We start from the raw sequence: 72,089 nt of genomic DNA, 5'->3' as shown, positions 1-72,089 counted from the left end.
TTAAGATTTTCAGACCTCACCTCTTCTCTAACCTTATCTTGCATTTTATACTAGATGTGCCGAGATCTCGAAGCCCAACTGGCTGCTGCAGAGGCAGAAAGGGTAGCAGCTGAACAGGAGAAGCGTGAAAAGGAGGAATCTTTTTCTTTTTTCTTTTGCTGAACAAGAACTCATCATGGAAAGGGTGGTCCAAGAGTTAATGAAACTTCAACAGGAAGCAGAGGAGAATGCGAAGGTAATGATAAAGGTGATAGCTACGAGCAACAAAGACTAATATAATTCATAGCATTGTCTGATCGGCTTGATGCTCTGTTGCAGCTATGGGAGTTCTTAATGGACCGTGGTCGTGTTGTCGATGTATTGCAGTAAGTCTCCATTTTCTCGTTTCTTGAATTATAGAGCTAGAGGTTTCAGTTACTTTTGGACTGAAATCCCCAAGAAAAAAAAATTCATGTGGGACAGTCCAATCCAGTCCAATGTTGCCAATATTGTAAAGAGTGGGTGGCATTTGAAACAACAAACTCTTTTCTTATGTGGTATATCATGGGATTAGCTATCTGTTGATAAATTTTTCTTGGGTATTTTAGTCCAAATGCAGCATAATCTAACTTTGAGTTATTTGAAAACTTGGCTGGTCATTCATTCATTTCTTAATAATGAAATTCTGTCATAACTGGACAAAAAACAAGCGTCTTCTGGTCATAGATGAATTATTATTAGCATTCCTTTCTTGTCATTGTCTTGCTCCAGACTCTTAGTTGGCCCCAGTAGCAGCAGATAAATGGATCTGACCTGCCACATTGTGATATTGCATTGAAATGTTTCTGCTTTAGCTTATCGATCAGCAGAGAAGGATACACTGTAAAGGCATGTTGTCATTATAGTAGTAGCCTTGTCCCTGCCATTTGGGGTCAGCTTTCACATGGAATGCATGAATCTTGATGTTTTCCTCGGATGAGAATAGTTGAAAACAGAACTTGATTTCTCAAACCTGATGAAGTTTGAAGGATAAATCTTAACTGTTTAAAAAATACATCAATTCTTTTTACTTGACCCAATTTCTGATGAATTTACATGGATAGAGATGATGTTTGGCCGAACAAAAAGGTGTTTTTGGTTTTGCTAGCAATGGTGCTGTTGGCCTCCACATTTCTGTGACCCTGACCATTCATCTGGTGGTGCCATCATGAATTTGTTCCCAAAGTTCACCTCTGGAAAATCTTGCACATGCAGTTTGACTTTTCCAATGGAATGTGGACATGACATTTTAAGGAAATTGGATTGCTAGACCCCATAGTGATGTTTATTTGTCATCCAACCTGTTCATAAGATCATACAGACATGGATGAATGGAAAACAAGAATATAAGCTTGATCCAAAACTTCTGTGCCCCCTAAGAAATTTTCAACCATAGTACATTTTATCTGTTTCATGTGGTGTGGTCCATTTAAACAAAAATATAAGCATGATCCAAAACTTCTGTGCCCCCCAAGAAATTTTCAACCGTAGTACATTTTATCTGTTTCATGTGGTGTGGTCCATTTAAACAAAAATATAAGCTTGATCCAAAACTTCTGTGCACATACAAGGATACTTTTTTCGAGGTGATTCACATGCTTTATTTCATTGCCATTGTATGAATGAACTTGTCCTCAATATATGCTGCATTTTTTTTCTCTTAAAGCTTCTTGAACATGAAAATGTTTAAGAGTCCACTCATGGACGTCTTTCTTTCTTTTTTCCCAGGATTGCCTCAAGTTCTTAAAAGAAATACCTTCTGCAACAACAAATGATGCATCTGCCAATCCTTTCCAACATTCCAGCTCTGTCATGAATCTTTATCTAGAGACAAGTTCTACTCTTTTGAAGGTTTTTACGTCCAAAATTTCTTTTTCTATTACCTATACACAGCGTCATAGAGAACTATTATGCACATGAATATTTCACAGGTCCTTCAAGCCCATTCTAGCCAGCTCATCTCCCACCAACTTTCTAAGGAATTGAGAAGGTTGCAGGCATCATCTGTGCATGCTAATCCAAGATTGCAAAATGGTGGAGCTACAAATTCATGAACACATGATGCATCATATCTGATTATTCACTGGCCTCTTCAGATCAACAAAAAATAATCTTTTTTAACATCTCTGTCCAAACACAGTTCAAAATGTATGATTATTCACTGGCCCTTCACTCACCGTTGTTGTTTAAATATATCTTAATGCTGTTGTTGTATAGAACAATGGTAGCAGATTTTTGAAGTGTGTGGAACAGTTGTTGGGGTATGAAGGGTTTAGTTGAACAGTTTCTATTGTATAGAACAGTTGATGAAGGGTTTTGTAGATTTTCAGAGAGATATTTGAATTTAGCTTTGTTCTTTTGCTCTTTTTTCTTGAATTTGAGGTTGGGAGTTTGGAATTTCAGGTCCTCGGGGAGAGCGATGGATTTCGATGTGATCTTTAGTCTTTCTTCATGAACTGGAAGTGGCTATTTGGAATTATAGTTTTCTTCTTTTCCAATAGAGATTTGAATTTTAAATGTGTTGCTCTTTCCATGTGAATCTGATTTTCTTGAATCCGATTTGCTTCTAACATCTTTCTTACTGTAGATGGGGTGTTAAGAAGCCTCAAATCATGAAAAATTTTGTCACGATCTTGTCGAATGCAGGTCTTGGGATGGCCATGTTCGGTCTCGGTAAGATCATTGATATGCTCATCATGTTCAGTCTCGGTAAGATCATTGATATGCTCATTCGACGTGAGGGGTGTCATCAAGAAATATGACAGTCCCGAACAAAGTAAGTTTGCTTATTCTATGTACTGCTATGAATTTCTTAAATCTATACATGCTTTCTCATCACCATGCCTTCTTTTCTTGCAGTTCTTGAAGAATTCTTTCATTTAAGACTTGAGTTCTATGTAAAGAGAAAGGTGAGCTTTGATCTAGGCCCCCCATTTTTTCTTTTTGGTAATTGAGAAGATGGTAGTATTGACTTGCTACTTTCATGCAGAAAGTAATGTTGGAGAATCTTGAGAGGGAAGAAGCCAATGTCTAACAAAGTCAGATTCATCATTGGGGTGGTAGAAGGAGAGATTATTGTGAGTAACAAGAAAAGACCGGATCTGGTCCTCGGGTTGCAGCAGAAGGGTTTCACACCATTCCCTAAAACCAAAGGCGTTGATACTGGCGATGCAATGGAAACAGAAGAAAATGAAGAGACACCGAAGGTGGGAAGAGTTGTAAGAGCAAGTGATTATGAGTATCTACTGTCAATGCCGATTGGATCTTGTTGTTAATGAGAACTTTAAATAGACATATAACTATTATTATGTTGGCATTTTACTTTTGTGAATGGAAATGAATGATTGTGTTTGATTGAATGAATGAATGATTTAACAGGGTGTACTACAATAGTAAGAGCTGCCATTACCAATTAAATTTTCTATTAACAACAAGCATTAGCTACGGCTATTCACCGTAGCCCTTTGTTGAAACCGTAGCTCTTGCTAAAATTAGCTTTTCGCTACAGTTCTCATTCTACTTTTAGCTACAGATAAAATCTGTAGCTGTATGTAATTTTAAACTACAGACAATATTGCTACAGATTTATTCCGTACCTATACTTTCATTAGGTACGGCTACTAACCGTAGCATTGAATCTGAAAACCGTAGTTGTTGCTAATTTCAGCCTATTGCTATAGTTCATGCCCAACTTTTGGCTACAGATATAATCTGTAGCCGTAAATCCTTGATAGCTACAGAAGCAATGGCTACGGCTTTAATCCGTATCTATTATCTCTGTAGCTACGGATTTTATCCGTGTTAGGCCCTTACCCCATGGCTCGCATGGATGACCTAGCTTCGATTTAGAAATCTAACATGGGTAATCCAATCATAACTTTTGAATTAGTATGGTAGTTTGTTGAAGACTTTTTTTTTTTTTTTAATGTACTGAATTGTAAAATTAGATTTTGACCAAAATGAGCTTATGGTATTGCCAAACACACCAAAAAGCATTCATTCTAATAAAATTTCTTTCTCTAGCTCTGAGAGCCTATTTAAAAATTTTAAAGGGACATAAGTGCCCTTCGCATTATCTCTATGAGGGCATTGTGAGGGATTGGGATTGGGATGGGGTAAACACCGTGGGACCATTATGGTGTTTATGAGAAATGCACATGGTTCACATGTTTTGCCAAATCTAAGTGGTATGAACATTTTAAAGGAGATCAAAGTTACATGAGCCCTGCAATGATTTATTTATTATATCCACACCGTTTATCAATTTTTCGAGATCATTTTACAGCATGAGACAAAATTTGAATCATATCCAGAGCTTAAATAGACCACACCAAAAATATCAGCGGGGATAATGATATTCACCGTTAAAACAATCGTAGGGCCCACTGTAACATTTATTTTCCATCCAATCTGTGCATAAGGTCACAACTACCTAGATGAAGAGGAAAAACAAATTTCATATTGATCCGAAACTTCTGTGACCCCAGAAGGGTTTCAATGGTAGATGTTCAACCTCCCATTGCTATTTTCAGTGTGGTTCACTTTATCTTTAGATCCGTCTTATTTATCTGCTCAAGTGTTACGACGAGCCCGCCAAGTGGATGAATGGTTTGGATATAACACATACCTCCTGATTGGACCCAAAGGACTTGCTGACGTCAATACACCAGCTATATAGCTGGTGTGTGGTACACTAGCCAATCCGCTTCCGTATTTCTCTTATCAATGCTGTACATTATTTTTAAAGCTAGGCATCGGCCTAAAAATGATGCCAATCGAAATCTTATGTAGACCACACCGCAGGAAAATTAGTGATTGAACACTCACCATTAAAAACTTACTATGACCCATGGGATGTTTATTTGTCATCCAATCTTTTAATAAGGTCACGGGGCCCGAACGAAGGGAAAACACAACATTCAAAACTTACATAGCCTAAGAAGTTGTTAATTGTGGCCATTCAATCATCACTGCTTCAGACGGTGTGTTGTACGTGAGATTTGAATCCGCCTCATTTTTGGACTCATACCTTAAAATGATCTTTAAAAATAGCCGGCGTGGATAAAACACATACGTAATGGTGGGCTCACATAGCTTTTTCAGCACTGACCAGTACCGAGCTCGGTACTGGCGGGGTCACTAGCGAATCCGAGTCCACATTAATGACTATATAAAACCCCAGACGGCTAAACATCCACCCATTGCAAGCAAAAAACAGAAATTCGGTATATATATCGCGAGCAAAAGGAAATGTCGAACGCAAAAAAACCGGAACCGAGCGAAACAGGTTGGGGCGAGACGTTGAAAACGGCTCTGACGATTGGTGCCGCGGCGGGGACGGCTCTCTACGCAATATGGGGCGCGACCAGCAAATCGTCGTCGGACCAGGGTCCGATGATGAAAGCCCCTGGACAGCCTGGTGTTGAAATACCAAGGAAAGCTTTTGAGGACAACCCGGCAGATTATTTCCGTGGAGCGCGTTCGAAGCAGAAGAAGTAAATGGAACACGTATCGGGTCGACGATACCGGTACGAATCGGTCCATACGTACCAGTTTCTGATAATAATACTTTTTATCGTTATTTCTATGTATGCATGTGTGGTGTGGTTTGTACTGGTGTCATGGATTGAGTTTTAGATGACATCATCTGATGTAATAAATAAGATTGAAATATGGAATGGTTGGTGTTTTTTGAACCGGGTATCAAGACCGGTGGGCTTGGGCTAGACCCAACGTGGGTTTATTTCATGTTAGTAGGTATAGTATTTCTATTGGTGTGGGCTTGACATTGCCATTTTCTGAGATTTGATTTCAAAATGGGTGATTTGTGGATATTTGATGGTCGGCCAAAAATGAATTCAGTCAACCGTCTGATTTTGAAATGCAATTTCTAATTAATCAAAGGCTCAGATTCTTCTATTGACCTGATTTCTGAAAGATGACCTAATGTGTATAATTTTTGTGTGCTTGCATATCAACTATCGTACTCTTCCAGAGTATCAAAGCATTCCCTGTTTAAAAATCATCTCTACATGGCACTTTTTTCAGCTCACGTACACACCACACATGGAAATCGATACCAGATCCAATCCATTCATCAGAGATATATCATTTTCTAAATGATCTTTGCCAAGAAACAGTTCTGTCCACTCATCAGGAAGGCCACTGTTTACGAAACAATTTACAGCCGAGAAAAACCTGAAAACTAGATCAGATTTATTTGTAGTCCAGAACATATGCACGTTCATTCACACCTGATGGACGGTTTTGATGTCGCAAATATAGGCCACGATGATACGTTTGATGCCTTGTAGGTAGTATTCCATGTACACGCTTACGGAGTCAGGGGTCGTTTTGCACGGTGGCTTGGAAGGGATTGGAGGGGTTTCTTTGGCAGCACAGGGGGTTTGTAATCCACGGTAAGAATTTATATTACATCTAAAATCATTTTAATAGTTGTAGGTGTAACATGTATGTCATTATACACTATCATTTTAGTGGGCACATGACACACAAATGATAATCAACACCGTTCAAACATTATCCATGTAAATCAGCACCATCGAAACATTGTCAGCACTGTCCAAACATTGTTCATGTAAATCAACTCTTCCAGAGTATCAAAGCATTCCCTGTTTAAAAATCATCTCTACATGGCACTTTTTTCAGCTCACGTACACACCACACATGGAAATCGATACCAGATCCAATCCATTCATCAGAGATATATCATTTTCTAAATGATCTTTGCCAAGAAACAGTTCTGTCCACTCATCAGGAAGGCCACTGTTTACGAAACAATTTACAGCCGAGAAAAACCTGAAAACTAGATCAGATTTATTTGTAGTCCAGAACATATGCACGTTCATTCACACCTGATGGACGGTTTTGATGTCGTAAATGTAGGCCACGATGATTTCGGAATCCAGGGTTCCAAATCCACGCTCCCAAACAGGCGCTCAGCAAAACCGGAGAAACCGTTGGATCACATAGTCAGAGACGTCGAAGTCTTTCCCAAGAGCGCGTTTGTCCTGTGACAGTGAATCGCTGGAAAAGATACGGTATATTTCAAACAATGGTAGAATATGGTACACACATCTTTATATAGTACAATTACCTAAGGTATCATTGCAATCCGGTCTATATAGATACTGAAAATTACTATTTAAAGTTTATATTTTCAAAAAATTGACATCTTTTAGATAATCCTGTCCATCCGATTAGTTGACATTAATGCAATGGCATACGTAAATAGGCCACTGGCAAATATTGGAAGAGAGATTGAAGAAAATCTATGGACAGAGACTTACATTGAGCCATCAATGCTACGGTCGATTAGAGGGATGGACCCATTTGTTATATCATCATGCACGTGTACCGGAGAGAGATGGCTCCGCCATGTTTCGGTTCTTTCAGTTGTATGGTGAGAGTCTCCAATGACTTCGAAATTCGTTGCCTTCGCGAGTAAGAAAGAAAGTACACGTGGCAGACAAGTACCTAAATCCAAACCGTCTAAACAGTGAGAATTGAGATATAGGGTTGTAAAATCATTTGATTGAACAGTCTATCGTCCAATTTGTTGCCATTTGTTTATTGTTTGTTACTGTGGACAGTGGTTCCTTATGACCGTTCATTTTGTGTCGTCCACCATATGAATGGTTACGATTCATTCTTCATTGTGATTTGTACAATGCCCATTTTTTGTGGACCCCGATATTGACATCTTGGACTGAGTAATCCACATGTCACGTTTACAGTTCATTGTGAGCCCGACAAAGGTTCCAACGGTGGATATTTTTATCCCAACTGTTTCCTTTGGTGTGGCCCACTTGAGTATTTTCTCTCCCTCATATTTTCACTCATGTTGTAGAATGAGCTCGTGAAACTGAAAGACCGAGTGGATATAATAAAAATAGACGGTGGGCCCATGCTACAGCATACTGTACAAACAAATTAGATGGTTAGAAAAGTCTTGTCCGGTGTCGAGTTGAGAGTCGCCGGTCTAGTGTAAACAGTCGGGCGCGGATTGGATACTGACAAGGTCAGTAGCCAAATCGCTACTAAAGTGACGTGACCAAGCTCTGTGGACCCATTATGATGCATGTGTTATATTCTATTGTCCAACCATTTTTAGAGATCGTTTTATTGCATTACAAAGAGAATCAGATAGATCTAAAGTTCAAGTGGACCCCACCATAAAAAATAGTGGGGACAGTGACATCCACCGTTCAAAACTTCTTAGGGGCCACAGCCGTCCATCCATTTGGAGAGCAGAGCTCGTAGTGAGGCTTGAACCTAAAAATAAGACAGATCTAAAGATAAAGTGGACCATAATGAAAAAGCAGTGGGGGATTGAACGTTTACCATTGAAACCTTTCCGGGTTCATAGAAGTTTCATATCAATATGAAATTTGTTTTTCCTCTTCGTCTAGGTACTTATGATCTTATGAACAGATTGGATGGAAAATAAACGTTATGGTGGGGCCTACCAATTTTTTTAATGGTGTAAATCATTACCCCACTGCTATTTTTTGTGTGGTCCATTCGAGCTTTGGATATGATTCATTTTTTATCTCATGCTTTAAAATGATCTAGACAAATTGATGAACGGTGTGTATTTACACCAGCTATAGCTGAGTCTGGCGTGGCCCATCGTAACGAACTTCCTCTGTGTGCACCAAGAGCTGGTAGGCGTGTGGATTAGGCTGGCTCTACTGTAATGTTTTTGATAATCTATTCTGACCATCTGATGTGTCAGATTATATTAGAGCTAGGGTCCAAAAGTCGGGACATATTTATAATTCAGGTGGGCCATATTAAAGGAAATAGTTGCACCGTTGATTTTTTTTACATGGCTAATTAAGATGATTATGTGAAATTCATCCAAACCTTTAGATTGCACAGAAATTTTCGGCCTGGATCCAAAATATTATATCCATGCGTGATTTAGGTGGGCCGCACTGACAGAAATAGTCTGAAGGGTGGGCATGGCTTTGTACACAGATTCTAATCATGTGGTCCACTCGAATAGTTGATTTTTCAGCCTTGTGCTTAAAATTGGTTGAATCACCTTATAGTCGGAATAGATTTTTGATATACATGATAGTGGTGCCTGCCCACCCTAGCCATACAGCCCCTTCCGTAAATGTCCTCCTTGTAACTAACGCGGCATTGATGGCATGCATGTTGATGCTACTGATACCGAGACTTAGACGTCACTAAGTTCTGTGGGACCCACCATGATGTATAAATGTTGTACCCACACCGTTCATCCATTTGGAGATATGGATTTAGGGAATTAGCCAAAGAGCGAGTCAGATCCAAAGCTCCAGTGGACCCCACCACACAGAACAGTGGAAAGAGTGACGCTCACCATTAGAAACCACGAAAGTTTCCGATCAAGCTGAAATTTGTGTTTTCCTGTCTTTCATGTCTGTCTTTTAACTTATGAATTCGTTGGATCTCATATAAACATCATAGTGGACATTAGGAAGGTTTCTACGGTGGGCGTCACTCTTCGCACTGTTTTTTTTTTGTGGTGTGGTCTACTCCAGATTTGGATTTTATGCATTCCGTTTCATGCCCTAAAATGATATCTCCAAATGGATGGATGGCATGGATTCAACACCTGCATCATGGTACGTTCCACAGAACTTGGTGACGTCACTTCAGTAGCGAGTCTCCCTACTCAACATGTCAGTATCTAATACGTGTCCGCCCGTAGGTCGGTGCTGGAAAAACTCAGTGGCCCACCATGATGTATGTGTTTCATCCACACCGCCCGTCCATTTTTATAGACCATTTTAAGGCAAAAATTCAAAAATAAGAAACATCAGGATCTCAGTTGGACCACACTACATGAAAAAGTGGTGATGGACAACCCACCATTAAAAACTTACTCAGTCTAGTTTATTTTACATCTAACTTAATGATAAGATCACACAAACCTGGATGAGGGTAAAACACAAATATAACCTTGATCCAAAGCTTCTGTGGCCCAAAAAGTTTCTAACGGTGGGCATTCAATCACTTTTTTTGAAATAACTCAAATAAACCAACTATATTGTGCAAGCCCACGTCTGCAATACCACAATCATATGATCAGATTGGTTGAAACAATCCTAACCGCTAATTCTTGTACAGTTATTCGTGGAAATAGGGCCATTGGTTAGTTTCCATTTTAACCGTTCGGTTAATGTTCATCAATCCGATATTTAAATGTTCTGATAGGCTTTTTTTTTTCATTATACATCTACACTTTCCAACAAAAATTTAGAAAGTTTAATTTGATTACTATAATGGCACGTGTGCACTTCTAAGTGAATGCATATCATCCATCGCACATCGCAGAGTATCAAAGTTTCTCCCTTTCTCAAAAAGGTATAAGGACATTTTCGTAAATGACCTCTCCAAGATCACAAATGGCTATATATATATATATATATATATGGGAAATGGTACTATGCGCTCGACCTCATGGTAAGCTCCCTTGAGGTCGAGCTGTGTGGGCCCCACCGTGATGCGTGTCGACCATCAACACTGTGCATTTGATGGGTCCCCTCTAAATTATGGGATATCCCAAAAATCAGCCGTATACGGAGGGCCATACCATCTAAAATCATGTGAAGACATGCCAAAAACATATAAAAGCACTTGGTGGGGCCCACCTGAGTTTTGAATGCTGCTGAAACTTGGTCTGAACCCTCATCCAAGTGGGACACACATAATGGATGGGTTGGATTTGCAAACCACATCTCGGTGGGCCCAAAAAATGATTATGAATGTTTTAATGGTGCACGGGCCCTCCCCACTTTTGTATGTGGTGTGGCCCACACAAGTCACGGATTGACTTGATTTTTGAGACCTAGGCCCACGATGGAATGGTGCATCTGACTGATGGGGTAGATGTTCGAAACGCATCACGGTGGGGTCCACACAGCTCGACCTCATGGGACGGTCCCATCAGCTCGAGCGCATAGTACCTTTTCCTTTATATATATATATATATATATATATATATATACACACACACCCTGAACCCCCAGCCAATACCATTACAAGCAAAAGACGCAAAGATGGTATATCGCCGGTTCAAGTTGCCTGAAATAGATCCAGAACCGCGCGAAACGGATCGGGTCGGGTCCGATATGCCTGAGAGCAAGACGAGCAAGGCATGAACCACCTCTTATCGTTAGACGCTAGTCCGTTGGACCCGATGTGCGACAACGGAACGTGGAGTTAGCCTTTGTTTATTAGGTGGTGTTTTGGTCAAAATCAGGCTACCCTCTGCTCGGATACTTGAACTCCGAGCCGCTTTAGAGACTTCAACCTGCACAAAAGTGGTGAGCAAAGGAGACCCTGGCTTGGACAGGGGACCCTCCGATGCCTAAGTCTGGTCAAGAGAATCTAGGTCTAAGTTGAGATGTAGAGGGAGGGTGCGAGATATTGCATACCTGTTTCCTCCCTACAAGACGCTATTTATACCCCCTCACCTGTGATTGACATGTCCGCATAACTCGGCGTATCTTGGGACATTTGCCACATCCCGCGGGAGATCCGGCTACCCAATCGTTGTGTGGTCGTGCGGGCGTGAGCGGTTGAGTAACTGTCGCCAATCATGCGGTAATGGGACACCTCATAGTCCCCTTCATAAATGGATTCCGATCCGAGTCCCAAACCGATCACCTCGGTGCTAGGTCGTTCTGAGCCGACAGCTTCGGTCTTGAATCATTAAAAGATTCCTCTATGAATTCCGGATGGACTGACTTAACCTAAGATCATTCCGTATGGGGCCCGTTGCGAAATAATAATAGTCGTTGAATTCGAGGTTCGTCCCTTGCTTATACTCATGACCCCGAGCTTTGTCTTACGCCTTGAGTCAGCTCTGGATAACCTTAGACCTTAGAGCTGAGACGTCTCTTATCTTCCTATAATAGAAGCCCCTTACTCTCCAAGTTCAAACACGGACTTAGAGAGTAAGCACATGTAGAAGATCGGTTGTTTTCACTGTTGTGCCCTTAGCACATGTAGTTGCAATCATGGTTTCCATATCCGAAAAGATACGCACTCGGGGTTTTTAGTTCGCGGGTTAACCTTAAGCAGACATGTGGCAACGATTAAGATCTCGAATCGTCGGAGAAATTATGAGGGATCGCTACGTCAGCCATGAGAGGTGGCTAAGTGACGCTTCCACTGCTCGGAGCTCGTCGGCCAATGCCAGAGGCACGCGTCTTGATAGTACTTGAGCTAGTGGCACTTAGTCACGTGTCTTTCGCAGTTGGCTTGCGACGATTTGGCTGGGGCCATTAAGTCTCACCATTAATGCGAGAATCACTTGCGGGTTATAAAAACCCCTGGTGTTCGGAAATGCTTTTATGTCTATTCTCTTGAGTTTTCATTGTTACAAGCTGCCTCAGGAGGCGATTTCTGGCAAGGCGATTTCTGACAAGCGCAACATACGGGGAGGCAATTCCGACCAATCAGCAGCTTTTGGCACAAGTGATTTCCAGCGACCGTCCCAGACAACTTCTGGTAAGTTGTAATGCCCTGGAAATCAGGGGTCGTGCATACACTCGACTCTCGAGTTCCCGGGTATCACTTATAACTGATTTTCTTATTAAAGTGCGATTAATCGGGTTTAAATACGCAGTCTGAAATTTCATGGAACATGAAGCACAATCACACATGTCTACTGAAATGAAAGAGATTCAAGTATATATATACAGGTCCAAAAATATACATGGGTCGCATCAGGCGTTGCCTAACAAAATCACAAAAGAACAATATGTCCAAAAGAATAAAGCTGAATCTACTACTCAGCGATCCAACGTCCCATCTACCGAGCCGATGAAGACCCGCTCATCAACTGAAAGTAGGAGAACTCGTCCTCCTCCTCGAGGCTCGCATCGCTAGGGCTCTCATTCTCTGCATCACATGCATCTACAGGCGAGTCTAGTTGGTGTTTTAAAACCTCGTCCCAGAGTGGGAGTGAGTGATCAACTTAGTGGGTGCTATTAGTCTTAAGTTGTAACAAATATCAGTTATAATATGAATTTAATGAAAAGCAACCATTCATAAACAACTAACTATTCTTATTAATGCATGTGTATGATGGATGATATAATGCATGCCCTCGCCACAACGCTCCCTCGAGCGACTTTATCTAACGATCGCATATGACTAACACTCCCTCAGAGCAACCTTGTGAGGCTCGTATCCTAGCCTGTACTGTTCCGTAGGCTTCCGCGGTCCTCCCGGTCGAATTTCGGTGACTTGCGATCTGTTATCAGCGTTTGTGCGTGACCCTGAGACGTGTCCCATATATCAGAGTCGACTCGACCCGAGAGTTGTACCAGTGCGACCGCGTCGTCGTCGCGGTTCCGATGCCGCGTCTCACACGTGGATGCGATACCTTGGCCAGGAGATGTGAGCCCGCATTCAATTCGAGGAAAAAACACCGCACGTTGCTAATTCCAAGAGAATCCATCACATTAATCCCATCAATTCCATCAATCAAGTACACATCACACCCTATCACTCACCCATTCCCAAGTACAACTACCCATCCCCTAAGTCAACTCTCTCCATCACCCATCACTCACTTACCATCCCCCTCTCCCATCAATTCTCTCCCATCACACCTCTCTCTCTCATTCTCTTTCCACCCAAGCAACTCTCAAGAGTAGCCAACGTCCAAAGCATTTTCAAGCACCATGAGAGCTAGGTGTGGCCCACCTTCCTATCTCCCATCCCCACCATCCAAAGTCTATCTCGACTGTTGAAGTCTAACCATTGGAGCTCTAGATCGCTTCAATGGAAGGAAGAGTCCGAGGCTAACGGTGGGTGATTTTATGTTTTGATTTTGTGATTTAAGGGCCCACTTATGCTGGGACCCACATTGATGTATGCATATATTGAGGGGCAATAGTGGTGGGGTCCCTCCATCACACCGAATCTCTCTCTCTCTCTCTCTCTCTCTCTCTCTCCTCTCTTTCATTTTTTTATGATGATGAGGCCTTGTGGACCACCCGGATGGACCCCACCATGAAGTATATATTTACCATGCTGTCCACCAAGTAGGCCCACATGGGTGGTGCGGCCCATATAGGTGGTGAAATTCCACCCCAGCGTGACTGTGAAGGTGTGACACTGCAGCAAGCAGCGTCCCAACTCTTGAATGGGGAGAGTGGGACCCATATCAGGCCCCACTCATGATGCATGTATTTAATCCACACCGTCCACCCTATTTTCCAGTTCATTTTAGGTGTTGAGCCCAAGAATGAAGCTGATCTAAAACTCTGACAGGCCACACCGTCTAGAACATTATTTTAATAGTTAAAATTTATTAGGACTTGCTGTGATGTTTCTGTGTCGAAAAAATATCCAATATTGGGCTCATTGGGTGTACCATGAGCCATAGAATCCAATAAATAGAGTGGATTGTCCTGATATGGGCCCCACCTATGAAAAACAACAAGAAAACAAAAAAAAAAGAAAATTTATATAGCCAAGCGGCTGACACCCCTGGCTGCTGACGTCCAACGTTCAGGACGCAGCTCCTGCTGCTTGTAAATCGGGCAGGGATTGTGGGCCCCACTACAGGCCCCACCTTGATGCGTGTTGAATATCAACACCGTGCATTTGATGGGTCCCCTTTATATATGGGGTGTCCCCAAAAATCAGCCACTCAGGGGACTTAGGTGGACCACACTTCAAAGCAGCAGGGGTTGAACGTCTACCATTGAAACCCTTTTTGGGTCACAGCAACAGGGGACCCACCTTCTGTATATATTTAACCACACCGTCCCTCCATTTCCCTAGATAACATTATGGCCTGAGGCCAAAAAGGGGGCCGATCCAAAGCTCCGCTGGGCTACACCACCGGAAGCAGTGGAGACATTGATGTCCACCGTTGAAACTTTTCCAGGGCCCATCTTGATATTTATTTTCCATCTAATCTGTTCACAGGGTCACACAGACTTGCACGTGGGGAAATACAAATGGCAACTTGGTGTTGTCTTGGTGGGCCCTACACGTGGGACCCACCTTGATGAAATATATATCCACGCCGTCCGTCCAGCGTCCTTGGACGCTGGACACGTACAGTAAAGTGTGATCTGACAGTGGGTGACCTAACCCGCTAACATTAATATAAAATATAATAATAATAATAATAATAATAATAATAATATAATATTATATATATTGTATTTGATATGGTGGTGGCCCCACACGTGGGACCTACCTGTACCGTTTGCAGCAGCCCCTGGCTGCATCGTACAGTAGTCATATTGTTGCTGTACTCACATCAGTAAGGTCTGTGGGACCTGTATGATGCATGGACCCATCCATGTCGTCCGTCCATTTGGATGGGCCACACACGATGCATGCGTTGTATCCACCGTCCATCAGGTTGGGACGGTGAGACCCACCAGGCATGGGAAGGCGGGTTGGCTGGGTACCTCACGCTAGTTATATAGCTGGTGTATTGACGCCACCGAGCTCTGCGATTCCTGCTGCTGTACGACGTCAACAAGTTCCGCAGGCCCCACATTGATGTATGTGTTTTATTTACACCGTTCACTGTTTGGACGGTGGGGCCCACCATGATGCATGCACTATATCCATACCGTTCAAACATTTTGAGATATCATTTTATGGCATGAGTGAAAGGATGAGTCAGATCTAAAGTTCAAGTGGACCCCACCATTTAAATAGTGGACAGTGACATCCACCGTTCAACCTTCTTAGGAGTCACAGTAGTTTCCAATCAAGCTGATGTTTGAATTTCACTTCATTTATCTCTATGTTAACTTATGAATAGGTCGGATCTCAAAAATGAATGTTATGATGGGCCCAACTTGATGTACATGAGGCCCATTGTTGCGGCCCATCATGATGTATTTTGGCCTATGGGCGGGGCCCACCCGTTTGTATTGTTAGGCCCATGTAATAAGGCCCACTTGATATATGAGGCCTAGTATTAAGGCCCATGGGTGAGGCCCAATATGGTGTATTCAAGGCCCATGGGCAAGGCCCATTGTGATGTATTCGAGGCCTATGGGCAAGGCCCATTGTGATGTATTCATGGCTTATGGGCAAGGCCCATTGTGATGTGTATTAGGCCCTTATCGTGCTGCCCATTGTGACGAGTACTAGGCCCATGACGTGTGGCCCATTTGATGTATTTGAGACCCAGATACGTAGCCCATTTGATGCATATGAGACCCATGTGTAGGGCCCGCATGTTATGTATCTAAGGCCTATGGGTCATGACCTATTGTGGTGTATTTATGGCCCATTTAGTGAGGCTCACTGTGATGTATGTGTGGCCCATGTGATGCAGCCCATTGTGATGTAATTGTGGCCCTTGAATGAGGCCCATTGCGATGTAGATTAGCCCTTTGTGTGAGGCCATGGGCCCACTTTATGTTTGGCTCTATGTGGGCCACTGCTTGAGAGCGATGTTGGTTGAATGTCCACATTGATGGGCAATGACGGTTGGATGTCCACATTGTGACCTTCCCTTAGGCCTTGTTAGGCTTATTCTCATCGATCGATTCCGATTGTCATGACCGATTTGTCGATTCTGATTATCGATCGATCCCGATTGTCATGGCCGATTGCCGATTCTGATTGACGTGACCGAATTGCCGACTCTGATTTCGATCGATCCTGATTGTTGTGGTCGATTGCCGATTCCGATTTATCGATTTTGATTATCGATTGATCCTGATTGTTGTGACCGATTGCCGATTCCGATTGACGTGACCAATTTGCCGACTCTGATTATTGATCGATCCCAATTGTCGTGACCGATTGGCCGATTCTGATATCGATCGATCCGATTGTCGTGACCAATTTGTCGATCCTGATTATCGATCGATCCCAATTGTCGAGGCCGATTTCAATTGTTGAGGCCAATTGTCGAGACCTATATGGTGTATATGCGACTCGTAGTTGAGGCCCAGTGTGATGCATTTGAGAGCCAGGCAACGGAGCCCATTGTGATGTATGTTAGGCCCATGTGAAAGGCCCACTGTGATGTGTATTAAGCTCTTGAGTGAGGCCCCATGGTGTTGTATATTTGGGCCCTTGTGTGAGGTCATGGGTCCACTATATGTTAGGATCTATGAGGGCCATTCCTCGGGGCAATGTTGGTTAAATGTCCACATTGTCAAGGTTGATTGTCGATGCCAGTTATTGATACCGATTATGAGTATGTGACAGCATAACATCATGATACATGCCCGTACGCATCATCTGCATGTTTGTTATGAGATGTGGTTGATCATTGCATATATCATTGAACATGTTATTATGAAACTCCTTGATAAGCGGAGGTTATTTCACATGAGCGCACGGTATGTGCAGGATTGATGCATGACTAGATTGTATGACTCATGCATCTTGCATTATGATTACTGTATGCCCTAGCGACATCAGGGCCGTAGCCTCCACAGGCATATCGTGGATGGCCAGACGGGACACCGAAAATTTATTCTAGCATTGGGCTGCCATAGATGGCCCTGGGTGAAAATTCCTAAACCCTCTTGGTACCAGAGGACACCCCAACGTCGAGACCGAGTGGATACATGAGCGCCCGAGTGTCGAATACCAGGAGGCCGCATCTCCCACTGTGTCGTGGTCAGTTGGGAGGGGGTGTGGCCTTACCCGCCTGAGCGTAGGGGGCATTGCTAGGCTGAGTTTGACCATCTCATGAATAGGTCCGCTATCGACGTGCCGGATAGGTATTGACAGACTATTGGTTGGGCGGATAGTGATGTTTCTTACGCTCACTTGGACTGTGCGGCTGGGAGAGCGGCAGTGCCATTTAGAGTGTACTGAACCTCAGTGATGATCCCAGAGAAGAACCGTACTGATATGTCGACTTATTGAGCAGAAATTGTATACTCATTTATTCATTCACTATCCACTCGGACTGGTGGTGCACAACTATTTGTTACGTGTACCTTCACATGGCCATGATTTTGGTTGGGGCGTGCGACTAACCTGAGATCAGGAGTTTACCACATTGAGTCTGACTATCCAAATTTAGGTATGAGATTGGTTTGGATAGAAGTCCCTTGTGATGGACCCCATAGCTTGCGATACTACGTACTATCATCCCGACGTCACACTCCAGCATGGTCATTCTATTCACACCCCATATTGCATTACATCCGCGGCATATGACATTTTTTTGGTTACATTTGTTTCTGTATTTATATGGTTTAGATACGACATTTGATATTTGACTCTTTATGACTCTTCATTTGTATAGTTGATCTGTACTGCGTATTTTGATATTGTTCCTCATTTGTATAGTTGATCTGTACCGCGTATTCTGATATTGTTCCTCATTTGTATAGTTGATTTGTACCGTGTATTCTGATATTGTTCCTCATTTGTATAGTTGATCTGTATTGTGTATTCTGATATTGTTTGACTCTCAGTATTTTCGCTTACTCTGATAACGTATGATTCATGACCTTGCGCCTATTTCGACATTGTATGATTATGACATTGCGTTGAATACTTGGCACTTACCCTGTGCACACACTTACACCACCCTCTAAGCTTTCTGTAAGCTTATGCACGATAGATGCGTGCAGGTGATGTTAGGTTGCAGCAGTGTTGAGCTTGGAGCCTGCAGCGGTCTTCTGGAGCTTGATCTTCGATTTATGTATTTCCCTTTCAGCATTGTACTCAAAAGATTATATTAGTGGATATGTGATGATGATGTTGCCTTTGTGAATTGGGTAATCTTGTGGTTATGCTTATTACGAGTTAAATGTACACAAAAAAAAAATCTCCTTGTAGGATCCCAGGATCGGAATCGAGCATATGGACGCTAGGAGCCGAGAATGGGGTACTACGGAGGCTGTCGGCATCGGATTCGGCGATTAGGATTCCTGTGAATCTGATTTTCAGGTTTGGGGCGTGACATACCTCGACTGTCGAGTCGCCACCCTAACTAGTGCGATGCAATGCGATTGTATTAGCCGAGTTCTTAGTTAGGTTCATTCATCTAGCATGTTGGGGAATCTGATACACCCCAAGTATCAATACCCTAAACTGGTTGCGAGGCTAAGACCCCTCAACGTGTGAGGCCAAGACCCCGCGATCCTTGATCCCGTCGGGTTCCCCATCCCCGACTTCAAGCACATGGGGAGTGCCGAGAAGAAGGGATTGCTCGCGGTCACTACGGGGAAGCGCGTCACCCCAGCGTAGGCTGACAGCTCGAACACAGTATCCCATTCCACCATGCCTGGCTCATGAGGCAGTGGATCGATTTCAATCTGGCTCTCGATGGGCTATAATGGTTGTAGGGTGTTCTAGGTTCCATACATATGTGAGCAAACAGGGTTAATAAACAAGGTTGGTTAGTAAGTACGTGAGCACGTGACGAACGACATCGGGTACAAGGGACCCATGTAGTCGAACTACTGCCACCTGTACACACCCGCCCAAACCCATGGGTCAAGTCATAGCATAGTCCTACCAATGGAATTACCATCTCTCCTCATATTCCTGACCAACCCAAAGGTGTGATGGTGATCCATAACATACCAACTATCCAGGTTATCAACTAGCATATCAATATCATGTTTTTATGCATCTCAATCATACAAATTAGATACTCTTATTAAGCAAGCTAACATTATCATGAAACAAAGTGCATGTGAGTTGTGTGGGTTGGTGAGGAAGTTAAGCACTTCCTTCATCTTAAGGAATCATATGCACAAAAGTAACTGTAACACCCTAGAAATCGGGGGTCGTGCATACACTCGACTCCCGAGTTCCCGGGGTCACTTATAACCAGTTTTCATTAATATGCGCTTAAATCAAGTTTAAATGCGCAGCCTGAAATTTCCTGGAACATGAAGCACAAACACACAAGTCTACTGAAATAAAAGAGATCAAGTATATATACAAGTCCAAAAGAATGTATAATGGGTCGCACAAGCGTTACCCAACAAAATCACCAAAAAGAATAGTATGCCCAAAAGAATAAAGCTGAGTCCACTACTCAGCGGTCCAACGCCCCATCTACTGAGCCGGTGAAGACCCGCTCATCAACTGGAAGTAGGAGAACTCGTCCTCCTCCTCGCGGTGCGCGTTGCAGGCTCCTCGAAATCTGCATCTCCTGCATCTACGGGAGAGTCTGGTTGGTGTTTTAAAACACCGTCCCAGAGTGGGAGTGAGTGATCAACTCAGTGGGTGCTATTAGTCTTAAGTTGTAACAAACATCAATTATATTAAGAATTTAATGAAAAGCAAACATTCACAGTTACTAAACTAATCTTATTAATGCGTATGTATGATAGATGATATGATGCATGCCCTCGCCACAAAGCTCCTTCGAGCGACTCCATCTAACGATCGCGTATGACCAACACTCCCTCAGAGCGACCTCAACTGCCGAGTCGCCAACCTAGCTAATGAGATGCGATGATAATGTTATCCGAGTTCTTAGTTAATTCCATTCATCCAGCGGGTTGGGGAAACTGATACACCCCACGTATCAATGCCCTCAACAGGTTGCGATACACCCCACTATATTGATTCACCACCCGTGATGGACGTCAAGCCTACTAATACGAATGTTATTCTATAGTTTCGGAACTAGTGACCCACTAACGAGTGATCTAGAGTTCGTTTGGATAGTCAATGCATTTCTAGAATGAATTAGGTATCAAGATATCTTATGTACAATGATTAATGTTTGGATTAATTAAGGTGATAGTGCGGCCTATTCGCAACTAGCAGAAACGACGATTCATTCATAATCACCATAAACCATCGGTTCTTATGCTAGTCGAGTAACTGAGTCAATTTGATTAATTAATTAAGATTTGACCCCTAATTATCTTGGCTTTGGATAAATCTTTAATTTAGTTGTGGTCGTCTTGATTAGTCAATGGTAGGTCAGTTAGATTTAGGGCCTATGTGAACAAATCATGATGCTAAACTCGATGCTTAAGTGATTTAGCAAATTCATTTGCTTCCTACGGTTGATTAATCAGATTTGTGCGATTCTTTACCGGTACCACCCGCGTATAGGCTTATTTTGAGCATCGAGGGTCAGTAAGTGACAATGTAGGTTAATTATAATGAACCACACACACACACCACAGTGAACTTTCACCACATCAGTTAAGGTGGACCAAAGATTGGAAACAACATACGCCCACCCAACTGTTTCCATTAGTGTGGCCCATGTGAATCATTGATGGGAATGATATTTGGGACACAAGCCTAATTTTTGTATAAAATTTAATAGTTGGAGTGGATTTCTTATAATTATCATGGTGAGCCTTACAAAAATCAAGGGTGGATGTCACTCACAAATATTTCCTTTGGTGTGGTCCACCAAAATCACAGGTCAGCCTTTTTTTTTTTTTCTTTGGGCCTAGTATGGTGCTGAATATCTTATGATGGGAGTGGATCTTACTCAGACATCACCGTCGCTCCATCAAAGTTAAGAGTGGCCTTCCATACAATTTCCATTATTTTTCAAAATACTTTTAGCAGGCCTCATCACACTGTCATGTGCATGTAAAATACACTTCAACTATTAGATGTCACACCAAAATTTAAGCCTGATGCTGTCCCTCTTTACCTAACCTCCCCGTGCTTGAAGAAATGCTACCACCATTAGCTTAATGTGCTGGCTTTTTTAATGCAAAAATAATAGTGCTAGTGATGATGTTGCCTCGGTCTCTGTGTCACCTTTAGGTCTTTCACCTAAAAGATCAATCACTGATGGATCAAATTGAATTGGATAAACTACTTGGTCAACAGTTCCAAGATCATTACCATATATACTATTTTCAATCATGTGGTTCACCTAAGTCATGGATGGGGGTCATTTTTGGGCCTCGTGACTAACATAAAGTGGATTTAACATAAAAATCATGGTGGGCCCACTCAAGCAGTCACCCTTTTGCTCATGCACCTACCCAGCTAGATGTTAAAGAAATATAATTAAAGATAGTGAGAAGATAATTATATCACTTAATGAGATAGCTTTTTAAAAAGCTATTTGATAAAAAAATATTGTAATATGATTCTATTATGATTAGATAGGGCTCATCCGCTCACATATGGTGTAGAACTATCCAAACCATCCAAATTACAGGTCCCATTACACAAAATAACACTGATCAAGCACTCGTAACCGTGCAATTAACAGATAACACTGATCAAGCACTCCTAACCATGCAATTAACAGCTGTAACATAGATGATGAAAAGTAAAGTAGCAACTGGTCCACATTGAAAGAAAAAGATCAGATCGTTGATATCGTCCACTCTGCCAATTTTGGTTATTGCTCCATCCATTGTTGGGTCAGCTTTCAGATGGCCTGAACTGCTGTACAGCTCCATGTGTGTTTGAAGAGTCACAACCATTTCTATCTGGTGCAATACTAACATGTCACTCTAGACCATCATGAACAATGCCCTTGGATGTAGACTGCGCATGATGCGTGGTCATAGGAAGTTACTGTGCTGAGAAGCTAGGTGGGGCCCACCGTTATATTTGTGAGAAATTCTCCTAGACCATTCATTCTTTGAAAATGAGGTAAATTCTATGAAATTTGGTTTTTGAAAATAAAAAATATTCGAAAAATTTCAGGAATTTTGTTTTGCTACCAAAACGCTTTTTGAAAAATTTCAAACGAAAAGTGCGTTGTGCTGTCCCACATCGAAAATGAGAAGAGAAAACATGTGGTTTATATATGAAGGTGTGTATAATATTTTTACTTGGTGTTTTAGAGATTGAGGCATTCAGGTTGCGTGTTCCAATACTCACATGCTCAGGCACGGGTGAGGGCAGGATCCAAATATGCTTTATCTTATCCTGGAAGCGATTTACCTGTAACCCATCATCAATTGATTTGAGGGCAAATCATGCGTTTTAAGGACAACATAGATTTTACGTGATTCAACCTGTTAAAACAAAATAATTCACTTTATTTTTATTTTTAGTATTTCCAACACATTTTTCTAACAAATTCATAGCTCATGTGGGCCACATGACAGGTAGGTCCAAACCCACTCCCATCACTAGAAGAATAATTTCACGTTAGGCATAGGGTCAAAAACTCAATCTCACCTATGATTCAAGTGGACCACAATAATGGAAATGGTTGGGAGAGAGATGTCTACCATTGGTGTTTACTAGCCTACTACATTGATTATATGAAATTCACTTCAACAATTATATGTCATACTAAAATTTATGTCCATTCATGATTTAGGTGGGTCATAATAATAAAAATAGTTTGGAAGGTGGGCGTTGGCCTGCATATTATTTCCAATGGTGTGAAATACATTTTAAAAAAGAGGTATTGAAAAGTAAATTCTATTACAAGTAGCTAGTTACTTGGAAAATTCCCTATTAAGTAATAACTCATGCATGCATGTATGGATGTCACCGGTCAAAAGCAACGGTATACTTGTTTCGGTCGGTTCACGAAAGATGAGTGTAAGGCAGCTGCTCTTCGTACTAACGGAACAGAGATATAAACTTATATACTCAGGTAGAGCATGATAGATGATACACGGGCACATAAAAATTACTTAAAAATTACAAAATCGGTATATAGATGGTTCAAATTAAACTGTCCAACTTTGGACGGTTCAGTTTGAAGTACTTATATGCAACTTAAGGTAATTTCTGACTGCCCGTGTATTGTCCATCATACTCTGCCAGAGCATCAAAGTATTTCTCTTAAAGCATTTGATAATTTCTACGCCTGGCCACCTGCCGGTGACAACTCCTGATTTTTAATCTGAAGTATTATATTTCACCACAAGCTCAGATCTTGCACGTGTTCTGTGCAGGCATGTGTGCCAAGCACAGATTTTGCACGTGTTTGGTGTTGGCGTGTGTGCTGCGTGTGGATGGGCATTTAAAATAGGATTTTTTAAATAAAATAATTACTTAATTAATATAGAGTTTACATTTTGTAAATTTTTTTATTTTTTATTTTGAAAGTTTAGATGCCTCGTTGATCCATATAATTATCATTTCCCTCATGGCCCAATGCCAGAAAATGGCTGGCTCAAGTGGGTCCCACTATAATGTTTATGTAAAATTCACCCTAACCACTTGGTGTGTCCCTTCAATTTATGCTAAGGGTCTAAAAACCATCTCTTTAGAGTCTAAAAATCATATCCTTTTATGATTAAGTGGACTGCATAATTGAAAATAGTGTACAGGACAATGCTTACCCTCCAAACTATTTCCATTAGTGTGGCCCAAGTGAATTATTAATAGGAATGACTTTTTGGGCCAAATGCCTAAATTTTTGCCATATTTTTTGGTGCGGGCCACCAAAACCACGGGTCAGCCTGAATTTTTTGTTTTCGTTTTTTTTTTGTTTTTTTTTGTCTCTGGGCCTATTATAGTACTAATATCTTATGGTAAGAGTGGATCTTCCATAAACATCAATGGGTTCCATCAAAATCAAGAGTAGCCTTCCATGCAATTTCCTTTATTTTGCCAAAATACTTTTAGCAGGCCACACTACTATGTTCACGTGAAATCCACTCTGACTATTAGGGCAAATCCCATTTTAGGATCAGATTCAAAAAATAGGTAGCTACGTTGAAGAAATAATTGGGAGAGACATATATCCTTGATTTTTACAAGGTCCATAATGAGTATATGAATTCCACTCCAACCATTAGATGTCACACCAAAATTTAGGCATGAGCTTAAATATAAGGCTCATTCCTTATTGTTGAGCCTTAATTTTAACCTCATGCCATAACGAGGGAAATGGTTATGAGTGAGATTGTTGCCTTGGATACTGTTTCCAATTAAGTGGTTCACCTTAGTCATAAATAGGGGTAGTTTTAGGCCTTTCGAGTAGCATGAGGTGACACATTTGGTAATTGGGTTGGATTTTACATTAATAAACATCTTGGGGGGGCCCACCTAAGTAGTTGAGTCATTTGCTCATGCCCCCACCAAACCAACTATTTAAGAAATATAACCAAAGGTGGTGAAAAGATAATTATATCAATTAATGAGATAGCTTTTTTAAAAACCTTTTTGAAAAGAAATATTGGAATATAAATTCCTTTATGAGTAGGTATTTTTTATTATTTAAATTCCACTAAAAAAAGGTCTTTGCTCATCCCCTCACATATGATATAGAACTATCCAGACCATCCAAATTATAGGTTACATTATACAAAATCACATTGATCAAGTAGATCCTAACCATGTAATTAACAACTGTAAAATGGATGATGAAAACTAAAGTCGTGATTGGTCCACATTGGAAGTGAAATATCAGATGGTTAATATTGTTCTCTCTTTCAATTCTTGGTTTATTGTTCCATCCATTGATGGTCAGCTGTTGGATGGTCTGGATTGCCATATAGCAATTCCTTGTATGTTTGAGGAGTCACAACCATTTCAATCTGGTGCAAAGCTAACATGCGACTCTAGACCATCATTTACAATGCTCTGAGATGTGGACTGCCCATGATGCCCAATAGTAGGAAGTTCTTCCGCTCAAAAGATGGGTAGGGCCACCATGGTGTTTGTAAGAAATCTACCTAGTCCCTTAGTTTTAAAAAAATTAGGTAAATTCAAAACTAATGTGGGCCGCATGACAGGTAGATCCAAATCCATTCATACCACTAGAAGAATAATTTCATGTTAGGCTGATGGCCGAAAACTTAAGCTCGCCTGTGATTTAAGTGGACCATAATAAAGAAAAAGGTTGCGAGAGATATGTCCACTCTTGATTTTTATAGGCCCACCATAATGATTATATGAAATTCACTTTAACAATTATATTGCATACTAAAATTATTCATGATTTTAGTGAGTCACACAATCGGAAGCAATTTAGAAGGTGAGTGCTGCCTTGTACATTGTTTACAATTATGTGGTGCAGGAGAAACTGAAGTGGAGTTGTTTGTTTGGCCGCCGGCCCAAGATGGAGGTGAATCAACCAATGGTATGAGTGAATCTCACATAAATATCATGGTAGGGCCTACTCGAGCCCTTACCCAATGGCTGGCATGGATGACCTAACTTCAGTTAAAAATTTTAACACAAGGTAATCCACTCATAACTATTGGATTAGTGGGGTAGTTTGTTGAAAACTATTTTTAAAAAAGGTATTGAATTGTAAATTTGAATTTTGACCAAAATGACCTTATGGTATTGCCAAACACACCAAAAACCATTCATTCCAAAAAAATATTCTCTCTCTAACTTTGAGAGCCCTTTTGAAAATTTAAAGGGACATAAGTGCCCTTTGCTGGGGGCATGATGGCGGGAGGGATTGGGATGGGGTAAACTCCTTGGGACCCACTATGGTGTTTATGAGAAATCCACATGGTTCACATGTTTTGCCAAATCATTTTAAGACATGAGCCCAAAAATGAGGTAGATTGAAGGCTCAGTTGGGCCACACAACAGAAAATGTTGGAGATCATAAGTCCACGGTTGAAACATTCATGGGGCTGTAGAAGCTTTGGATTAGGCTAATATTTTTATCCTTTCAGTTCATCCCAATGGTAAGGACCATGGAAAGGTTTGAACGGTAGGCAACTCCTTTCCATTATTTCCAATCGTGTGGCGCACTTGAGTTTCAGATCTATTTAAAATTTGGCCTCATGTCTTAACATGATCTTTTAAAATGGATGGACAGACTGGATTTACCAAAAATATCACTATAGGCCCAACATAGCTTCTGCCAGCATGAATTTCTTGCAAAAGGCTTTTGCTCGAAATCCGCGTCAACATGATGTGACGTAATGCAATTGGGTAGCAGGACCTAGCTAAAGACGGATGCTCTTGTGGGGCCCACTGTGATGTATATATTTTGTCCACGTTGTCCATCCATTTTGAAAGATCATTTTAGGGCATGAGATAAAAAAATGAGGTATATAAAAGGCTCAAGTGGACCACACCATAGAAAGCAGTGAGATTGAGAAACTACCATTGAATATTTATTGGGAGCCATAAAATTTTTTGATGTAACTCATTCTTTGGTCCATGACATTAAATTAAATTCTGAATTCAATGGACAAAATGGATTCAACATATCCCATAGTGGGCCCCACAACCTTTAATATATCACAACTTGGACTCTTAACACATGATAAGCATGACCCAAACCCTTAATACATGACAACCTCGATCCTTAACACATGACAACTACGACCCAAATCCTTAACACATGACAACTTTAACCCTTAGCATATGATAACCTGTAACGCCATGAATTTCGAGGGTCAAGTAAGCTTGACTCCCGAGATTCCAAGCATCACTTATGCTTTACGAAAGCTAGTTTATCGGTTACTTCTACATTAGGCAATTGAGCATGTATAGCTAGGATTATACTAAAATGTATCATACTCCGGAATAAACATGATTAAAACGAAAAATTAAATTGAAATGTATGTAGTATGATTATCTAGAGTACGGGTCCAGCTGGGTCCAATTTACAAATCCAAAATCAATAAAAATATGGAAATGTGGCGTCTTCCTACGCTCGATCGCTCGGCTATCCCTGTCGAGAAGTGCACAGCCTACATCGGTCCATCAGAAAGCTAGAAGTAAGAGAACTCCTCCTCATCCATGCTCGCCTGATCCAATGCATCGGCCTCGATGGTCCCTACATCTATATTAGCGTCTAGTTAGTGTTTTAAAACGCCGTCCCACGGTAGGAGTGAGTGATCAACTCAGTAGTTCAATAAAGCAAAGGTTATATATGTTATCAAGTCAATCAATACAGTAATGATAAGGCAATGTAAAACAATTACTTCCTAATTACTCTTCTTAATGAGAAAATGAGGTTTATGAAATGATGCATGCCCTTGCCAATTGACACTCCCTTAACACGTGACTCTGACCACCTGGTTCGTAAATGACAATGCTTCCTCAACACACGACTCCAACGCCTGTTTCATTAGATTTTAAGTTAATGCAATGCAGTGAATGATTATGTTAGCCGAGTGATTAATTATACTTATTCATTCAGTAGTTTGGGGAAGCTAGGATACCTCCCTTTTAGTCATTGATCTCAATTGAATTACTAGATGCAGTACAACTACAACAGTCCTACGCCTGTAATCCCTAATCCATTTAGGTTCGTCACTCTCCATTGAATACATACGAAAGGCAAGTTGTAAAAGTAATGCTTGCGGTCCCTATGAGGAGGCTCGTCACCTCAGCGTAGGCCAATAACACGAACACGGTGTCCCATACCACCATGCCCGGCTCACGAGTCTTGAAGACGCGATGGTAATGGTTAATAGTAGACCTTCGCAATTGATAAGGGGGGTGTCTTAGATTAAGATAGTTGCGATCATACATGATGAACATATAGTAGGTCAACCGGTTCTTTGGACAATTTCGGTTGATATGGGTTTACACTAACGTAACCGGCATGGAGAGCGTGAGCGCCCCGCGTGGCCTAATCACTATCAATAGTCAACGTCTGACCCATATCATTCGAACTTACCAAGGGTGACCAACCTAATTCGGCCACCCAAATGTGAAAATTTACCGGCTACCTGGATTACTCTCGTAGTTCTATTCCTATTCAAATTAATCATGTCAATCAACATTCACAATACATGAATTAACATTTAATAATCAATTTTGATAAATTACTCACTTAAGCATTTCATCAAACATATAGACATCATTTCATTACTACTTACAATTCATTTAATAGAGATTTAAATATACATAAGATGATAAGTAAACTCTACATTAGCAATCATAAATCAGTAACTGGAATAATAACATTGATAAATTACAACCTAAGCACTTATAGTCCGCACCTTGTGATGTTTCGCCCAATTCATGTCACTCTTAGGGTTAGAGTTTTGAGAAAATCGTTGAAAGACCTAAACAAGTATACATGTTTGTGAGATTAGAGACAAATAACTATTGAAACTCTATATTACAAGTGAGATTCAACACTTATCCCCAATCATTGCCGGGAAAGCTCCGACGACAGCTCCAGTTACGGCGAGGTGACTAGAGAGAGGATGAGAGGGTGGATGTGCACCGACACTCACACCCCAAGCTCTTTCTCTTCTCGTTTCTCCTCTTTCTCTTTCCCCTCTCTCCCTTTTTCTCTTGTTCTAGGGCATGAAATTCGTATGGGAGGAGGGGGTGCCCAAATGAAGGCTTTATATAGTGCCAGATTTGGTGTAAATGGCCCTAAGGGTTGGGTTTTTACTATACTAGTCCTAGGGGAGTATTTTTCTACCCTTTGGGGCCTACCACGGGGTGTAAGAGTCGACACTCACCATTGGATAGTTAGCCCTAACGATGATCTACTCATAGACACAATCGGCCTGGCATTTGTATGCGTCGATCGATGGGTATGATCAGAAGTTTGTTCGACGGTCATCGACTATCGATCGGGCCTGCGAATAAACGGATTTGTGTAGGACATTACTCTAGGTTGTTGCCCCATATTTGGTCGTGATCTAACGGTCTGAAAGCCACAACTTAGGCAAAGACTGAATGCAGATAATCGACTTAAGTTCTTTGTTAATTTCAAGAATATTCGCACAACTCATACACCGACCTTGTAAGTCTAAGTTGAGCGATTTGAGTCACGATTTCGACTGGATGTCTTGTGATGAACGTTAAGCCCACTAAGACAAACGTATTTCTATAGCATCGGGTTTAGTGGGCCACTAACGAGCTCTGTAGAGCTTATTTGGATAATTAAGGCATTTCTGGAATAAATTGGGTATCTAGATTTCTTGTGCGCAATGATTGGGGTTTGGATTAGCTAAGTTTGTAGTGTGGTCTATTTGTAATTAGCAAAAATGACGATTCGATTAAAATCAGTCTAAGCTATTGGTTCTTAAGCTAAATGAATAACTGGATTAATTTGGTTTGTTAATTAAGATCTGAGCCCTAACTATTTCAGCTTTTGACATACCTTTATTTAGTTACGGTTATCCCGATTAGTCAGTGATAAGTCGGCTAGATTTGGGCCCTACATGAACAAATCACGAGATTATACTCGATACTTAAGTGATCGGGCGGATTCGTTGGTTTTCTATAGTTGATTAATCAAATTTGTATGATTTTTTATTGGTACCATCCGCGTATAGGCTCACTTCGAGTTTCAAGGGCCAATAAGTGATAACGTAGGCTAGTCATATCGAAGGTTTTCAAGGGTTTTTGGAAATTCAAAATAGTGAAAATCCGGGTCGTTACATAACCTTCACCCAGACCCTTAACACAAGATAACTTCGTCCTTTTACAAATGATATATGTTCATTGTCTTTTAAAGCAATATATTATAAAATTCAAATTCTATCTCCTTTATTTTCTTTTATATGACAACCACAACCATATATCTCCACCTCAAATCTCTTCTGACAATCACTTCTCCTAATGATAACAACCACAACCATCTTTCTTTATCTATAACCAAAACTGGCTTCCATTTCTAATAAAATGATATTTTGCAAAAAAATATAAATAAATAAATAAAATCCATTCAAAATGTTTTCTACCTATCAGTGGCTTCCATACGTCGAAAAAGTTGATGATGGTAACTGTACGTCGGAAAATGTCTTCTAGGGTATTTTTTTTTAAGTCTCAATTTTTGGGACATTTGGCATTACCATAGGGATACTTAACTTGTAAAATTTATAACAAGTAGGTAGTTGTTTGAAAAATTCCCTATTAAATAATAACTTATGTATGTGTGTATGAGTGTCATCGGTCAAAAGCCAACAAATACTTTATTTGGGTCCAATCATGAAAGATGAGTGAGGCTGCTATTCTTGTGCTAAAGGAATAAAGACAAACTTAAGAGCTGCTTGATTTTTAATTTTCTTAGTAAATAGGGGTAACTCAATAATTATGACTAATTTCACATGTTTGAAATCAGCAAGGACTTGCATCTTAAAAATGAGTCCACACAAACCATTTTATCACTGATTTAAACTTGTGGGCCTCATCGTGATGTCAGTGACTTATCCACCCCATCCAACCTTTTTAACAACACATTTTAGAGTATGAGTCCAAAAATGAGGCAAATCCCAAAGTCAAGTGGGCCACACCTTAAGAAACAATGATCGTAAAGATGTTAATTGTTGAAAGCTATTTTCTTTCTAGGCCCACATTAATGTTTATTTATTATCTAAATTATTCATAAGGTCACTGTGTCATGGATAAAGAGAAAACAAAAATATTAGCTTGAACCAAAATTCCTAGGGTGCTCAAAAAGCTTTCAATGGTAAGAGCTCAATTCCCGTTATTTCATATGGTGTGGTTCACTTGAGCTTTAAGATATGCCTAGTATTTTTTCTGGCTTACATCTTAAAATGATTTAGGCAGTGGACCCACAATTGTAACAAATTTCTTTCCCGGGTGAGTGCAATAAATGAGTGTGTATGTCAACATCATCTCGAAAATGCCGCTGAAATTCAAAGGTAAATAATTATTACCCATCCACTTTGAATTAGCAATTAGAAAATCAAATATCTTGGGTAGAGTATGACAGATGATATGCAGGCACTTAAAAAATACCTCAAAATTGTAAAAGTCATATAGAGATGGTTCAAATTAAACTGTCCATCTTATGGGCCCCAGTCTGGTTGAATAAAACATTAAACTTACTTCATCAATTGACCATGGATGGGTATGGTTAGAAATGAAAGCATCCAATGGCAATATTTCAACTAATAAATGTCCAAAAATCAACGGGTCAGATTTCAGAAAATTTTCATTCGGGGGATGTGGCTTATCTATAATAGGCTAATTATTAATCTATTCCAAGTATAAAATTTCTGCCTGCGTATCAAGCGATTTTCACTACCAGAGTACCAAATAGGAGATTGACGCTGGGGTTGCGCGTGGGACCTTCGACGTCAATGTAAAGTTTCCTCGTACATTTTCCACGAGAAAATATTCTTACAGGGGCTGTATCAAAAGTTAAGGTACAGGTGTTTTACACTGCTACCATATCAAGTTTTTTGAAAATCCGATCGGTGTGAAATGTGGGACACACCATTGTAATTGTATTTGATGGAAATCAAAGGCAATAGATTTTTAAGACGAACACAATACAAAAATCAATGTTCATCCAATGGTAAGGGTCATCATAATGGTGTCATAGATACAATGAGTAGATCCACCCAATTTTCATAGAAGCTAATTAAAACAGTGTGGATACCATTTTCAAGGAACAGATATTTTAGGCATAAGACGTGTTGGCAGAAAAACTAACTGTTGCATCGTAGCTTCTATACCTGTTTATTTCTCTTTCCACGTAAAACGTACCATGCTTAAATCCAAACCGACGTAGTGAGGGACTCGGTTTGGCTAGTGACCCTGCCAGTAGCCAGGTGGTTAGTAGTCGGTGCTCTGTGACCCCATCATATGATGTATATGTTTTATCTACGCCATACATATATATTTCCATATTATTTCGGGGCTTGATCCAAAACCGAAAAAAGAAGAGGCGGATCGAGGTCTAAGGTATATAGCACCGTAGAAAAATAACAGTGATTAAATTTCCACCATTAAAATCATCCTAGGCCATTCTGTAATATTTATTTGACATCTAAACTGTTGATTAGGTCTTGCAAACCTCGACCGTTACTCTTCCTCCAGTGGTAGACTCTCATGAGTTTCAACACCTGGTCAAGTGTTTGAGTATCCAAAGGTGGTGAAATCCCACTAAAGTATGAGTGTGAATGCGTGTGTTAAAAAAAACAAGGAAAAAAAAGAAACTTTTGTGGCCGCAAGAAGTTTTTAGCTGGTGTGTTGACGTCACCAAGTTTGGGAGTCCTATCATAATTATCCATCATTTATTGAGTTTGTAGCAAGGCTTTAGCCAAAAAATAAGACAAATTTGAAGATCAAGATGACCACACTCAAAAAGTAGTGGGAAATTAAACCATTGAAACCCTTTTAGGGTCATGAAAGTTTTGAATCAAGATGATATTTGTTTTTTCTTTTTATCTAGGTCTGTGTGACCTTACCAACAAATTGAATGAAAAATAAACATTATGGTGGGCTTTACAAGTGTTTTAATGGTGATAATAATTGCCCTCAATGCTAGTTGTGGTATGGTCTACTTAAACTTTTGATACGACTCATTTTTAGTATCAAGACTTTTGATACGACTTATTTTTAGTATCAAGATCTAAAATGATCTCTCCAAATGATGTAGATATGATAAATATATCCTTCGGAGACATGTAACTTTGATTTCATTTGAACCGTTCGTACAACTCAGAGATCGACGAGCGTCAGCGCTTATCTTCTCATGACATGTGCCCACACCATGTAGGTCAGTGGTGTGTGACACACCAGCCAGGCATGCTATCGTTGTGCAAAGTGTACTCTATTGTTGCGTATGCCATGTGCACCGCATCTTTTTTTTTTTTGGTGTGAGAGTCGCCATCACAGTAGGATCAAACCCACTCAAGCATAAGTGCGTTCGTTTGTCCTATAATCCTCACTCAGCGAAAAACGATGCGGTACATGTATTTTTGAAGAGTAAAAGCCTTTAGTAGATACATCTATACGTAGCACACTTAGGCATGATAGACAGGCGGTCGACCCATGTTACAGCGTGGTGTACAAATAGTCCCAACTAGGTTGAGTTTAAGTCGGACCGAGTCTGAGTCGACTCGGCACGGGATTCGTCCAAGGCTTAAAAAAATGAAGTAGCTACTCCGGCAAGCAACCTTCCATTTCTTATGAAACTCAGGCCGCGTACGGCTCTTGACTGAGTCACAGTCTCATGATCAGATTGGTTGAGACCATCTGAACCTCTGATTCTTGTACACCTGTCCTTGGAAAAACGACCAATTTCCATTTTAACCGTACAGTTTATGTCGACCAATCCAATGGTCAGAAACTTAAATAAGTTTATATTTTTGTTCATGATACGTCTAGACTGGATAACGTAATTAGAACAGTTTAAATGCAATACTAGAATGCCACGTGTGCTTTTTCTAAGTGCCTGCGTATCTTCCATCATACTCTGCAAGAGTATCAAAGTTTCTCTTTCTCTCAAAAAGTGCACTCCGATGCATGGTACTCGGCTTCAGTAGTCACCCCTCCAGTATTGAGCTCACTACTGGTTGGTGCTAGAAAAGCTACGTGGGTCCATCATGATGTATTTGCCTTATCAACGCTGTCCATTACTTTTACAGGTCATTTTAGGAAACGGATTGGCTACTCCCCCTGACATGGGCTAATGGCTGGTGGTCGGTGCTCTATAGGATGGACCATAATATATGTGTTTCATCCATGCCGTCCATCTATTTTTAAAGATCATTTTACGATGTGAGACCAAAAATGAGATATATCCCAATCTCAAGTGGACCACATTATAGGAAAGAGTGTTGAACGAGCGTTGACCATTAAAAACATTTTGAGGGCCATAAAAGTTTTGGATCAAGCTGATTTTTGTTTTTTCCCTTCATCTGGGCCTGTATAACCTAATCAACATATTGGATGTCAAATAAACTGTACATCGGACCTTAGGAGGATTTTAATGGTGGATATCCAGTCTCTATTGTTTTCATATGGTGTGGTCCACCTGAGATTTAAATCCTGCTCATTTTTGGAATAAAGCATTCAAATGATATTTAAAAATGGATGATCGGAATGGATGCAACACATACATCATGGTTGGGCCCACAGAGCACCGACCACCAGCCACGGGGCTGGTGGCAGGGGAGTAGCCAATCCGTTTCCGTCATTTTAGGGCATCAGCCTAAAAATAATGCCGAAATCTTAGGTGGACCACACCACCGGAAAATTAGTAACTGAACACTAACCATTAAAAACTTCCTAAGGCTTACTGTAATGTTTATTTGCCATCGAATCTGTTGATAAGGACACATACGTGGATGAAGGGAAAACGCAAATATCAATCTGATCCAAAACTTGTAACGGTCCACTGTAATGTTTATTTTATTTATTTATTTATTTTTCACATACGTACACACCCCTACACACTCAAGCCGCAGTAGAATTTCACCACCTATTGTACTGGAACCTTGATCAGGTGTTGAAACTCATGAGAGTCGGAGCAAGAGTAAGGACTCCACTGTAATATTTTACGTTGATGAGGTCACAAGGGTAAAACACAAACATTAGCTTGATCCAAAACTTGTAGCTCCTAATAAGTTTTTTAAGGCGGCCACTCAATCATCACTGTTTCTTATCACGTGTTCCACTTGAGATTTGGATCTGCCTCAATTTTTTTTTTACTTGTACTGTAACATGATCTTTAAAAAATAAATGAACGGCGTATAAATAATGATAGGCAAACATAAGTTTTTCCAGCACTGACCAGAACCGAGCTCGGTACTGGAGGGTCACTAGCGAATCCGAGTCCGCATTAATGGCTATATATAACCCCAGACCCTCTACCCATTGCAAGCAAAAAACAGAAATTCGGTATATCGCAAGCGAAAGGATATGTCGAACGAAAGAGAATCGGAACGGAGTGAAACGGGTTGGGGCGAGACGTTGAAAACGGTTCTGACGGTTGGTGCCGCGGCGGGGACGGCTTTCATGGCAGTATGCGAAGTGATCAGCCTATTTTCGTCGGACCAGGGTCCGATGATGAAAGCTCCAGGACAGCCTGGTGTCGAAATACCAAGGAAAGATTTCGAGGACAACGCAGCAGATTATTTCCGTCGACTGCGTGAGAAGCAGAAGAAGTGAATGGAATACGTATCGGGCCGATACACCCGATACCGGTACGTATCGGGTGATACGTACCAGTTTCTAATAATACTACTTTTTTATCGTTATTTCTATGCATGCATGTATGGTGTGGTTTGTAATGGTGTGTTACGGATTGAGTTTTAGATGACATCGTTTAATGTAATAAATAAGATTGAAATATCTAATGGTTGGTGTTTTTTCGTGGTTTATATGGATGGTGGAGGTCCTGACACACGTGCCTTTACGTAACACGTGCGAGATCGGTCATGGCATCAGGTATGTTATACTGGCCGGTTAGATCTTCTGCACTAAAAAAAAAAAAAAAAGACCGGTTCATGCCTCAGGTGGGCCACAGCCCACGGTTTGTTTTAGAGAAGTACGTTGTTACTCTGGCAGGGTGTGTTGGATGATAAGCAGGCAATTGGATCAGATGGTTAATATCATCATCTTCACAGTTGGGTTAGCTTTTGGACGGTCTGGATTGCGGCCAAAGTACTCTATGTGTACATTTGAAGAGTCAGAGCCATTTTTATCAGGTGCAATACTAACATACGACTCTAGACCGTCATATAGAATATTGGATCAATAGCTTGCATTCAACCTGATTCGGGTTATCAATTCGCTTCTACGAAAGAGGCCAAAACGATGAGGCCAAACGATGCCCTGAATTTATGCCCTGAATTTAAGAAATGGACTCAACTACGTTTGAGTAAGTTAACGTGGCTCATTGTGCAGGATCTTGCACACATGGTCCCATGTTAATGTCAGCACTTGATGAATGAGCTCATATCTTGCACACATGGTCCTATGTTAATGACTGCTCTTGATGAATGAGTTCATATCTTGCACACATGGTCCTATGTTAATGACTGCTCTTGATGAATGAGTTCATATCTTGCACATATGGTCCATGTTGGCACATGTGACAAAAGAACCTCTTTTTTTTACGTGTGCACAGGGCTCAGTGTTGCGCATGCTAGTTGCATCAATTTGGTAGTGTTATTCACATGTTCTCATTTGAACAGTTGTTCACCATTTTTTTCAACAGTCACACAGCTGTAGAGTGAAACAATCTGAATTTTAGGCCAAATTTCCAACTCATGTAGACCACCTAATTGAAAGCTCAGGATCTCACACGCATGTGGCATGTGGGGGTGTGCTTGCTTGAGGATGAGCACCGATATGTGTTGCAAAAAATATTGATTTTAATAAAATATATTTTAATAATAAAAAATAATATATAACAATATAAATTTGTTTGGAAAAACACCATTTTATGGGTTTTTTTGGGGAATAGTCCCATATTAAAAAAGAGAAGAAGAAAAAGTACTTTATATGAGAGTGGTAGAGTATTATAATACTTACCCACATGGTACAAAGAAGAATGGAACTTGCGTGTACGCACTGGAACACCCGCGCGCTCGGGCTCGGTGCGAGGGCATGACACTGCCAAAAAAATGGGCAAAGGCTACGGATAAAATCCGTAGCCATAGACCTATGGCTACGATTTTAGTCCGTAGTTATTCCGTGGCACGACCGTAGTCGTAGGTGCCGTAACAATAGGTCTGGAACCTATGGCTACGGATTTAATCCGTAGCTATAGGTTATAACAGCTACAGATATAATCCATAACAATTATATCTGTAGCGAAAACTCCAAACAGCTATAGATATTATTTGTAACTAAAAGTCCGTAACAATATGTCAAAATTGAAAAGGCTACACCGTAAGATTAGTGGCTACGGTCAATATCCGTAGCTATTTTGTATATTAAAAAATTATATATACTCATTTGTTCATTTAATTACCACCTGTATAATCATTCATTCATTCAATTACAATCATTCATTCAATCAATTATAATTACAATCCTTCATTCAATCAATTACAATTACAATCCAATTCATTCAATCAATTACAATTACAATTACAATAATGCTGAAAATACAAATCTTTGGCTTCATTAGAGAAATGTGCTCGACTTCACCCTAAAATTTCAACAGCTTCGTATATTCCATTATTCTATAAACAGTCATGTCATTCATAAATTAAAATATCTATTGGAAAAACGAAAGACAAAGTGAAAGAAGTGCATTATGTATAGCCACTTTTTTTTTTCTTAATGATTTAAAAAAAAAAACTCAAAGAGGAATGAAATTGACATAAAAGAAATGGTCTCACCATATGATTATAGGTTTTGGTTTAGGTTTAAGTTATAGGTTTAGGTTAAGGTTAGGATATGGGTTATAATTAAGTTTAGGTTATAGGTTATAGGTTTTGGTTTAGGTTAAGGTTTTAGGTTTAGGTTTAGGTTAAGGTTTAGGTTTAGGTTTATGTTATAGCTTTTGAGAACTTGATTATAGGTTAAGGTTTAGGTTTAGAAAATCAGGTTTGGGTTTGGGATTGGGTTTAGGTTTGGGTTTTCAAGTTTAGGTTTAGGTTAAGGAGTTGAGATTAGGATTAGGTGTAGGTTTGGGTTTAAGGATTTGAGAATACATTTAGGTTTTAAGTTTAGGTTTAGGTTAAAGGTTTAGGGAAAGGTTATAGGTTTATGTTAGGATTAGGTTTAGGTTTAGGTTTAGGTTATAGGTTATAGGTTATAGGTTATAGCTTTAGGGAATTGAGAATGGGTTATGATTTAGGTTTAAGAAATTAGGTTCAAGTTTGAGATTGGGTTTAAGTTTGGGTTTTCAAGTTTAGGTTTAGGTTTAGGTTAGGGAGTTGAGATTAGGATTAGGTGTAGGTTTAGGTTTTGGGATTTGAGTTTAGGTTAGAGGTTTAGGGAAAGGATAGGTTTAGGTTATAGGTTTTGGGATTTGGGAATAATTTTAGGTTATAAGTATAGGTTTAGGTTAGGTTATAGGTTAAGGTTTAGGGATTTGAGTTGAGGTTATAGGATTAGGTTAAGGTTTACATTTAGGTTATAGGTTTTGGGATTTGAGAATAGGTTCGGGTTTAGGTTATAGGTTTTGGTTTTGGTTTAGGTTATAGGTTTTGGTTTAGGTTATAGGTTATAGGTTTAGGTTATAGGTTTTATGATTTGAGAATGGGTTCGGGTTTAGGTTATAGGTTTTGATTTTGGTTTAGGTTATAGGTTTTGATTTAGGTTATAGGTTATTGGTTTATATTTAGGTTTAGGTTTAGGTTATAGGTTTTGGGATTCGAGAATGAGTTCGGGTTTATGTTATAGATTTTGGTTTAGGTTTAGCTTATATGTTTTGATTTAGGTTATAGGTTATAGGTTATAGGTTTTGGGATTTGAGAATGGGTTCGGGTTTAGGTTATAGGTTTTTGTTTTGGTTTAGGTTATAGGTTTTGGGATTTGAGAATGGGTTCGGGTTTAGGTTATAGGTTTTAGTTTTGGTTTAGGTTTATGTTATAGGTTTTTGGATTTGAGAATGGGTTATGGTTTAGGTTTAGAAAATCGGGTTCAGGTTCGAGATTGGGTTTAAGTTTGGGTTTTCAAGTTTAGGTTTAGGTTTAGGTTAGGGAGTTGAGATTAAGATTATGTGTAGGTTTAGCTTTAAGAAATTGAGTTTAGGTTATAGGTTTAGAAAAAGTTAGGTTTAGGTTATAGGTTTTGGAATTTAGGATAGTTTTAAGTTATAAGTATAGGTTTAAGTTAGGTTATAGGTTAAGGTTTAGGGATTTGAGTTTAGGTTATAGGTTTAGGTTTAGGTTTAGGTTTAGGGAATTGAGTTTAGGTTATAGGTTTAGGGAAATGTTAGGTTTAGGTTATAGGTTTTGGGATTTGAGAATAGTTTTAAGTTATAAGTATAGGTTTAGGTTAGGTTATAGGTTAAGGTTTAGGGATTTGAGTTTAGGTTATAAGATTAGGTTTATGTTTAGCTTTAGGGATTTGAGTTTAGGTTATAGGTTTAGGTTTAGGTTTTAGGTTTAGGTTTGAGTTTTGGGATTTGAGAATGGGTTCGGGGTTTAGGTTATAGGTTTTGGTTTCTGTAAGACCCATGTCATAGTCCGTACCATTCCGTTGGCTTCCTCGCTCCTTCCAGTCAAATTTCGGTAACCTTCGCACCGTATTCGGCATTTGCGCACGATCCTAAGCCAGGTCCCGCGCACCGACGTCGGCTTGATCCGAAAGTTGTATCATAGCGACCGCATTGTCGCCGCAGTTCCAACGCCGTGACTTGCGCACCGAACCGATACCCAGGCAAGAAGATGCCGATCTGCGTTTATTCCGAAGAAACACTGCGCGTTGCAGATTTCGAAGAAATCTCTACACAATTAGTCCCATAAATTAACCATAAATGCAACCATACCTCAAGTACTTCAACCCATTCTCTCCTTTTTCAAAAGTCTACTCTCTTTCCACCTCACCATTCCTCTTTTTCTCATTTTCAACCACAACCATCTCTCTTCTCCACCAATTTCAAACTAAACCATACCTCTCATCACTCCTTTCTTACAACCATCACTCCACCCATCCCTTCATCCATTATTTCTATCTCTCCCTCTCATTCTCTAGCAATTTTCCAAATCCCATGAGAGCTCCAATATCCAAGCTCTCTCCCAAATAACAAGTGTGGCCCACCCTCTCATCTTTCATCCACACCATCAATCTTCCATCAACCTCCATCAAAGTTGAAGCTAAGGAGCATTGGAGTCTAAGGGACCAAGAAGAAGGAAGATAAGGTGGGTGATTTGTCATTATTTTAAAGTTTAGGGCCCACTTGTGGGTGGGACCCAATTGGATGTATGTGATTTAATCAAGAGGGCCCATAGTGGCGGGGTTCCTCTATCTCACCGTATATCTCTCTCTTTCTTTCTTTGTGATGGTGTAGATCCCACCAATATGTGTTATATCTACCCGTCCATCTACATTAGACGGTGTGGCCCACTCTATTACAGGTGATGATCCACACCCTCCACTGTTTGGATGGGCCCAATGCATTTTTTATATATATGTATATATATATATATGTTATATTTTATATAATATATATATAATATATATAATATAATATGTATTTTTATATATATATATAATATAAGATATATATTATGTGTATATGAGTAAGTTAACGTAGCTCGTTGTGCAGTATCTTGCACACTTGGTCCCATGTTAATGTCAGCACTTGATGAATGAGCTCATATCTTGCACACATGGTCCTGTGTTAATGACTGCTCTTGATGAATGAGTTCATATCTTGCACACATGGTCCATGTTGGCACATGTGACAAAAGAACCTCTCTTTTTTTACGTGTGCATAGGGCTCAGTGTTGCGCATGCTAGTTGCATCAATTTGGTAGTGTTATTCACATGTTCTCATTTGAACAGTTGTTTACCATTTTTTTCAACAGTCACACAGCCGTAGAGTGAAACAATCTGAATTTTAGGCCAAATTTCTAACTCATGTAGACCACCTAATTGAAAGTTCAGGATCTCACACGCATGTGGCATGTGGTGGTGTGCTTGCTTGAGGATGAGCACCGATATTGTGCCTGCACTTCATGAATGGAATATATTTTAATAATAAAAAATAATATATAATATATAAAAGTTGTTTGGAAAAACACCGTATTATGGGTTTTTTGGGAATAGTCCCACATTGGAAAAAGAGAAGAAGAAAAAGTACTTTATATGAGAGTGGTAGAGTATTATAATACTTACCCACATGGTACAAAGGAGAATGGAACTTGCGTATACGCACTGGAACACCCGCGCGCTCGGGCTCGGTGCGAGGGCATGACACTGCTAAAAAAATGGACAAAGGCTACGGATAAAATCCGTAGCCATAGACCTATGGCTACGGTTTTAGTCCGTAGCTATTCCGTGGCACGACCGTAGTCGTAGGTGCCGTAACAATAGGTCTGAAACCTATGCTTACGGATTTAATCCGTAGCTATAGGTTATAACAGCTACAGATATAATCCATAACAATTATATCTGTAGTGAAAACTCCAAACAGCTATAGATATTATTTGTAACTAAAAGTCCGTAACAATATGCCAAAATTGAAAAGGCTACACCTGTCAGATTAGTGGCTACGGTCAATATCCGTAGCTATTTTGTATATTAAAAAATTATATATACTCATTTGTTCATTTAATTACCACCTGTATAATCATTCATTCATTCAATTACAATCCTTCATTCAATCAATTATAATTATAATAAATTACAATCCTTCATTCAATCAATTACAATTACAATTACAATAATGCTAAAAATACAAATCTTTGTCTTCATTAGAGAAATTTGCTCGATTTCACCCTGAAATTTCAACAGCTTCGTATATTCCATCATTCTACAAACAGTCATGTCATTCATAAATTAGAATGCCCATTAGGGAAAAGAAAGACAGTGAAAGAAGTACATCACGTATAACTACTTTTTTTTCTTAATGAATTAAAAAAAAAAACTCAAAGAGGAATGAAATTGACATAAAAGAAATGGTCTCACCATATGATTATAGGTTTTGGTTTAGGTTTAAGTTATAGGTTTAGGTTAAGGTTAGGCTATGGGTTATAATTAAGTTTAGGTTATAGGTTATAGGTTTTGGTTTAGGTTAAGGTTTAAGGTTTAGGTTTAGGTTTAGGTTTATGTTATAGCTTTTGAGAACTTGATTATAGGTTAAGGTTTAGGTTTAGAAAATCAGGTTTGGGTTTGGGATTGGGTTTAGGTTTGGGTTTTCAAGTTTAGGTTTAGGTTAAGGAGTTGAGATTAGGATTAGGTGTAGGTTTGGGTTTAAGGATTTGAGAATACATTTAGGTTTTAAGTTTAGGTTTAGGTTAAAGGTTTAGGGAAATGTTATAGGTTTAGGTTAGGATTAGGTTTAGGTTTAGGTTTAGGTTATAGGTTATAGGTTATAGCTTTAGGGAATTGAGAATGGGTTATGATTTAGGTTTAAGAAATTAGGTTCAAGTTTGAGATTGGGTTTAAGTTTGGGTTTTCAAGTTTAGGTTTAGGTTTAGGTTAGGGAGTTGAGATTAGGATTAGGTGTATGTTTAGGTTTTGGGATTTGAGTTTAGGTTAGAGGTTTAGGGAAAGGATAGGTTTAGGTTATATGTTTTGGGATTTGAGAATAATTTTAGGTTATAAGTATAGGTTTAGGTTAGGTTATAGGTTAAGGTTTAGGGATTTGAGTTTAGGTTATAGGATTAGGTTTAGGTTATAGGTTTTGGGATTTGAGAATGAGTTCGGGTTTAGGTTATAGGTTTTGGTTTTGGTTTAGGTTATAGGTTTTGATTTAGGTTATAGGTTATAGGTTTAGGTTAAGGTTAAGGTTTAGGTTATAGGTTTTGGGATTTGAGAATGAGTTCGGGTTTAGGTTAATAGGTTTTGGTTTAGGTTTAGGTTATAGGTTTTGATTGAGGTTATAGGTTATAGGTTTATGTTAAGGTTTAGGTTTAGGTTATAGGTTTTGGGATTCGAGAATGAGTTCGGGTTTATGTTATAGATTTTGGTTTAGGTTTAGCTTATATGTTTTGATTTAGGTTATAGGTTATAGGTTTAGGTTATAGGTTATAGGTTTTGGGATTTGAGAATGGGTTCGGGTTTAGGTTATAGGTTTCAGTTTTGGTTTAGGTTATAGGTTTTAGGATTTGAGAATGGGTTCGGGTTTAGGTTATAAGTTTCCGTTTTGGTTTAGGTTTAGGTTATAGGTTTTTGGATTTGAGAAGGGATTATGGTTTAGGTCTAGGAAATCGGGTTCAGGTTCGAGATTGGGTTTAAGTTTGGGTTTTCAAGTTTAGGTTAGGGAGTTGAGATTAGGATTAGGTGTAGGTTTAGCTTTGGGAATTGAGTTTAGGTTATAGATTTAGGGAAAGGTTAGGTTTAGGTTATAGGTTTTGGGATTTGGGAATAGTTTTAGGTTATAAGTATAGGTTTAGGTTAGGTTATAGGTTAATGTTTAGGGATTTGAGTTTAGGCTATAGGTTTAGGTTTAGGTTTAGGGTGAGGTTATTGTTTCTAGGTTATAGTTTTAGTGATTGTTTAGTTTTAGGTTATAGGTTTTGGGATTTGAGAATAGTTTTAAGTTATAAGTATAGGTTTAGGTTATGTTATAGTTTAAGGTTTTGGGTTTTGAGTTTAGGTTATAAGATTAGGTTTAGGTTTAGGTTTAGGGATTTGAGTTTAGGTTATAGGTTTAGGTTTAGGTTTTATGTTTAGGTTTGAGTTTTGGGATTTGAGAATGGGTTCGGGTTTAGGTTATAGGTTTTTATTTTGGTTTAGGTTATAGGTTTTGGGATTTGATTCTGGGTTCTGGTTTAGGTTATAGGTTTCGGTTTTGGTTTAGGTTATAGGTTTTGATTTAGGTTATAGGTTAACGGTTTAGGTTAAGGTTTAGGTTTAGGTTATAAGTTTTTAAACGTTTATATATAAAAATATTTTTTAAATTTTTTTTTTTTTAAATTTTATTATATTTATTTATTTTTTTTTTAACCATCCAAATCTTTTCCTTCCATAGAGTGAAAAAATTTTTTTAATCCTTCTTTTTTTAACTTCCTACTTTTATCCCTTTTCCTTGTCACACCCTAGGCCTTTAATTTTTTTAATATATAATTTAAATTTTTTTTTTGCATTTGAGTTTAAAAAAAAAAAAAAAAAGGTACTGACACTTTTTTTTAAAAAAACCCTTTTGGGCCAAAAACTAAATTGATTCGATTTTTGTTACAAAGAAGTGTTTGTGCAAACCTAAAATATAAAAAGCGCGGCCGCCGACTGGGCCCTTGGCCGTGATGTGTCCCCACATAAAATAAATGGGGGCCATAAAAAAAACCTGGGGCCAATTAATGCACCTAGGAGGGGTTGGACTGGGCCCTTCACCTTAGTGAAAATACGAGCGTAGTGGGGAAAATTGGCCCTGCCGCCAGGTGGAAAGGCCCTAAAGTAAAAATGGCTCGCCACAGGAAATAGGCGTGAAAAATCCCACCTAGGTGGAAAAATGGCCGCCTTACCCCTTGGCCCCTTCAACATAAATTTTTGCCTTGCCCTAATACCTACAGCCGCCTATCTGCCCTTCCGCTTTGCCGGGCCAGAACCTCCTTACCTGGATGTTGCTAGTAACAACCAGCCGCCTGAGGCCGCCCTTAATTTTCTCCCGTCTGGGTCGCCGGTCGGGGTTGGTTTTATTCCAGGGCCTGTGTAAATTGTGCCCGAAACCAACCGTCGGTCAGTGGCACGGCCCGTTGAAGGCTCCGGGGATGTTCAGGCCTGTGGTGATTGCGGGTTGGGGTGGTTTTGGATTTGAGAATAAGTTCGGGTTTAGGCTATAGGTTTTGGTTTTGGTTTAGGTTATAGTTTAATTATCTTGAAAATTATTTTTAGGCCCATTATTGAGGCCCACCTTAAATTGTATAAGCCCATTGTAATGTACGCAAGGCCCATGTGACTAGGCCCATGTTAATGCATGTGTAGCCCGTCATTGAGGCCCACCTTGATATGTATCTGTGAGACCCATGTATGAGGCCATTTGATGTATTAGAGGCCCATGGGTCGAGGCCCAATAGGATGAACATAATGTCCCTTGTAGTGTGACTCCACCATAGCATATGTATTGACACTTATAACGAGCCACGCCTTGGGAGCAATGCTGGTTTGACGTCCACATTGATAATGATGGTTAAATGTCCGCAATATAACTCTCCCCAAGGCCCACTGATAGGCCCATACTTGTGGTAAGTGGGCCGTCTAGGCCCATCTCCTTTATATACAAAGCTCATCTCTTTATACATGTTTAGTATAGATCCATGATTCATGATCATCCGCATCATATGTATGCCTGATGAGAGGAGTGATTGATCATATCATATGCCTTCGGGCGGACTGCCTATGGGCTCCCTGATAGGCGGAGTTGCCTCATATCAGTGCATGGTACACGCAGGATTGTTACATGACTGATAGTGTGGCTCATGCACTTGCATTTGTGTGATTGTAGTTACTGTATGCCCTAGCGACATCAGGGTCATAGCCTCCACAGACACATCGTTGATGACAGGATTGGATACCGAAAATATTTGGTTCTAGCATACGGGCGCCATAGATGTCCCTGGGTGAAAATCCCTAAACCCGATGGTACCAGAGGTTGACTCCAATGTCGAGACCGAGTGGATATATGAGCGCATGAGGGCCGAATACCAGGAGGCCGCGTCTCCCACTGTGTCGTGGTCTGTTGGAAAGGAGTGTGGCCTTACTCGCCCGAGGGTAGGTGGCAATTCTAGGCTGAGTTTGACCAGCTCGCGAATGGGTCCGCTATCGACGTGCCGGATAGGTATTGACAGACTATTGGCCAGGCGGATAGTGAGGTTTCTTACGCTCACTTGGACTGTGTGGCTAGGAGAGCGACAGTGCCATTTGGAGTGTATTGAACCCCGGTGATTATCCAGAATGAGAACTGTACTGATACATAATGAGGATTGGCATGCTTGAGTTGCATCTCGCATCGCATGGTCGTGTTATGGCTGATGGCATTCATATATTGCACCGCATAGTCTTGGTACGGCTGATTGCATTCATGTACTCATCACCATGATTCCGCATTACTCCGACCTTACATTTTGAGCACGCTTATATTGCGCACATACTTACACCACCCTCTAAGCTTTCTATAAGCTTATGCACGATTGATGCGTGCAGGTGACGCCAGGACGCAGTCGCAGCCATAGTCTCGCTGTAGTTGGAGCGTGCAGCCGAGCTTCTGGAGTTTTATTTCTTTTGTTACATTGTATTTTTCCTTTCAGTCGCATTGTACTCAAAAGTTTTTGATCATAGTGGATTTTGTGGTGGTGTTCTTATGGTTATTATTTGTGGGTTATGCTTTTGTTATGCTCATTATGAATCAGGCTGATGATTTGAAATCCTCCTTGTAGTATCCCCGGATCGGAACTTGGTGAATGGGTGCCGGGATCCGAAAATGGGGTTCTACGGAGGCTGTCGGCGCCGGATTCGGCGATCGGAAATTTTGTGAGCCCGGTTTCTGAGTTCGGGGCGTGACAGTTTCGGTTTAGGTTATAGGTTTTGGGATTTGATAATAAGTTTGGGTTTAGGTTATATATTTGGGTTTTGGTTTAGGTTATAGGTTTTGATTTAGGTTATAGGTTAACGGTTTAAGTTAAGGTTTAGGTTTAGGCTATAGGTTTTTGGATTTGAGAATGGGTTCGGGTTTAGGCTATAGGTTTTGGTTTTGGTTTAGGTTATAGGTTTTGGTTTAGGTTATACGTTATAGGTTTAGGTTTTGGTTTTGGTTTAGGTTTAGGTTATAGGTTATAGGATTTGAGAATGGGTTCGGGTTTAGGATATAGGTTTTGGTTTTGGTTTAAGTTAAAGGTTTTGATTTAGGTTATAGGTTATAGGTTTAGGTTTTAGGTTTAGGCTTTGGTTTTGATTTAGGTTATAGGTTATAGGTTTAGGTTTAGGTTATAGGTTTTAATTTAGGTTATAGGTTATAAGTTTAGGTTTTGGTTTTGATTTAGGTTATAGGTTTAGGTTAAGGTTTAAGTTTAGGTTATAGGTTTTGAGATTTAAGAATGGGTTCGGGTTTAGGTTATAGATTTTGGTTTAGGTTTAGGTTATAGGTTTTGGTTATAGGTTATAGGTTTAGGTTTAGGTTTAGTTTTAGGTTATAGGTTATAGGATTTGAGAATGGATTCGGGTTTAGGATATAGGTTTTAGTTTTGGTTTAGGTTATAGGTTTTGATTTTTGTTATAGGTTTAGGTTTTAAGTTTTGGTTTTGGTTTTGATTTAGGTTATAAGTTATAGGTTTAGGTTATAGGTTTTAATTTAGGTTATTGGTTATAGGTTTAGGTTTTGGTTTTGATTTAGGTTATGGGTTTTTGGATTTGAGAATGGGTTCGGGTTTAGGTTATAGGTTTTGGTTTTGGTTTTGGTTTAGGTTATAGGTTTTGGTTTAGGTTACACGTTATAGGTTTAGGTTTAGGTTTAGGTTATAGGTTATAGGTTATAGGATTTGAGAATGGGTTCTGGTTTAGGATATAGGTTTTAGTTTAGGTTTAGGTTATAGGTTTTGATTTAGGTTATAGGTTATAGGTTTAGGTTTTAGGTTTAGATTTTGGTTTTGATTTAGGTTATAGGTTATAGGTTTGCATTAAGGTTTAGGTTATAGGTTTTGAGATTTGAGAATGGCTCGGATTTAGGTTATAGGTTTTGGTTTTGGTTTAGGTTACTGTTATAGGTTATAGGTTTAGGTTTTGGTTTAGGTTATAGGTTATAGGTTTAGGTTATAGGTTATAGGTTTAGGTTAAGGTTTCGATTTAGGTTATAGGTTTTGGGATTTGAGAATGGGTTCGGGTTTAGGTTATAGGTTTTGGTTTTGGGTTTGAGAATGGGTTTGAGTTTATGTTATAGGTTTTGGTTTAGGTTTAGGTTATAGGTTTTTAGATTTGAGAATGAGTTATGGTTTAGGTTTAGGAATTCGGGTTCAGGTTCGGGATTGGGTTTAAGTTTGGGTTTTCAAGTTTAGGTTTAGGTTTAGGTTAGGGAGTTGAGATTATGATTAGGTGTAGGTTTAGCTTTAGGGAATTGAGTTTAGGTTTTAGGTTTAGGGAAAGGTTAGGTTTAGGTTATAGGTTTTGGGATTTGGGAATAATTTTAGGGATTTGGGAATAGTTTTAGGTTATAAGTATAGGTTTAGGTTAGGTTATAGGTTAAGGTTTAGGGATTTGAGTTTAGGTTATAGGTTTAGGTTTAGGGAATTGACTTTAGGTTATAGGTTTAGGAAAAGGTTAGGTTTAGGTTATAGATTTTGGGATTTGAGAATAGTTTTAGGTTATAAATATATGTTAATTTAGGTTAGGTTATAGGTTAAGGTTTAGGGATTTGAGTTTAGGTTATAGGATTAGGTTTAGGTTTAGGTTTGGGGATTTGAGTTTAGGTTATAGGTTTTGATTTAGGTTATAGGTTATAGGTTTAGGTTTTAAGTTTAGGTTTTCGTTGTGATTTAGGTTACAGGTTATAGGTTTACGTTAAGGTTTAGGTTTAGGTTTAGGTTTTGGGATTTGAGAATAGTTTTAGGTTGTAAGTATATGTTAGTTTAGGTTAGGTTATAGGTTAAGGTTTAGGGATTTGAGTTTAGGTTATAGGATTAGGTTTAGGTTTAGGTTTAGGGATTTGAGTTTAAGTTATAGGTTTTGATTTAGGTTATAGGTTATAGGTTTAGGTTTTAAGTTTAGGTTTTCGTTGTGATTTAGGTTAAGGTTATAGGTTTACGTTAAGGTTTGGGTTTAGGTTTATGTATAGGTTTTGAGATTTGAGAATGGGCTCGGGTTTAGGTTATAGGTTTTGGCTTTGGTTTAGGTTAATGTTATAGGTTTAGGTTATAAGTTATAGGTTTAGGTTTTGGTTTAGGTTATAGGTTAAGGTTTAGGTTTTGGTTTAGGTTATAGGTTATAGGTTTAGGTTAAGGTTTCGGTTTAGGTTATAGGTTTTGGGATTTGAGAATGAGTTCAGGTTAAGGTTTCGGTTTAGGTTATAGGTTTTAGGATTGGAGAATGGGTTCGGGTTTAGGTTATAGGTTTTGGTTTAGGTTTAGGTTATAGGTTTTAGGATTTGAGAATGGGTTCGGGTTTAGGTTATAGGTTTTGGTTTTGGTTTTGGTTTAGGTTATAGGTTATAGGATTTGAGAATGGGTTTTGGTTTAGGTTATAGGTTTTGAGATGTGAGAATGGGTTTGGGTTTAGGTTATAGGTTTTGGTTTTGGTTTAGGTTTAGGTTATAGGTTATTGGATTTGAGAATGGGTTCGGGTTTAGGTTATAGGTTTTGGTTTTGGTTTTAGTTATAAGTTTTGGGATTTGAGAATGGGTTTGGGTTTAAGTTATAGGTTTTGGTTTTGGTTTAGGTTTAGGTTATAGGTTATTGGATTTGAGAATGGGTTCGGGTTTAGGTTATAGGTTTTGGTTTTGGTTTAGGTTATAGATTTTGATTTAGGTTATAGGTTATAGGTTTAGGTTAAGGTTTAGGTTTATGTTATAGGTTTTTGGATTTGAGAATTGGTTTGGGTCTATTTTAAGGGTGTGGTCCCTGCAAATACAAATATAAACATGGCCTATCCAAATGGCCAGGCCCTTCTAATGTTGTCTATAGAAAATGGACAACTTCATCATAGTCATAACAGCGGTTCCCACCTTCCAGAGACCCTTGCTCATCCTAATAGCTTCGACGCACATCCGGGTCTGCTCCATTAATTTTGAGTAAATACACAAACACGACCTGTCCAAATGGTCAGGCCCCTCCAATGCCGTCCATAGGAAATGGACAGCTTCATCATGGTCATAACAGCGGTTCCCACCTTCCAGGGACCCCCGCTCTTCCGGATAGCTCCGACGCACATCCGGGTCTGCTCCATCAATTTCGAGCAGCGGTTCATAAATACAGCCTGTCCAAATGGCCAGGCCACTCCAATCATGATTCAAAGAAGGGAACTCAAGGGTTTTCCTTACCTTCCATTATATGCTTCCAAGGTGCAGATGACCCCTGAAACATACATACATCATGGGAATCGATCGCTTCTCAAAATTACAGACTGTTTTGTTTTGAAACTCGTTTATCTCACTTGAAAACCTATCACATAATGAATAACTGTAACCACAATGATAACTATTGTGAATGGACTATAATGAACAAATTATTATTATTATAGATAACTATAATTATAACATAGACATCATGAACACGATATCACATAATGTATTGTTTGATGAACTACACATGTGTATTCTTGACAAGAGACGTACCAAATGCTTGAATCTGAAATATACAGCTCCAATCCTCCCACATGCAACATCCACTTGAAAGGAATAAAACCTTTAAATGTGCACTGATTTTAAAAAAGGAATAGAACCTTTAAATGTGCTGGATTAGAAGAGGAGTCTTGATGAATTTTAAACTCCTCCATCCTACAACTACTTGGAACTGGGTCTTCTATAGATGCCCACTTCTTCTAAAACCATCGAAGATGGTTCAAAGTGGGCCGAAGCTGCATATACGATTAGATTTGTATCTACCATAAGATTTGGTTCCAAGTTACAGCCAAGTCATGCTATTAATCATCCAATTGCATGCCAAAAGTCTAATAAAATCCTTATAATGTGGGGACCACCTAAAGTGACGCTTAGCATGGAATGCCGAATGCTTGCCTGAAACAAAAACAAAAACAAAAAATAAATAAATAAAACAAAATAAAATTGAGAAACCAACCTTAATTGGACGTTGGGATAAATGTTTACAGCTCTGGCATTATAGCCTCAGCAAAAGCTCTGGCATTCCTCTTCACTTGATATCTTCATATCCCTACAAATGAGAGGTAGATTTTAGAAGAGATTAGATATATGTAGAGAGAGGTTCTTCCTTTCATGTAGCATGTAGATATATTCCAACATATTTATACATGGGCATGAAATTGTGTCCACTACCAAAAGTCCATAGGCAAAGGAGTCAATGAAGCTTATTTTACACTCATCTTTCTAGAAGAGAACTCGAGTCAAAGCCAACAACTTGCAAGGATGATTTTAACATGAAAGATATTTGTCCATCTCTAGCAACATGTATTCAAAATAATCCAATTCGAATGAAGAATGAAAATGTTTTTTTTTTTTAAAAAAAAAAAAAAAAAAAACACAAACTCACACTCACACCCACACCACATGGGAAATCAATCTCATGACCTCCCAGTTAAACATCTTAAAATAATAAATAAATAAACAAACAACTATATTGCAGTTGTGGCTCCTGATAAACAGAATTCTAGATATTAAAATAATCAGCAGCTACTTTAAATGCCAGATAAATCAAACTCACCTAGAAAAATCAGAGTCAAGATTTGTTGTTGAAACCCTCAGTACTCTACCATTATCGGTATAACACGAAATGTCTGCGAACAGTGTTTCCTTCATAGCATCAATGGGCCAACATGCCATACTTGTAAGAGATCCTAGGTGGGCATCAACATTCATTGGAGATACAATTTTATTTTATTTAAAAAAAAAAAAGAAAGAAAGAAAATAAGATCATGTGCAAATCATGCATACACATAACAAAAATGTCCAGAAATGCTTCAAAGCTAAGTTGTCATCAAATATGTTAAGGAGTTGGAAAGCAATGATGGAGATCAAATCTCAATCTCAACTTCTTAGCAAAAAATTTGGCAATGGATACTATCAAGATAAAGTGACTATAGTGAGCAAAGGGCTGGAAATGGAGCTGGTGAAGATCCTTACTGCCTTTACAGTAGTGGATCTCTCAAATAACCAATTTCATGGGGACATTCCAGAATCGGTTGGGAATTTAAAGTGGTTGGTTGTGCTTAACATGTCCTCTAACCATTTCACCGGCGAATCGTCTGGATGACTCGTGGGGTGAAATTGGATAGAGTCCATCTATTAGATAAGCTTAGATTTTTGTTGGTGGTCCATCTAATTGAAAACTATAGTTTAAACAATTTAGTTTGAATTATACAATTTCCAAGTAACCTACATATCATCAATAGTACCTTCATACTCTCTAAGAGTATCAATGTATTTCTCTAATATATTATCAGAATTTTGATCTTTTTGGCACAATATAGCTGAAGCACATGTATCAGACCATTGAAAGATGAACCAAAATGGAAAGATCGAGGCCCAATGCATCCTATAATAATACACTAGACTGTATTTTAGAGAGTATTAATTAAGGTGGGCTGTTTTGGATGAAGCTGATTTTATGTATTTTCCCTTCAATCAGGTCTCTTTGACCTTATCAATAGGTTGGATGGCAAATAAAATTACGTTGGGCCCAAAGGTAGTTTCTAATGGTGGGCATTAGATCAACATTGTTTCCTGTAGTGTGTTTCACTTTAGATTTGGATCTGATTGAGTTTTGGGACTGCATCCTAAAATGGCCTGGATTCCTCCATGGTATGAGAAAATTGAATAAAAATAATAATAATTTCCAAACTCTTTTTTTTTTTTTAAAATTTTACTTTTTTTATAGCTTGTTAGTACACCCCACTGTCAGTTAACACTTCACTGTTAGCCACCCCCACTAGGGAATCAATACCAAGACTATTGTCAGTTAACACCTAACTCATTTTTACAAGTAAAGCATCAATCTATGTGGCTCAAGAGGAGAATGTAAGACTATTGTCTGTTTAGTGGGCCATCATAGATCAATGATTTGATTAAATAGATTGAACCAAGTTGTTGGATCTTAACTAATGAGCATGTTTGTTGGCTCTATGATTTGATCATATCCTACATTATATGGGCTGATCATAGACACTCATGTGGTGGGGTCTTAGCAAGTGTGGGCATTCTAGAAGCATAGAGACTTGAGGGCTAAGGAACCTTGATGGGCTCAATGTTCTTAAGAGTCCCCTGTATATAGAAGTGTTGGTCCCCAAGCATCTCTTATGTCTTCCACTTCTTCCCTATCTTGAAAATGATGTAAAGGGAGAGAAGGCGAGCAAGAACAAGCCTCTGAGCCTCCTCAAGATTCAACAACGACCCAACATCTCTTGGTACGCATTTAGTTTATTAAACTCCATGGTATTGATGCAAAGATATTGTTGGTTTACATGGTCCAACACTCTGCCCAAGTATGACATCAACCACAAAATGGATGGTTCGAATCATTTGATGGATGTAATATTTAGCTTACTTTCTATCAACTATGAGCACAAGATGTGGACAGTCTGGATGCAGATATACAAATTCATGGTTGATGAATTTCCACAATTTGGTTATTTGTGAAGTGCCTAAGAGAAGATTGCATTAATGCCCTCTAAGAAGTTGGGGAATGGAAATGCATACATCACAAATAAAAAAGAAAGCAAGAAAATCCACAGAATCATCATTTGTATCCTTGTAATGCTTGTATATCCCAGCAACTTTAGAAGCCACATAGTACCATTATGGATTGTGGTACATGCTTGAGATCCAAACCATCTATCAGTTTCTCTACAAGCGATCACATATACTAATGTGGCATATGCATGCAAGAATCCAAGCATTCCATCAAGCAGGCCCTGTGTGTATATTCCCTCGTGAAAAGATCAAGCTGTAGTTTTCATGTGGGCTATGCAAAGTGTACCTAACAAATAGATGACCGAAGAAACTTGGCCGAATATCTTTCTTTCTAGTCATCCATTTGTTTCATAGACTAGTGTACCCGATGGGGTACATGCCTATTTTGGTGACAGAGCATATAAATGAGCAAGCCCACCTGATGGGGGATTTCTTGTTTGGCACACATGCGAATTTGAGAGATGTGGCAGCTTGTAGAGAGGCTATGTGTACGCTTGTGGAATTAACAAGGTCCGTGTTACTCGGTCTAAATTTGAATTTCGTGTTTGTTACTAGCATGAATATGAGCCTGTCCGATAATGGTGCTGCCACTGTGAATGAGGAAAAGGTGACTCTGTTAGACAGTGAGAATCACAAAGAGATTAATGCTAGTGGAGATCAGTTCCCTATTGGGAGTAGCGACAACCTGATAGGTGCTTTGGTCGAAAATCCCTCTATTCCTTTTCAAGCTGACATGGGTCTTGATGGGACTGTCATTCTGAATTCAATGACTAGGGAAGAGAAGATGCCAGTTGATCATCCAGCAGGTGATTCTAGAAATGATGTTCAAGTTAGAGAGGAAGATAAAGCTTGTGATTTAGGAAACCATGTTGAAGCTGTAGGTGAAGAACATACTGCAGCAAATAGTAATAGTTATGTCGAATCCAAGTTACTGGTTGAGGATCATTCCTCTGTTTTAGAAGGCCAAAATCCAGATGCTCTTCCCATCAAGAAAGTTGGTCATCCCCTGACAGCTGCTGCAGGAGACGGTGGTAACTTGGCTGTGATGGAGATGGACGAGAAAGCGATGGATGAGGTTAATTAGACTCAAACAGCTGTAGGGAACATAGAAAAGGTGATGACCGATGAGGTTGATCAAATTCAAGTGGCCACTCATTCTACATCAGATGTGGGTGGAGACACGAAATGCAAAAATATCGATCCAGCTACTGGGATCGATGCTGTTCCAAATGAGAAGGCCATGGAATCAGATGGAAAACTGGTGGAAACCATTGCGAGTTCTGAACAGGCAAGCATAGAACTGGATAGTGAGAGAGTGCTTTAATGCGTGAGTATGCAGATGCTGAAAAAAACTTGCTATTGACCGTTTGATGTTCTCGGAATTCGATAAAACCATTGATTTAACATTCTCTTCATAATCTAAAAGGTCCATCAATGTTTTCTTCACAATATCCATGGCCCATGAAACAAAATCCTAAAATCCCCAAATCCCCAATTTGTAAAATTAGAAAAACTTAAATTTAGGATCCACATTCAAATCTGTAAGCCCTAAAATCCCCAAATCCCTAAATGAGGGTCCATATTCGAATTGGAAATCTACAAATTACTAAATCCCCAAATTCATAAATCAACATTGAGATTGAGAGAGATTGAGAGAGAGAGAGAGAGAAATACCTCGCAGTCGAGGATGGGCAGGGAAAGAGAGAGAAGTGGAGTCGTCCGAACGAGTCCCTCACGCAGTCGAGGATAGGCAGGGAGCGAGAGAGAGAAGTGGGGAGAAGATAGTGAGAAAGGAGCAAGAGAAGATAGAGAGAGAAGTGGGCGCGAGAATGAAAAATGTAGCGGGCGGGCTCTTTTGTTTTTTGTGCGTGTGGCCGCCAAATTGAGATGAACGGTCATGTTAGGGGCTCCGTGTGGCCCACCATGATTTATGTCATTTATCTATGCCTTCCATTCAATTCAAAGAATTATTTAGGGATTTATCCCAAAAAATGTGGTAAATGGAAGACTCACATGGACCACACACAAATCAACCAAAGGCACTTAATCTCCATTGTTTCCTATGGTGTGGTCTACTTAAGCTTTAACTTTATCTAATTTTTGAGCTAACACATTAAAATGATTTTTCAAAATGGATGGACGGCTTAGATTGAACACAAAAATTGTGGTGGGCCCCCCATAGAACTTCTAAGAGACCATCAATACGAGCAAAGGCTACGGATGATTGGAGTCTTTAGCTACGGATTTAATCCATAGTAATATAGCTATGATTTATATCCGTAGGTAAAGACTCCAATCATCCGTAGCCTTTGCTCGTTTTTTTAGTAGTGTGGGCATGTGAGGCCATAAAACGGATAGTTTTCTCCAACAGCTAGAAAACGACCATGTGATTTATTTCCCTGGACCATAACCCCCAGCCACCAGAGCCTATAAAAGGAGGGCCTAGATGGGTTTCCAAATCATCTCTCAACCCACTCCAGCAGACCCATATGAATTAAGCCTAAGTCACTCTTCTCATATACAGTAGTAATTCCCGTAGTATAGCAAGGTGCGTCTGAACCATTGCTTGAGAATTAGACCAGAAGAGTGGTCTAGAATGTTCATCTGAACCAGTAGTTGTTGAAGATCAGTAAAAAACAGACCAGTGCAGTGGTCTAAGTTCAAAATATTCTTCTTCTCTTCTTTCTTCTTCTGGGATTTTTTCCTTTTTATGTATTTCTGCCAGACTGTGTAACAGAGTTCCATTAGTGGGCCTTCGTGTTTGCTGAATGCAGACTCACATTAGGCTCGTTGTATCCTAAAAGTGGTTTGCCTGTAACCTATCAGCATACTCAATCTTTTGAGTAGGGGTAAATAACGCTTTAAGGATAGCGTCTCAGACATGCTTCAGCCTATCCTTAGTATAGATCATTTTGATTTTCCAGGTTCTATATTTTACAAAAATATTATAATTCTGTATTATTTATAACAATCTTAAAGCGTTATTTGTAATGGATGATGACAGTGTTTCATCCATCAAGCTGATGAATCAGGACTTGATACATCTTGATCGGTTCGATGGAACCAATTTTATAAGTTGGCAAGACAAGATGAAATTTCTTCTGACGGCGCTGAAGATCTATGACATATTAGATCCAAATCTGCAAGCACTACCTGAAGCATCTGACACAGACACACCTGAACAGGTGGCTTCCGGCACCAAACGAGCTGAAGACGAACTCTTATATAGAGGACATATTCTGAATGCGCTCTCCGACCACCTGTATGATCTGTACCAACAGACGTCATCAGCAAAGGAGATCTGGGCTGCTTTGGAGTTCAAATACAAGGCTAAAGAAGAAGGTACCAATAAATTTCTCATCGTCAGGTATTTTGACTTCAACATGGTAGATAATAAACCACTGCTGCACCAAATCTAAGAACTGCAGCTAATAGTAAACAAAATCAAAGCAATCAAAATCGATCTTCCTGAATCATTCCAAGTTGAGGCTATAATCGCTAAATTGCCACCGATGTGGAAAGACTATAGAAAGAAGTTGCTGCATAAAATTGAGGATTACACACTGTAACAAATCCACAAATACCTCAGAATTGAGGAAGAATTCCGTAACCGCGACAGAAAGAATAATAACGGGAATGCCTCGTCCAAGGTACATGCAGTAGAAAACACTAATAACAAGAATCCCGAGAAGGATGATTCCCTAAAACCCAATAATGAAAAATTCAAGAAAAATGCTCAAAAAAAGAACGAAAAGTTTAAAGGCTCATGCCATGTCTGTGGGAAATCCGGGCACTATGCTTGAATATGCCGATATCGTAAATCAAAAAAAGAGACAAGTGCAGTAGAAGAAGGCGATATTGTGGCTATGATCACTGAGGTGAATACCATCCAAGGAAAAGTTCCAGGTTGGTGGTATGATACTATCGCTACAATACATGTGTGCTACGACAAATTAGCCTTCAAAACCTATGAGGAATTGACCTATAGTCAAGAAGTCCAAATGGGTAATGAGGTCCAATTGAAGGTCATCGGCAAAGGAACTGTCAAACTGATATTCACCTCTGCGAAGAAAGTGATTCTGACTAATGTACTGCACGTCCCAGACATGAGGGCGAAACTTAGTTTCTGGGGATCTTCTGGGAAAATCAGCTGTAAGGGTGCTGTGCGAGTCAGGTAAACTGATTCTGTCTAAGATTGAGAATTTTTTCGGAAAGGGATATGCTTATAACGGAATGGTCAAGTTTTCTCTAAATGAAAGTAACACTTCTACGTATATGGTTGAATCTGTTGGACTGTGGCATGATAGACTAGCCCATATAGGGTATAGTACCTTGAAGTTTATGGCTAAGAATGGTTTAATCTCATACATAGATAATAAAACTGAAAAATGTAAAGTGTGCATACGATCCAAAATGACGAAGAAACTTTTTCCAAGTGTTGAAAGATTGTCTCAAGTATTTGATCTTGTGCACAGTGATAGCTGTGAGTTAAACGGCATTCTTACTCGTGAAGGTAAATGGTACTTTATAACCTTTATAGATGATTGTTCTAGATGTGTATGTTTATCTATTAAAGAGCAAAGATGAAGCATTGAGCATGTTTAAAATATATAAAGCAGAAGTAGAGAATCAACTAAATATGAAGATAAAAATTCTCCATAGCGATAGAGGAGGAGAATACTTCTCAAATAAATTTAATAACTTCTATGAAGAACATGGACTGATACATCAATATACAGCACCATACACACTTCAACAAAATGGAATAGCTGAATGGAAGAATAGAACATTAGTAGAAATGGTCAACTCAATGCTAACCAGAGCAAAGTTGCCACTAAGTCTATGGGGTGAGGCACTGCTTGCAGCGTGTCATATTCTAAACAAAATTCCATTTAAAAAATTTAAAAAATCTCCATATGAAACATGAAGAGGTAATATCTAAAAGTGTGGGGGTGTCTTGCATATTGCAGAACCCCGGATACAAAAAGATCTAAGTTAGGACCAAGAGCTATTAAGTACTCATTCGTAGGGTATGCACAAAATAGTAAAGCTTATAAACTACTAGACATAGAGTCTAATACAATAATAGAATCAAGAGACGTTGAGTTCTTTGAGAACTCACTATCCTTGGAGTTAAAGGATAATGAAATCCAAACTCCTAATAGAGAACCAGATAGCACAGATCCATAAATAGTGGAAGCTCCCGTTGAAACTCGTAGGAGTCAAAGGACAAGAATAGAGAAGAGTCTAGGAGATGACTACATACAATCACAACGCATCATTTTCCATCTTGTAGAAGGAGATAGAGAAAATGTTATAAGAAAAATACCTATAGTGATGACTATAGAAGATGATCTTAAAACATATAAAGATGTTGTATCCTCTAAAGACTCAGCTTTCTGGAAAGAAGCTATAAACTATGAAATGGAATTTATACTATCAAATCAAACATGAGAACTAGTAAACTTATCTCCAGGTTCTAGACCCATAGGTTGTAAGTGAGTATTTAGGAAGAAATATCACACTGATGGGACTATCCAAACCTTTAAAACTCGACTAGTAGCTAAGGGTTTTAGACAAAAAGAAGGGATAAATTACTTTGACACACTCTCCTATAGCTAGGATAACATCCATTAGGATATTATTTGCGCTAGCTTTCATACATCATCTTCACATTTACCAAATGGATGTAAAGACTGCATTCCTGAATGGTGACCTTAATGAGGAGGTATACATGGAACAACTTGAAGGTTTCGTTCTACTATGAAATGAAAACAAAGTATGTAGATTAGTTAAATCTTTGTATGGATTAAAACAAGTACCAAAACAGTGGCATGAGAAGTTTGATTCCAAAATACTATCTCATGGTTTCATGCATAATGTAGTTGACAAATGCATATACTCTAAAGTAGATAGTAGTTGTATCATTATTATTTGTCTATATGTTGATGACATGTTAATAATAAGTAATAAAATAGAAGGTGTGACTGAAACAAAGAGGTTTCTATCTTCCGTATTCAAAATGAAGGATCTTGGACAAGTTGATACCATTCTAGGTATCAAAGTTAAAAAACATTGTGGGGGTTATGCTTTGTGTCAATCTCATTATATTAAGAAAATACTAAACAAGTTTAACCGTCTAAATATAAAGGAAGCAAAAATCCCATTTGATCCAAGTATCAAACTAAATGAAAATACTGGAAGAACAGTTACACAATTAGAATATGCGAGTGCTATAGGGAGTCTTATGTATGCTATGCAATGCACTAGACCTGATATTACATATGTTGTAAGTAAACTTAGTAGGTTTACTATTAACCCCAGTACTGAACACTAGAATGCAATTAGTAGACTTTGGTTACTTAAAAGCAACTAAAGACTTAGAACTATTTTATTCAGAGTTTCCTACCATATTGGAAGGATATACCGATGCGAGTTGAATATCAAGTGCGGGGGACAATAAGTTTACTACAGGGTGGGTGTTCACCCTGGGAGGTGCAGCTGTATCTTGGAGATCCAAGAAACAGACTTGCATAACGTACTCGACTATGGAGTCTGAATTCATAACTCTGGCTGCAACAGGCAAAGAGGCTGAGTGGCTAAGGGATCTTCTATTAGAAATCATATTCTGTGTAAAGCCTATATCGCCTGTGTCACTACATTGTGATAGTGAAGCCGCCTATAGCGCCACTTATAATGGTAAGTCTAGACATATTAGTCTTAGACATGATTATGTCAGACAATTGATTCGAGATGGAATCATTACTATTTCCTATGTGAAATCAAGCAATAATCTTGTAGACCCTTTTATTAAACCTCTACCGAGAGAGGTAGTAAAGGCTATATCTAGAGGGATGAGGTTGAAACTCTTCAACCAAAGTTCCACCAATGACGGAAACCAACCTAAAGTTAGAAAATTCCTGATTTTGAGTTTAATAGGTAAGAACAAGTCACTGATATGTGAAAAGTTTTCAGTACTAAATTTTATAACCTCATCCATAATAGATAAGTGCTGAGCGTTACGATAAAGGATTGAGTCTTAGAACTCTTAATGAAATTCAGTCTAAAGGACAAGTGTCTTATAGTAACAAAGACACTAGAAGGATTTCACCTATATGAACATAGAGATGGTGCCGTTTCTCACGAGAGTTAGGAGTTTTCTCTTGGGATCGTTCACGAATTAGGATAAGCACATGGCCATTAAATGTGTTGAGCAAGATTGTGAGAACTCTAACAAACACAATGAATATGTGTGTGGTTTCTCTGACTCTGTTATCTAGGAATAACTGGTTCAACGCTGCGGCTACCAGTCATTTCGATAGAGTTTTGAGATACTTACACTAAAGAAAGATTAAAGTCGAAAGATATCTTTCTTTATGAATATAAGCTGATTATTCTAGCAGAAATGTTTAATCGAGAAAATATATTTTTAAAAAACCAAGTGGGGGATTGTTGTAAAAAATATTGATTTTAATAAAATATATTTTAATAATAAAAAATAATATGTAATATATATATAAAATTGTTTGGAAAAACACCGTTTTATGAGTTTTTTGGGAATAGTCCCACATTGGAAAAAGAGAAGAAGAAAAAGTACTTTATATGAGAGTGGTAGAGTATTATGATACTTACCTACATGGTACAAAAGAGAATGGAACTTACGTATTCCAGTGCGTAGCATTGGAACACCCGCGCGCGCTCGAGCTCGGGCACAGGCTCGGGCTCGGACTAGGTCTCGGGCACGAGCTCAGTGCGAGGGCAAGGGCATGTGAGGCAGTGTGGCGGTAGAGGCGCTAGTGGTGTACTTTGCACTTCGCACGTCCGCATCATGTCGTAGAGGGTCTCTTCTTCGTGACCTTAAGCGAACCGGAGCGAGACGTGTGTGAGTCGTAGTGCGACTAAGTGGCTAAGGCAGATAGATGGTTGGATGAAAATCTAGAGGACTGAATGAGAGTCCCTCTAAATATATAGAGGCTGGAAATATAGTTGTTGCATAAATGTGTAACAACTATGGACTTGATTGCAGGAGTTATGCAGAAACTATTGCATGGCTAGCCCAACAGCTAGAAAACAACTAGCTGCTGTGTCACAATAGTCAGCATGTAGCAGATTAATGACCATGCACAACAGTCAGAAAATGACCATAAAACGGTTAGTTTTCTCCAACAGCTAGAAAACGGTCATGGGATTTACTTTCCTAGACCATAACCCCCAGCCCCCGTAGCCTATAAAAGGAGGGCCTAGATAGGTTTCCAAACCATCTCTCAACCCACTCCAGCAGATCCATACGAACTAAGCCTAAGTTACTCTTCTCATATACAACAGTAATTCCAGTAGTATAGCAAGGTTCATCTGAACCATTGCTTGAGAATTAGACTAGAAGAGTGGTCTAGAACGTTCATCTGAACCAGTAGCTGCTGAAGATCAGTAAAAAATAGACCAGTGCAGTGGTCTAAGTTCCAAATATTCTTCTTCTCTTCTTTCTTATTCTAGGATTTTTTCCTTTTTATGTATTTCTGCCCGACTGGGTAACAGAGTTCCATTAGTGGGCCTTCATGTTTGCTGAACGCAGACCCACATTAGGCTCGTCGTATCCTAGAAGTGGTTTACCTGTAACCTATCAGCATACTCAATCTTTTGAGAAGGGGCAAATAACGCTTTAAGGATAGCGTCTCAGACGTGCTTCAGCCTGTCCTTAGTATAGATCATTTTGATTTTTCAGGTTCCATATTTTACAGAAATATTATAATTCTGTATTATTTATAACAATATTTGTGCTTGCACTTCATGAATGGGCTCATATCCCACACACGTTGTCACACATTGGTGCATGTGAGAAAAAGAGCCCCCCTAATTTACATGCGTGCAAGGGTTTGGTGTTCCAAGTGCTAGTTGCATAATCTGATGGTCTTATTTCACATCTTATTTTCACAACATGTGTTAAATGAGCCACTCATCTGGGTAGCACGCTCAGATTCTTCACTGTGTTATCTTTGTATAGAAACTGATGAAGCTTCTAATACAATATTAGAATGTAAAACACAACAACCCAAGAGTTCAATTAGGATTTGAAAGAGTTCCATATCCCAGTGATTCAAATGTCATTAATCACACCAACTAACATAAATGAATTAAAAAAAAAAAAAAAACAACAACAACTGGCTTTCATGAAACCAAGCCCACAACACACTCAAAAGAACCATAACATACACCTACCAAGTGAATGACAACTAAATTTTCCTTTGTTTTTTTTCCTTCCCTGTATAACATTCTTTTCACACAAAAAATAACCTATACATCTATTTAGGCAAGCTCTACAAAAATAAAAGGAAACCATCACTATTATATGGAAGAGAGGTATATAGAAATAACATAAACAAACAAAATAAGACAATAGGTGAGAGGTCTAAGCACTCAGACAGCCTTGACAAAGCTGCCACACAAACTATCAGTCTAACCAACAATGGGCAAACTCAAACACCCCCCCAAAAAAAAAAAAAAAACACAGCCTCTGAACTAAAGTAGAATAGCCTTACAAACCCGAGCACAGGACCAATAGTAAGCTCCACATCTTACAACAAGAAATAATGGAAAAGGGCTACCCTCGTATTCAACAAAATATCCAACATGCGCAAAAGGTGGGTAGACTTGCATCCAACAAAAAGACCCCACACATCCATAGCATAATATCTCATATTCTGCATCCAAGAAATCCCCCATACATTCATAGCACAAAACAACTATTCTGCCCTCCAAATAACAATGCAGCTAACAATGACATTAAACCCGTAGCCCTCCAAACTGCAATATAATTAACAACTCAATATGTAATTACTAGAATGTTGAACAAAAACAAAACCATACACATTAGTCAAAATATTTTTAAGCTTATGTGCCAAGAAAAAAAAAACATTAATACATGCTACAACAATTCATTCCTTAGGCGGGCGCTGGTCCTCAAATGATTTTGTTGTTACTAGTTGATGCCTGTTTGGCACCCACAAGGGGCAGATGGTGTGCATTCATGGATCCACCAGTGCCAACTATGCAACTCATTGCCACCTTACGATGACCAAGTAGTCCATGGCTTCCACTAGGTACTCCAAAATAACTCTCGCTAGTAACAAAGCTACCCTCACAAAGAAATAACAAAATAACAGAATCATAGTTCGTGAGCATGTGTTGTGAGAACCACATATGATACATTTTAGTTTAAAAAAATCACAAATTTACCTGAGATCTGATGCTTAAGGAATTTTGTTGGTATACGTTAATATTAGGTTGATGGTACCCATAATAAGTCACCGGTAATCCAAAAGGACTCACCATAGGAACTTTTTGACCTTGGTATGGAAAAACAAAGTATAAAAAATAATAATGTGGATAAGAAATGTTATGACAAGTTTAGTAAATAAAATCTCAATAATACTTGATTGACTTGGCTTAGTTGAGAGATTACACTTGGACAATGTGAAGGGTGAAATGAAGAAAGTTGAAAGATATTTGGTGCTTGGGTTAAATCATTTCTCTCTTGATTCATTTGTAGCTGAATGGATTTGGTTCAGGATTTTTTCTTCCTTCCTTTATCTAGAGGATTTTTAAATGTACGGCGATCACTTACAATTCTAGGCTTCATTTTAATCCCACTTACGGTATACAAGCAGAGACTATCAACAAAAGTAACTTCATTATCAATTGGTTGATGATGAACACTTTCAATATCTACATTTTCATCATTAATTTGAGATGTCATAATTGGCAGTTCATTGCCAGTCGATTGATGACAAACAATTTCAGTATCTACATTTTCATCATTAGTTGATATGTCATCAAAGGAAGTTTCTTGATCCCTTGTATACACTCTGTCAATTCATCATGAAATTTGTCTGAATATCTGCCAGCAAAATCAAATGCATCTTCATATTCCGCAGTCATTGAAGCAATTTTAATAAACTTGCAACACAAATAGCTATAACGCTTCCCTAAAGAAATCGTAAGATCACCTTGTATGGTAAACCCAAGATGGTCCTTCACAGTACCAACCTTTGATTCTCTTTGCCATCTCTTCAAATTATAATTGGAAGGAAGCACCTTTATATTATAATAATCCAGAACTTTTAGTGCATGGCTACATAGTATCCTGACAAACTCAAATTTCTTGCAACTACATATGACGGTATTGTTTGATGTGTCAAATTTGACAGGACGGCCTCCATCTTTGTCATTAAGAACAACTTGAAACTCTAACATTGTATCAAATTCACCACTTTTATTAATTGTATGACTAAGAAACTTTTTGTACTCATTTTGAAACATTTTAAATACTTTCAGAGTGTATGCTTTTGTTGCTTCTATCAACATCTCCACATCAACATACAATATTAGGGTAGTTTGCCTTATTTTGAAATCAGCTTCCAATTCTCAATATCGTCGATCAGCTACAACTCGTTCATAATGTGTGAAGAAACACAAAAGATTGTGTTTGGAACTTAAATATTTCTTCAAAATATTAGTCATGCTTTCACTCCATTGTGTGCTCTTCATATCAGCGCAGAATGTATTTTTGCCATAAACCAAAGCCCATTTGTTTCTTTCTTTAAACAATGCTTGTAACCATTTATTATGCATCAAATCATATTTCTCAAGCATATTATTCCATGTAATTAGAAACTCTTCCTCTTCTTTATAATCATACACACACCTACTGAAATCATATTCAAAACTTTTTGAACAATGAAATACATTACTAAGATGCTTTGCAACATTTTGGTAGATATGCCAGATAAATAGACAATGGTTTGTTTTCGGGATCATATCAGCTATTGCATTGCGCATTGCAGCACATTGATATATTAAGATTGTCATTGGTTGCTTTCCAGACATTGCATTTAAAAAAGTTTCAAACAACCACTTAAAAGATTCGGTTGTTTCATCATATAACAAGGCTGCACCAAATATGACTGTTTATTTATGATGATTTACCCCAATAAATGGGGCAAATGGACGGCCATAACTATTTATTATGTATGTAGTATCAAAGCAAATCACATCCCCAAAATAGCTATAATCCATTATTGACTTTGCATCTGCCCAAAAAATATTAGTGATTTGATCATCTTTATTTACCTGTATTGAATTTTAAAAAAAATAGATTCTCTACTTGCATTTTTGTAAAATATTCTAAAATAGCTCCTACAGCTTCCCTTTCCATCACTTTCATTTGCTTTTTTCGCAAGTAATTTTTGTAATCAACAAGTTGGTATCCCAAATTCTCTCGGCCTCCAACTTGCTTGCTCATAAATGTCATAGTTGCTGATGGTATTATGCCTGAATTATTTGCCATATCTGCTACAGCTGATTGAGCATCAGTTAAACATCGTTGTGACCTTAACATGTGTACTTTTGATGGTGTAACGACTTCATGGTTATGCTCCACAACAAATTTAGTGACACTGAATCTACCATTCATCTGAAGCCTAATAGTCATTTTTCCTCGACATCCTGTTCTTATATTTGGACGTTGATACTTTACCTGATCAGTTCGTTTATCTTCCTATCTTCGACCTTCTTTATAGTTACAAAATGTTGTTTGTGTCATGATACCATTATCTGATTTGTTACATGATGATCTTCGAACACTAAACCCTATCTTCTCGACATATTTATTATAAAACTCATATACGCTCTCTTCAGAATTGAAATCTATTCCAAGGTTTGGTTCATCTAATTTCTCACCCATCTCAACCAAAACTTCCTGTACTGCTTCCTGAACATGATGACCCTCTTCAACATTGAAGTCCAATCTTCGACATGATTGGGGAAAAACTTGGCTATCCAAGGCACTCATGTCATCCATTTACCTCTAGTACCAATATAAAATTGTCAAAACATAAATGTAGATACACATATGCAATAGTGAAAAATCTAGAAAAAAAAGGCAATAATAATAGAAAAAGTAACAGTGTGCCATTAAAAAAAAAAACCAAAATTGCCAGTGTATTTATCTAAATACTGAAAGTGCAAAACCAAGAATAAAAATCATAAAATAATTCATGAAAGTAAAAAAGTAAGCACACCTTGTACATATTCCTATAGCAAATGCATATACACAAAATCCTTAGAGCTTTCACTTGATTAGGGGTGGCAATGGGCCGGGTTCGGGTTGGATTAGGATCAACCCAAACCTGACTCACTTATTAAATAGGCCACAAATTATTGTCCAAACCTTGTTCCATGACGCATTATCCTATGGCTTGACCCCACTTGCACGTGCTGGATATGGCCATCAATGGACTAGGCTTGGGCCAAGCAAAATGAGTAAATGAGTATCTTGAATAAGGTCATTCTAATAGGTTTGCCAGAGTGCCAAAATCTTGGCCCAAAAGCCAAGCTTGGACCATTGATAGCCCTCATACTAATTTCACCTGAAGTTTGCACACACAGAATCCATAACATCGATCTAAAATCTGGACGGGCCATGAACAACTAAAAAGAGGGTTGTCGTCTTCTTGCAAGGACTTACAGGTGGGGACGACTTTAAACTAACCCATCTTAGGTGGAAGACAATCCACGGTACCACACATCATCCACCCATGGTGCGGTAAATGTATGCACAGACTTTTCTACTTTAATGTTTTCGTGTAGAATGAAGAAAAAAAAATCCAAAGGAAAACCATAAATAAAAAGATGAAGAAAAATCAAAACAAGGAAATCACATACCCCAAATTTCAATTAGCGGATGAAATTAAAAATCTATATGCCCCTAAACTATGAAAAAGTGAAAAAAATAATAATAAATTCTTACATTTTCGGATTCCAATAGAATTTTTTTTTAAAATAATAATAATAAAAAAAAAATCCCTAAAATTTGGGAAAGAAACTCTAAATAGTTACCTATTCAAATGGGAGAATATGTGCAAGTCCTAGATCATCTCCTTACCAAAGTGTGGTGTCCCAAAATAAAAACTTGGCGAGTGTTTTTTTAGCTGCCAGTTTAGAGAGGAAGAAAGGGAAGGGGAAGAAAGAGAAAAACAAAAAACGAAAAAGGAAACGAAGAGGCATGCCCGTGTGTGCTTGAGTCTCACGGTTAACGGAGACTCCGTTAACGGGATTTAAATCCTGCCACGTCACTCACACAGATGGTGTATTTTCATTAGAACACGTAATCTTTCACAGGAAGTTCCTACACGTGTCTTTCGCAGGAAATCCGCGTCCTAGAATATTCTGGTTGAGGTTTTGTACGGTACATCAGTCTGCATATGCGGGGCTGACGGTTTACCTAACCAAACCGCCTCTTTTTTTTCTTTTTTCCTTTTTTTTTCCTTTATTTATTTATTTATTTATTTACATGCACCCGTAGTGGGATTTCACTGCCTATGGGTATCGAACCCAAGAGCTCGTCTTGAAACTCCTCGAAGTCTACCAATGAGGTAAGGACTCGAACCCATGTAACCAAACCGCCTAACCATTGAGATGATGTGTTTCTTGCTTGTTTATTTTTGGCCGACCTATTTGAATGGCTAAGATTTTGGTGCACTTACTGTCGGTGGGTTACATCGTATCAATAGCTTGGATCACTGTATCATTGGCCACACAAAGTAAAATCCTAGATGGTAGTGTACAAACAAAAATAGATAGGGTGACATATTAAAGTGTTGTAGAGATAACGGTGGAGATTTTATTTACGGAGAATTCAATAGATTTTGTAAGGATGAAGGGATTGTGAGCTACAACAGTGTGCCGCACACTGAGCAAAATAGTGTGTTGTGCGGATGAATTAAACTCTCTTAGAGAGGGCTAGATGCATGATGAGTAATGCTGAGTTAGGTAAGGAAATGTTAACTAATGTCGTTAACACGGCTTGCTACTTTGTGAATCGGTCCAAGTCTATAGCTATAGATTTTAAAATTCCTAAGGAAGTGTAGAGTGGTCACTAAGTAGACTACTCGGGACTGTGAGTATTTGATTACGATGTTTACTCTCATGTACTATCAGTTAAGAGAGATAAGCTGGACTAAAAGCCTAAAAAGTACATATTTGTTGACTATAGTGGTGGTGTGAAGGGTTACAAGCTATATGACCAGATCACACAGAAAATCATCCTTAGTCGTGATGTCATATTCGACGAAGGATCCTTATTCCGTAAGGATGAACATAAGGAGGACGAAAAGTCAATTATAGATGTTCAGATAGACAGAGATGAGACACAGACTAAGGCGTAGATAGATGTACAGGAATATGTGGAGTAGCTATCTATGAGAAGGAATCCGCTAAGAGATCATACATCACCGGCGAGACATAGGGACAAGTTAAATATTGCATTTACCCTCATTATGGATGAGGGGGATCTGTCTACTTTCTATGAAACTCTTGATGATGTTGATGCTGAAAAGTAGAAAGTAACAATGCATGACAAGATGGATTCTCTGTATAAGAATAAGATGTGGGAGTTGGTGTAGCTTCCTATTGGCCGTAAAGCGATCAGGTGCAAGTGGATCTTTAAGAAGAAATAATATACGTACAAGGCAAGGCTGGTAGCGAAGGGATATACTCAAAGAGAATGTGTCGACTTTATGTAGAAGTAATTAGATTCACATAAGTGTAAAGACTACCTTCCTGCATGAGAAATTATAAGAGCAGATTTACATGAAATAAACAGAAGATTTTAAAATATAAGAAACAAATAATATAATAAGGTTTGCTGGTTGAAGAGGTCATTTTACGGCCCTAAAATAGTTGTCTAGGCAGTGTTACATGAAATTTGATTCATTAATGGTGAGTTAGAGGTTTACCAGGAGTGAGTATGATCATTATGTTTATTACAAGACATTGAGTGATGGAAAGTTCATTATCTTGATATTATATGTTGATGACGTACTTATCGTTAGTCATAGTATGTCTGAGATCGACATGCTGAAGACTCATCTATCAAGGATATTTGAGATGAAAGATTTAAGGGTTGTAAAAAGAGTTCTTGATATTAATATACACAGAAACATGAAGAGGAGCAAGCTGTGATTATCTCAAGTAGAATACCTTGAGAAGGTATTGGTGAAGTATGTGATGAAAAAGGGAAAGCCGGTCAGTGTTTCCCACACAGTTTATTTTAAGCTTTCTTTTGAACAATGTCCTAAAACAGATAAAGAAAAGCAAGTTATATCTCATGTGCCTTATCCGAGTGCAGTTGATAGCTTGATATATATCATAGTCTGTACAAGACTAGATATTTTACATGCGGTGGGTGTTGTTAACGGATACATGTCTAATCCCGGTAGGCAACACTGGAAGGAATGATTACTTCCATGTATATTCAAAGTACGCAGGACTATGTCTTGGCATTTAAAAAAACATAGGACAAGTTAATAGGCTATGTAGATTGAGATTACGCGGGTAGTGTGGAGAATAGAAGGTCGACTTCCGGTTACTCGCTTGTGTTAGCTGGTGGAGTGATTAGATGGATGTCGAAGCTTTAGTATGTGGTGACTCTTTCCATAATCGAAGCTGAGTATATGGGGCTAATAGAAGCATTCAAAGTAGGTGTTTGGTTGAAGGGTATGATAAATCAGTTGGGGCTTTAGCAGGAAGCAGTGCCAGTTATTTGCGATAGTAAAAGTATGATTAATTTGGCGAAGAACTCTATTTATTACTCACATACTAAACAGATGTGCATCATCATTTTATCCGACAGGTGCTCGAGAAAGGAGACATGACTCTTGAGAAGATATACACAAGCGTGAATCCGACTGACATGCTTACAAGGGTGGTTCCAATAAAGAAGTTTAAGTTCTGTAGAACTTCTCTAGGCTTGGCAAAGCCTTAATAACGACAGAGTGTAAATGAGAAGTGACGGTGAAGCTATGATGGAAGACAATTAGAGGTCGTGGTGGCAACAGAGCAATGAGGACTGGAGATTGAAGACATGGTGGAGATTGTTGTCTAATTTCTTAAACCTCTCTGTAACAGGGTCTGTTGATGCCATCGGCATACTACTCGAAGGAAGTTGTTATTCGATGGCATCGAAGGATCTTGATATCATCGACTAGGCTTTGATGTCTGTTGATGCATTTGAATGTCCCATCGAGTGCGCACGCAGACTTGTGTAAGTGCATGAATTGTTTTTTATTCCAGTTGGGATATATATATATATATATATATATATATATATATATATATATAGAGAGAGAGAGAGAGAGAGAGAGAGAGAGAGAGAGAGAGAGAGAGAGAGAGAGAGAGAGAGTACAATCAGGATTAGGGAGAGAATTGGAACTTTCTATGGATTTCTAAAGGGTTTAAGGATATAGCTAAGGTTTTAAAGAAGATTCGAGGGTTGTTGGAATTGGTAAGAAGTACCATCTTTTGTAGTTTTGTTTTTATAGTGCATTACTCGTTGCTTTGTGCTTTGATCTTTTCTTACAAGAGTTTTTAAACGTGATTTAAAAAAAAAAAAAAAACTCTCCTTCAGTCATCCTTGGAGCAAAATTTACACGATAATGGATATTCAGGCTTCCTCGGAAAAAAAGAATAAAAGAAAAAAACAAAAAAGAAAAAAAGGAAAGGACCCAATCAAAGCCTATCCTAGGAAAGTAGGGAAAGGAAAGAAAAGATACTAAGGAAATCATTTCAAAGAGGGAAATGCAGCCAAAGCCAATCTCCTTGGGCAGCAGTTTACTAAATAGAATGGCCTGATTTTAAATCCAAGGCATTACTCGTGGTGGGGCCCAGACCTCAAGCTCATTGCATGTGAGCGTCACAAGCAACGGGGTGCACGTGCCAAGGATCACGTGTGTAGGCCGTAGGGCATCCAAGCCATTCAAAAGGTGTACTCCATTGGATCAAACCTTCCATCCCTTTCATGAAGGGAGTTCCGCATGATATGAGTGGAAAAGCCCGATCTTCGTTGTGGGGCCCACTGTTTCACGGCCCAAAGGTCCCACGCACTTGACACGTTAGCATATGAGAACCCCATGCATGCGTATTTTACGTAGGTTCAATAGGTAGAAGTGGGTCAGTAATTGAGCAATCACGGACACTGGTCTGTTGTCCCCACCTTAGATGGGCCATGTCCCACAAATCTCCCACATTTTGGAGATCCTAGCCACTCATCTTAAACATTCTTCGTTCCAGTTGAATTGAACGGTCAGATGTTGATCATTGAGATGTTTTAACCAGGAAATTTTGGGGACATGCTCCATCCACGGTGGGACCCAACAGAATGTGATGGTTGCTATGCAGGCCTGAGAAATTACACGCGTGGCACACAGATAATTGGAATCAAACCGTCCAAATCGTGTGATTTGTGGATATTTGATGGTCGGCCAAAATGAAGTCAGTCAACCGTCCGATTTGGAAATGCAATTTCTAATTAATCAAAGGCTAGGATTCTTCAATTGACCTGATTTTTGAAAGATGACCATCGATGCTGCGTGACCCAGTTGGTATATCATCATGCCACGTGTACCGTAGAGAGATGGCTCCGCCGTGTTTCGATTCTTTCAGCTTTGTCGTGGGAGTCTCCGATGACTTGGAAAGTCGTTGCCTTCGCGACTAAGAAAGAAAGTACACTTCAATCCGACCGCACATGCTGCTGGCG

The 72,089-nt window shown here is 39.0% G+C and overlaps 2 protein-coding genes and 1 long non-coding RNA gene across 4 annotated transcripts; 1 reads left to right on the top strand and 2 right to left on the bottom strand.

Moving 5' to 3' along the window:
• Positions 1 to 312: 312 nt before the first annotated feature.
• On the top strand, positions 313 to 2,987 carry LOC131218465 (uncharacterized). 2 transcript variants are annotated; one of them, XM_058213025.1, is made up of 4 exons: positions 313 to 365; positions 1,747 to 1,869; positions 2,665 to 2,794; positions 2,878 to 2,987. In XM_058213025.1, the coding sequence occupies exons 1-4, from the start codon at positions 321 to 323 to the stop codon at positions 2,970 to 2,972; spliced, it is 393 nt and encodes a 130-aa protein (XP_058069008.1). In that variant the 5' UTR covers positions 313 to 320; the 3' UTR covers positions 2,973 to 2,987. The 2 variants fall into 2 exon arrangements, with proteins under 2 accessions (XP_058069008.1, XP_058069009.1); XM_058213026.1 differs by lacking the exons at positions 313 to 365; positions 2,665 to 2,794; positions 2,878 to 2,987 and adding exons at positions 1,504 to 1,604; positions 1,950 to 2,084.
• A 34,579-nt stretch (positions 2,988 to 37,566) lies between these two features.
• LOC131219445 (uncharacterized) lies at positions 37,567 to 50,881 on the bottom strand. Its single transcript, XR_009158207.1, has 2 exons — positions 50,453 to 50,881; positions 37,567 to 37,760 (listed from the first exon to the last, which is right to left on the bottom strand). It is a non-coding gene; the product is annotated as an uncharacterized LOC131219445 (long non-coding RNA).
• A 13,419-nt stretch (positions 50,882 to 64,300) lies between these two features.
• On the bottom strand, positions 64,301 to 64,750 carry LOC131218195 (protein FAR1-RELATED SEQUENCE 1-like). The gene has a single exon (XM_058212875.1). The coding sequence runs from the start codon at positions 64,748 to 64,750 to the stop codon at positions 64,301 to 64,303; it is 450 nt and encodes a 149-aa protein (XP_058068858.1).
• Positions 64,751 to 72,089: the final 7,339 nt, after the last annotated feature.

Source organism: Magnolia sinica, chromosome 11 (assembly GCF_029962835.1).
Source record: "Magnolia sinica isolate HGM2019 chromosome 11, MsV1, whole genome shotgun sequence".
In the NCBI taxonomy this organism is placed as follows: Eukaryota; Viridiplantae; Streptophyta; class Magnoliopsida; order Magnoliales; family Magnoliaceae; genus Magnolia; species Magnolia sinica.
Note: the sequence above shows the minus strand (reverse complement) of the source record. Positions and strands in the feature narration are given on the sequence as shown.

Excerpts from the sequence above, each read along its gene's own strand:
- LOC131218465 (XM_058213025.1), top strand. The coding sequence starts at position 321 with ATGGGAGTTCTTAATGGACCGTGGTCGTGTTGTCGATGTATTGCA. Across the intron at positions 366-1,746 it reads CGTGTTGTCGATGTATTGCA|GATTGCCTCAAGTTCTTAAA; the intron begins GTAAGTCTCCAT and ends CTTTTTTCCCAG. Across the intron at positions 1,870-2,664 it reads CAAGTTCTACTCTTTTGAAG|GTCTTGGGATGGCCATGTTC; the intron begins GTTTTTACGTCC and ends TGTCGAATGCAG.
- LOC131218195 (XM_058212875.1), bottom strand. The coding sequence starts at position 64,750 with ATGTTAGAGTTTCAAGTTGTTCTTAATGACAAAGATGGAGGCCGTCCT.